General features: G+C 42.1%; 3 protein-coding genes across 4 annotated transcripts; 1 reads left to right on the top strand and 2 right to left on the bottom strand.

Moving 5' to 3' along the window:
- The first annotated feature begins 17,698 nt into the window (after positions 1 to 17,698).
- On the top strand, positions 17,699 to 30,034 carry entpd8 (ectonucleoside triphosphate diphosphohydrolase 8). Its single transcript, XM_055868961.1, has 10 exons — positions 17,699 to 18,025; positions 20,551 to 20,690; positions 21,156 to 21,273; positions 21,723 to 21,873; positions 22,318 to 22,477; positions 23,210 to 23,440; positions 24,028 to 24,294; positions 24,432 to 24,542; positions 26,121 to 26,252; positions 29,510 to 30,034. Exons 2-10 carry the CDS (start codon positions 20,568 to 20,570, stop codon positions 29,729 to 29,731), a joined length of 1,515 nt encoding a protein of 504 aa, XP_055724936.1. The 5' UTR covers positions 17,699 to 18,025; positions 20,551 to 20,567; the 3' UTR covers positions 29,732 to 30,034.
- On the bottom strand, positions 29,908 to 51,132 carry LOC129815289 (uncharacterized). 2 transcript variants are annotated; one of them, XM_055868959.1, is made up of 9 exons: positions 48,564 to 51,132; positions 32,455 to 45,438; positions 31,987 to 32,107; positions 31,625 to 31,759; positions 31,387 to 31,468; positions 31,110 to 31,224; positions 30,870 to 30,974; positions 30,592 to 30,668; positions 29,908 to 30,429 (listed from the first exon to the last, which is right to left on the bottom strand). In XM_055868959.1, the coding sequence occupies exons 2-9, from the start codon at positions 45,418 to 45,420 to the stop codon at positions 30,336 to 30,338; spliced, it is 13,695 nt and encodes a 4,564-aa protein (XP_055724934.1). In that variant the 5' UTR covers positions 45,421 to 45,438; positions 48,564 to 51,132; the 3' UTR covers positions 29,908 to 30,335. The 2 variants fall into 2 exon arrangements, with proteins under 2 accessions (XP_055724934.1, XP_055724935.1); XM_055868960.1 differs by lacking the exon at positions 48,564 to 51,132 and having other exon boundaries at positions 32,455 to 33,783; positions 33,973 to 47,551.
- A 91-nt stretch (positions 51,133 to 51,223) lies between these two features.
- Positions 51,224 to 61,885, bottom strand: LOC129815292 (serine/arginine-rich splicing factor 3-like). The gene is made up of 7 exons (XM_055868964.1): positions 61,776 to 61,885; positions 61,266 to 61,323; positions 60,865 to 61,075; positions 60,629 to 60,751; positions 59,018 to 59,056; positions 51,928 to 52,014; positions 51,224 to 51,783 (listed from the first exon to the last, which is right to left on the bottom strand). Exons 2-7 carry the CDS (start codon positions 61,270 to 61,272, stop codon positions 51,756 to 51,758), a joined length of 495 nt encoding a protein of 164 aa, XP_055724939.1. The 5' UTR covers positions 61,273 to 61,323; positions 61,776 to 61,885; the 3' UTR covers positions 51,224 to 51,755.
- Between the last annotated feature and the right edge of the window lie 7,379 nt (positions 61,886 to 69,264).

The following is a 69,264-nucleotide window of genomic DNA, read 5'->3' as shown; positions in this document are numbered from 1 at the left end:
TAAGCCCTTTCCATGCTTGTCTTGGATTGCCTGTACAGAACCGCTGCTCCACTTTATCCTTGAAGTCCTTTTTAGCTTTCCCCATTTTGACCTGAATTCATTTTTTTTCTCCTTTACAGCATCAGTATCTTCTTTCAGGAACGCATACTTCCTTTAATTGAGGCTCATTTTCAAGTCCTTAGACACCAGGGTTTGTTGTTCGGAAATACTCTGAATGTTTTTGTGTTAATGACAGTATCCTTACAGAACTGGATGTATGATGTGATGCTGTCTGTCAACTCGTGGGGATCCCTGCACGAGTCAAAGAACACCTTCCAGTCTGTGACGTCAAAGCAATCATTGAGCTCCTCTCTACTCTCTGTCCATACCTGAATGGATTTCTCTACGGGTTTTTCGCGTTTCACCTGCTTGCCTGTATCTCGGTAGGAGATGAATAACGTTGTTATGATGGTATGATTTCCCGATCGGTGCTCTGCACACTGCCTTGTATGCGTCCTCTACCTTGACATAGCGCTGGTCCAGGATGCGAGTTGAGCGAGTTGGACAGGCGACATAGTGTTGCAGAGTGGGGAGGTGCTAGCAGAGGGAGAGTGTATTAAAATCCACAAACACAAATGGCCCAAGTATTATCTACAAAGATACATAGCCTCCGGGCCCGCCTTTTGATTTACAGTATGTGATGTTATTTTGATTCGATCTGCTCTAATAACAGCGTATCCATCAATGTTCACATCAATATTGTCCTGCTTGAGCCATGTTTCTGTAAAGCAGATAAAATAAAATAAAAATCCTCTTCAAATGTAGCCCTTGCCGCTAACTCATCCAGTTTATTATTTAGTGACCACACATTTGACAGGGTTATCACCGGGAGCAGGTGAAGGCTTCCCCGCCTCCATATTCTGTTCCTAACACCATCTCTTGAGCCTCGCTTCTTAGTTTCCCTTTTTGACTTTGTAGAACTACCAATATTAAAGGCAATGCTGTTTTGAGAGTGTGAGCTTAGTCTCGGAAAGTGAGCAGAAACTCACAGGAGTAGGTGATGGTGGTTGATTTACTCACTGAATCCATACAACCCCCTGTAGTGATTGTAACGCTTTCTGCATATTATGGCGATTAGGATTAAGAAGGTCACACACCAAATGAAATCACATTTTATTGGTCACATACACATGTTTAGCAGATGTTATTGCAAGTGTAGCGAAATGCTTGTGCTTCTAGTTCAACAGTGCAGCAATATCTAACAAGTAATCTAACAATTCCACAACAACTACCTAATAAAGGAATGGAATAAGAATATATACATCTAAATATATTGATTAGTAATGACTAAGCTGCATAGGCAAAATGCAATAGATGGTATAAAATACAGTATATAGTGTACATACAGTGGCGGTTCTAGCTTGTATGGCTCCCTTGGCGAACCCCCACTTCAGCCCCGGGGGGGGCTGTAATTTTTATTCAGACGTTCGGAACAACATAAATAAATAATCATAACATTTAAAACTATATAAATATAAAAATATATACAAAAATAAGACTCATCAATGTCAAAAATAAGTAATAGAAACAAATTTGTGTTGATTTGGCACTCAAGCATCAATACATTACCCATCCCCCAACACTGTCACCCAAGAGTCAAGACTAAACCAATTCACCTTGGTGGTGTGCAGACTGGTTTTATATTATTCTTAACGATTTTACACAAACCAGAAAAAAATGCAGCAATATGTCTGTGAAAATGTATGTTCACAGTATTATGAATGAATTGTGGTTTACTTGGTAGCATTCCGTAGTGTGACTAATTTACAAATTTCATTAGTACTGTACAAAGTTAGAAGTGCGCTATTTGATAGACTCCCCCACCTCTGGCTTCCAGTGGGGAGATCCAAGGTCAACCTACCCCCGCCCCCTTCCCATCTCGTACTTCTGAGTGGGAGACCTTCCCAGGCAGTAGCCTGCCGAGCTCACAAACTAGAATCAGGGCACACACTCCGACAAGGTTAATTGATCCACAGTCCCACATGGTGACATGATATCATTGACGTGACGTGCAAATTAGCGATAGAAAATTGATTGCGCAAATGTCACCATTCCAAATGTTTTTGTGCAGGCGCCCCGTGCCGCCCCCGGGAAGATGCCGCACTGGGCGGCTGCCCATGTCGCGTATACCCAAATCCGCCACTGTAAACATATGAGATGAGTAAGGCAAGATATGTAAACATTATTAAAGTTGCATTATTAAAGCGACTAGTGATCCATTTATTAAAAAGAGTGTGTACAATCCACTTTCAAATTTGCGACACACTTGGATTGAGACAAAACAAAACAAATTTTAACGATATAACCAGGTGCTCAACTTTGGCTTTAAGAAGTGTAGCATCGCAACAGCAATATTTGTGCTTAGCATATATGCATGTCCTGAAATGCGATGTTATGGCTGAAGTCAGGTGCAGGAGAGCAGGGAGTATTGAACAAGCGCACACTTTATTATGGCAGGAGATAAAAATAACAGAAGAACGCAGCTTCTTAAAAAACCTCTAGCCCACAAGGCAAAAGTGCAAGGCGCAAATAATGTTCAATACAAGACACTGTAAATACCAAAATAAACAAACTGTGTGCAAAAGACACAGAAACATGAAACCCAGTCTGGCGCGTAACGATAATCACGTAACACGAAACAAAGACATGGAGGGGAACAGAGGACTAAATACATGCAGTGTGATTAGGGAATGAAAACCAGGTGTGTATGGAACAAGACAAAACAAATGGAAATATGAAAAATGGAGCGGCGATGGCTAGAAAGCCGGTGACGTCAATCGCCGAACGCCGCCCGAACAAGGAGAGGGGCCGACTTCGGCGGAAGTCGTGACATGCGGACTTTGTGTTTGGAATTAATTGTAAGTTCTTGTTTCTAAGCTGCAATGTTATTCACTAACCATTTTTTTGTTATATTATTAATGTTTAAAAAAATGTTTAATCCAGTCTGATTAAAACAGCTTACCCGACCGCTCAGAGTCTGCTGAATGGTCCAAAAGCACACCGTTGCCTCATTTTGTATCACATTCCAATTATAAAACTGGGGGGACAAAAATGGTATTTCAGAATGTGGGTGGTACATGTCCCCCCTGTCCCCAGTGAAAGTTGCACCCCCAGATATAACTATAAACAAAAAAACTATTCACGCAGGTGAGCTCAGGGTCTGGCTGTCACGCCCTGACCTTTTTTTAAATACATTTTTTATTTCACCTTTATTTAACCAGGTAGGCTAGTTGAGAACAAGTTCGCATTGGCAACTGCGACCTGGCCAAGATAAAGCATAGCAGTGTGAACAGACAAAAACACAGAGTTACACATGGAGTAAACAATAAACAAGTAATAACATGGTAGAAAAAAAGATAATCTATATACAATGTGTGCAAAAGGCATGAGGAGGTAGGCAACAAATCGAATAATTACAATTTAGCAGATTAACACTGGAGTGATAAATCATCAGATGATCATGTGCAAGTAGAGATACTGGTGTGCAAAAGAGCAGAAAAGTAAATAAATAAAAGCAGTATGGGGGGTGAGGTAGGTAAATTGGGTGGGCTATATACCGATGGACTATGTACAGCTGCAGCGATCGGTTAGCTGCTCGGATAGCAGATGTTTAAAGTTGTTGAGGGAGATAAAAGTCTCCAACTTCAGAGATTTTTGCAATTCGTTCCAGTCGCAGGCAGCAGAGAACTGGAAGAAAAGGCGTCCAAATGAGGTTTTGGCTTTAGGGATGATCAGTGAGATACACCAGCTGGAGCGCGTGCTACGGGTGGGTGTAGCCATCGTGACCAGTGAACTGAGATAAGGCGGCACTTTACCTAGCATAGCCTTGTAGATGACCTGGAGCCAGTGGGTCTGACGACGAACATGTAGCGAGGGCCAGCCGACTAGGGCATACAGGTCGCAGTGGTGGGTCGTATAAGGTGCTTTAGTAACAAAACGGATGGCACTGTGATAAACTGCATCCAGTTTGCTGAGTAGAGTATTGGAAGCTATTTTGTAGATGACATCGCCGAAGTCAAGGATCGGTAGGATAGTCAGTTTTACTAGGGTAAGTTTGGCGGCGTGAGTGAAGGAGGCTTTGTTGCGAAATAGAAAGCCGACTCTCGATTTGATTTTGGATTGGAGATGTTTGATATGAGTCTGGAAGGAGAGTTTGCAGTCTAGCCAGACACCTAGGTACTTGATGTCCACATATTCTAGGTCGGAACCGTCCAGGGTGGTGATGCTAGTCGGGCGTGCGGGTGCAGGCAACGAACGGTTGAAAAGCATGCATTTGGTTTTACCAGTGTTTAAGAGCAGTTGGAGGCCACGGAAGGAGTGTTGTATGGCATTGAAGCTCGTTTGGAGGTTAGATAGCACAGTGTCCAAGGAAGGGCCAGAAGTATACAGAATGGTGTCGTCTGCGTAGAGGTGGATCAGGGAATCGCCCGCAGCAATAGCAACATCATTGATATATACAGAGAAAAGAGTCGGCCCGAGAATTGAACCCTGTGGTACCCCCATAGAGACTGCCAGAGGACCGGACAACATGCCCTCCAATTTGACACACTGAACTCTGTCTGCAAAGTAGTTGGTGAACCAGGCAAGGCAGTCATTAGAAAAACCGAGGCTACTGAGTCTGCCGATAAGAATATGGTGATTGACAGAGTCGAAAGCCTTGGCCAGGTCGATGAAGACGGCTGCACAGTACTGTCTTTTATCGATGGCGGTTATGATATCGTTTAGTACCTTGAGCATGGCTGAGGTGCACCCGTGACCGGCTCGGAAACCGGATTGCACAGCGGAGAAGGTACGGTGGGATTCGAGATGGTCAGTGATCTGTTTGTTGACTTGGCTTTCGAAGACCTTAGATAGGCAGGGCAGGATGGATATAGGTCTGTAACAGTTTGGGTCCAGGGTGTCTCCCCCTTTGAAGAGGGGGATGACTGCGGCAGCTTTCCAATCCTTGGGGATCTCAGATGATGCGAAGGAGAGGTTGAACAGGCTGGTAATAGGGGGTGCGACAATGGCGGCGGACAGTTTCAGAAATAGGGGGTCCAGATTGTCAAGCCCAGCTGATTTGTATGGGTCCAGAACATCTTTCAAAACATCTGCTATCTGGATTTGGGTAAAGGAGGAGCTTGGGAGGCTTGGGCGAGTAGCAGCGGTGGGGGGGGGGGGGGGGGGGGGCTGTTGGCCAAGGTTGGAGTCGCCAGGAGGAAGGCATGGCCAGCCGTTGAGAAATGCTTGTTGAAGTTTTCGATTATCACCGATTTATCGGTGGTGACCGTGTTACCTAGCCTCAGTGCAGTGGGCAGCTGGGGGGAGGTGCTCTTGTTCTCCATGGACTTTACAGTATCCCAGAACTTTTTGGAGCTAGAGCTACAGGATGCAAATTTCTGCTTGAAAAAGCTGGCCTTTGCTTTCCTGACTGACTGTGTGTATTGGTTCCTGACTTCCCTGAACAGTTGCGTATCGCGGGGGCTCTTCGATGCTATTGCAGTTCGCCACAGGATGTTCTTGTGCTGGTCGAGGGCAGTCAGGTCTGGAGTGAACCAAGGGCTATATCTGTTCTTAGTTCTGCATTTTTTGAACGGAGCATGCTTGTCTAATATGGTGAGGAAGTAACTTTTAAAGAATGACCAGGCATCCTCAACTGACGGGATGAGGTCAATATCCTTCCAGGGTACCCGGGCCAGGTCTATTAGAAAGGCCTGCTCGCAGAAGTGTTTTAGGGAGCGTTTGACAGTGATGAGGGGTGGTCGTTTGACCACGGACCCGTAGCGGATACAGGCAATGAGGCAGTGATCGCTGAGATCTTGATTGAAGACAGCAGAGGTGTATTTGGAGGGCAAGTTGGTCAGGATAATGTCTATTAGGGTGCCCATGTTTACGGATTTAGGGTTGTACCTGGTCTAGCTTAGATTGTAGGACTGCCGGGGTGTTAAGCATATCCCAGTTTAGGTCACCTAACAGAACAAACTCTGAAGCTAGATGGGGAGCGATCAATTCACAGATGGTGTCCAGGGCACAGCTGGGAGCTGAGGGGGGTCGGTAGCAGGCGGCAACAGTGAGAGACTTATTTCTGGAGAGATTCATTTTTAAAATTAGAAGTTCGAACTGTTTGGGCATAGACCTGGAAAGTATGACAGAACTTTGCAGGCTATCTCTGCAGTAGATTGCAACTCCTCCCCCTTTGGCAGTTCTATCTTGATGGAAAGTGTTATAGTTGGGTATGGAAATCTCCAAATTCTTGGTGGCCTTCCTAAGCCAGGATTCAGACACGGCAAGGACATCAGGGTTGGCAGAGTGTGCTAAAGCGGTGAGTAAGACAAACTTAGGGAGGAGGCTTCTGATGTTGACATGCATGAGGCCAAGGCTTTTTCGATCACAGAAGTCAACAAATGAGGGTGCCTGGGGACATGCAGGGCCTGGGTTTACCTCCACATCACCCGAGGAACAGAGGAGTAGTAGGATGAGGGTGCGGCTAAAGGCTATCAAAACTGGTCGCCTAGAGCGTTGGGGACAAGGAATAAAAGGAGCAGATTGGGGACAAGGAATAAAAGGAGCAGTGGTAGAATAGATTCTGGGCATGATGTGCAGACAGGGGTATGGTGGGGCACAGATACAGCGGAGGCAAGCCCAGGCACTGGGTGATGATAAGAGAGGTTGTATCTCTGGACATGCTGGTCTCAATGGGTGAGGTCACCGCATGTGTGGGAGGTGGGACAAAGGAGGTATCAGAGGTACGGAGAGTGGAACTACGGGGTCCATTGCAAACCAAAACAATGATAACTAGCCTGAACAACAGTATACAAGGCATATTGATATTTGAGAGAGACATACAGTAAGGCATAAAGTGATTGCAGGTCTTGGTTGGGAGAGCTAGCTAAAACAACAAGTGAAATAACAGCAGCTAGTCAGCTAACACAGCAACAGCAGGTAAAAATGGCGACGACTAGGCAGAGAGGGTCGGATTAACTACACACAGAGCCTGAGTTAAAACACAGAGCCGACAGATAAAACACAAATAAACAGAATGGAGTACCGTGAATTAATGGACAGTCCGGCAGGCATCAGCTATGTAGCCAAGTGATCATAGTGTCCAGGGGGCAGCCGTAGATGGAGCAGGGAAGCCGCCACTACGTTAGCACGCAGCGTTTAAAGTTAGTAGCCCGGGGGGGTGGTCTGCTCAGACGGAGGGGGTCTGCTCAGACGGAGGCCGGTTGGATGGGGTAATCGTTTGCAGACCAGACGTGGTCGTGTCGACAGAGAATCCAAGCCGGATGGCGATGGCGAAAGAGAGGTTGTAATTGTAGAATTGTGTTTGCTAACTGGTGCTAGCTTCGTGGCAGTGGCGCTAGCTGCGCTAGCTGCAAGCTAGCTGTGAGGATCAGAAGTAGTGGCTCAGGGATTACGGCAGGAAACCGGCGTTGTTGTCGAGAGACAGTCCGATGCTGGTAAATTGGTGAGTAATATCCAGGCTAATAACAGGGCTGGTGTCTGTGCAGAAGGTAAAAGCTGCTAGCAGCGGCTAAAAATGACTAAATAGCTTGTAGCTGATTAGCTGGTTAGCTACTGGGGGTTCTTGATTGTGTTCCAAAGTTAAAAAATAATAGCGATTCCGTATCACATTGGGTGAGGTAGGTTACCGGAAGGTATAATCGAATTAAAAATCGAAAAGAGATAGATTTTTTTTTTTAAATATATACAAGAAATACGAAAAATACAAACGTACACGAGAGGACGAAACGAAACACGTCTACACTGTTACGCCATCTTGGATCCAAAAATAGTATTCTTTGTTTTCTTTATTATTTTGGTTAGGTCAGGGTGTGACGAGGGTGGTATGTGTGTTTTTGTCTCGTCTAGGGTTTTTCTATGTCTAGGTGTGTGTGTGTGTAGTCTAGACATATGTAGGCCTATGGTGGCCTGGATTGGTTCCCAATCAGAGGCAGCTGTTTATCATTGTCTCTGATTGGGGATCCTATTTAGGTTGCCATTTGACCGGTTTGGTTTGTGGGTTATTGTCTATGTGAAGTTGCATGTCTGCACTCATTGTTCATAGCATTCACGGTCGTTTTGTTTAGTGTTCATCGTGTTCAGTCGTCTTCTATTAAAAATATATATTCACTTCACACTGCGCTTTGGTCTCCTCCCTACGACGTTCGTGACACTGGTAGCAGTGCCGTGACCCCAATGTCTCTTTAATTAGAAACATTATAATAAAACACACAGAACACTCGATGCATAATTAGTACAAAAAAATATAAAGATTATACCACCTACCCTGTGTCCAGTGCTATATGTGACATTGTATCCACAAATATCAAACGGTATGCTTGTGTCAGAGTAGTCGACTCCACTAGCCTCCAGCACTAGCCTAATCATGGAGCTTCAGTGGTAATGTCCTGAGGAATTTCAGCAGCAAGTAATGTTATGTCATGTAAGGTTGCAAAAATCTGGTAACTTTCCCCAAATTCTCAGGGTTTCCAGAAATCCCAGTTATGGATTCCTAGTTTCGCAACACTAGTTCTGTGAAACTTCAGTGGTAGTGTTCTTGAGGCTTCAGGTAATGTCCTGAGATTTGGTGAATGATACAGACTTAGTGCAAATAGTTCTTAATTATTCATATGGGTATGAAGAAAGGAATCACCGATCACTCCATCTACAAAGCAATTTGTGTGTGTGTGTGTGACGTGCATGCATTACTAAGTGTATGCTTGTGCAAATTATCACGTTTTTTGTAATGCCCCACAATTGAATTGAGCATTGGTATTCTGTGAACTGATCTGTAATTATTGATTATTGATAGGTTTTATTCACACCTTGTCACGCCCTGACTTTAGTTATATTTGCTTTCTTTATTATTTGGTTAGGTCAGGGTGTGACAAGGGGTGGTTTGTTTAGTTTTTGTATTGTCTAGGGGTTTTTGTTATCTATGGGCATTTTGTATTGTCTAGGGGTTGTAGGTTTAGGGTGGCCAGAGTGGGTTCCCAATCAGGCCACCATAAATACCATTTTCCAAGTTGGTTTGGTGGGTAGTTGTCCATGTTTAGTTGCCTGTGAGCACTACGTTGGCGTCACTGTTTGTTTGTTAAATGTGCTTCGTGGAATTAAAATATGTATTCCAATCGCGCTGCACCTTGGTCCACTCCTTTAAATGGCTGTGATACACCTAAACATTATAAATCCTAAATGTTAATTTATAATTGACTCTGATGGGTTGCAGTCTTTGTGTGGGAGGCACAGGCCAGAGGTAAGTTTTTGTAAGGGACTAATCAGGGAGCAAAAAGTGAGCGTGGAGAAAAGACATGGGAGAGAGTGCTCACACAGGTGCTCGGAGTCCAGAGGGCCATTGCCATAGCAACAAATGATGTGAATTTATTTATTTGTCAAGTTACATAACATTGATATCTCCATACAACTTATATCGGAGTGTTTTCAGTGTAAAGTGAATTGCTGTCTGTGCCACTTCTGCAGTGTGCTGTCTGTGCCTCCTCTTTCATAGTGTGCTTTCTGTGCCCCCTCTTTCATTTACATTTTACATTTTTAGTCATTTAGCAGACGCTCTTATCCAGAGCGACTTACAGTAGTGTGCATACATTTTATTACATTTTACGTACTGAGACAAGGATATCCCTACCGGCCAAACCCTCCCTAACCCGGACAACGCTATGCCAATTGTGCGTCGCCCCATGCACCTCCCGGATGCGGCCGGCTGCGACAGAGCCTGGGCACGAACCCAGCCCAGCCTGGGCGCGAACCCAGAGACTCTGGTGGCGCAGTTAGCACTGCGATGCAGTGCCCTAGACCACTGCGCCACCCGGGAGACAACTTTCACAGAGTGCTGTCTGTGCCCCTGCTTTTACAGTGTGCTGTCTGTGCCCCTGCTTTTACAGTGTGCTGTCTGTGCCCCTACTTTTACAGTATGCTGTCTGTGCCCCTGCTTTTACAGTGTGCTGTCTGTGCCTCCTCTACTACAGTTTGTTGTGTGGCCCATGAAGGCTGTCAAGATCACTGTCCTTGGCTCAGAAAACAAAGGTTTCATTCATCCCACTGACTTCTGAAACAACATGCAAAGCTCTGCGAAGCACACTATCAACAAACAGTATTATGTGATGAAACATTGCAATGAAACATTGCATATATGAATATATCAAAACTTTCACATGTAACCCAACTCTTTCTTTAGAAACTACACAAACCAAACTATGGACACATGGGGAAAATGTATTAATAGTGTATTTGAAGTTGACAAGTTTTTTTTACAAAACGTTATATCCACCAAATATTCTGTTTTTTCTTTAGAAATGATTGCTTATGGGTAACTTCATGTCTGTCGAAAATATTACTGTTATCAGATTTTGTATTCATAGACTTTAGATGTGTATGAACATTTGAAAATGCTATACATCCATTGTTTAGCTGGAATGGTTGTCTCAACTAGCTACACTAGATGACCAAAAGTATGTGGACACCTGCTTGTTGAACATCTCATTCCAAAATCATGGGCATTAATATGGAGTTGGTCCACCCCTTTGCTGCTATAACAGCCTCCACTCTTCTGGGAAGGCTTTCCGCTAGATGATGGAAACTTGCTGCGGGGACTTGCTTCCAAGAGCATTAGCGAGGTCGGCCACTGATGTTGGGCGACTAGGCCTGGATCGTAGTCGGTTTTCCAATTCACCCCAAATGTGTTCAATGGGGTTGAGGGCAGGGCTCTGTGAAGGCCAGTCAAGTTCTTCCACAACGACCTCACTTTGTGTACTGAGGCATTGTCATGCTGAAACAGGAAAGGGCCTTCCCCAAACTGTTGCCACAAAGATGGAACACAGAATCGTCTAGAATGTCATTGTATGCTGTAGCGTTAAGATTTCTCTTCACTGGAACTACGGGGCCTAGCCCGAACCATGATAAACAGCCCCTGACCATTATTCCTCCTCTACCACACTTTACAGTTGGAACTATGCATTGGGGCAGATAGCGTTCTCCTGGCAGAGAGAGCGTTTCCACTGCTCCAGAGTCCAATGGCGGCGAGCAACACACCACTCCAGCCGCTGCTTGGCATTGCACATGGTGATCTTAGGCTTGTGTGCAGTTGCTCGGCCATGGAAACCCATTTTATGAAGCTCCCGACGAACAGTTCTTGTGCTGACGTTGCTTCCAGAGGCAGTTTGGAACTTGGTAGTGAGTGTTGCAACTGAGGACAGATGATTTTTATGCGCTACGCGCTTCAGCATTCGGCGGTTCCGTTCTGTGAGCTTGTGTGGCCTACTATATATACAGAAGTATGTGGACACCCCTTCAAATGAGTGGATTTGGCTATTTTAGCCACACCCGTTGCTGACAGGTGTATATATTCGAGCACACAGTCATGCACTTTCCATAGACAAACATTCATTATGATGAATGCACTTACTGTAAGTTGTTCTGGATAAGAGCTTCTGCTAAATGACAAAAATGTCAAATGTAAAAGTTTTTCACACAAATCTCATATTACTGTAATTCATTATTTAAAAATATATATACATATATATATAAATATAGTACCAGTCAAAAGTTTGGACACACCTACTCATTCCAGGGTTTTTTGTTTATTATAATAGTGATGACATCAAACTAGGAAATAACACATATGGTATCATGTAGTAACCAAAAAAGTGTTAAACAAATCAAAATACATTTGAGATTCTTTAAAGTATTCACCCCTTTGCCTTGATGACAGTGTTGCACACTCTTGGCATTCTCTCAACCAGCTTCATGAGGTAATCACCTGGAATGCATTTCAATTAACATTTGTGGAATTTCTTTCCTTCTTAATGCGTTTGAGCCAATCAGTTGTGTTGTGGCAAGGTAGGGTTGGTATTCAGAAGATAGCCCTATTTGGTAAAAGACAAAGTCCCTATTATGGCAAGAACAGCTCAAATAAGTAAAGAGAAACGACAGTCCATCCTTACTTTAAGACATGAAGGTCAGTCAATATGGAAAATGCCAAGAACTTTGAAAGTTTCTTCAAGTGCAGTCACAACAACCATCAAGCACAAAAACCATATTGATGTCACAAATATATAATTTGTACATTTCTTTATTAGTTATTTTTTACATTTGACTGTGTAAAACCTAGCAGTACTACTTATTTCTCTGAGAGTGAGGCGGATATAGTATTTTGCAAACAAACATGATTATTTGTCTGTCTGAAATGAAACCATCAATTGAAAGATTTTAAACAAATACAGTGCCATCAAAGTATTCACACCCCTTGACTTTGAAATAAATCAAGGGATATGAATACTTTCTGAAATCTCTGTATAGGGGACAGATTGTAGTGACAGCAAGTCTTACTGTAAATGGATACTTACTGTAAAGGGAAGCCCTTTATCTACTTCCCCAGAGTCAGATGAACTAGCGTTAGCACAATAGCTGTTACCATTGATGTACTAGTCTCGCTTTGTCATACCTCCAAAATCACATCGTTCTCACACCTCACTTGGAAGTCTGGGAAACTTTGTACTGCAAAAACGGGTTGAATGGTCCACTGGACCAATGTGGACCAAGATTTTGATTGGATGCTACATTTCAAGAAACCCTGCCCCTACAGGCCCATAGAAGGGGTGCTGTGTGTTATGTTTGTCACTCTTTTCCTTCCAGGTAGTTGTTGCCTATGCTCGTTTTCAAGTGCTAGTTTTCAAGTTATCAAGTGTGGCCAACAGTCTGTGATTGATATTTATTGAAATTGAAAGTGATATACGCTGGTAAAGTCAAACGTCACAACACGTTCTAAATCGCTCTGATGACAAACACTTTTTACCTTGTCTCCACTTGTCCACATGGCTGCTGGCTGCGCTTCGCAAACCCTGAAAATATTGTGAAGATTGACCACTCTTTTGTTTTTGTAAGGACACAAAAAACAGAGGCAGTGGGAAAAAATATTCAGGTAAATAAATACATTTAAAAAATGTGAAAAAACAATATATTATTAGCTAGTTAGATAGCTGTAGGCCAGTAGGTCACTTTGTTGGCTAACTAAAATTAGCTGCTAGCTAGCCAGCTAGCTAACTGTACACACTGTTTAGCTAAGTGAATTAAATTGTTATTCATTGTTTTGCTCCTTTGCACCCCAGTATCTCCACTTGCACATTCATCTTCTGCACATCTATCACTCCAGTGTTTAATTGCTAAATTGTAATTACTTTGCCACTATGGCCTATTTATTGCTTTTACCTCCCTAATCTTACCTAATTTGCACACACTGTATATAGATTTTTTCATATTGTGTATTGACTGTACATTTGTTTATTCCATGTGTAACTCTGTGTTGTTGTTTGTGTCACACTGCTTTGCTTTATCTTGGCCAGGTCGCAGTTGTAAATGATAACTTGTTCTCAACTGTCCTACCTGGTTAAATAAAGGTGAAATACAATTTTAAAAAATTAATAAAAATGTCATCAAGCTACACTCTTAGAAAAAGGGTTCCAAAAAGGTTCTTCATCTGTCCCCATAGGATAACCATTTTTGGTTCCAGGTAGAACCATTTTTGGTTTCTGGTAGAACCCTTTTGGAACCCTCTGTGGAAAGGGTTCTTCATGAAACCAAAAATGTTTTTCCAAAGGGTACTGCTATGGGGACAGCCGAATAAAAGCTACACTCTTAGAAAAAAAGTGCTAACACTTCCTATTAGCTAGCTATCTTGATGTAATTATTGTAAATTAAAAACAGTCTCCAAATGCATTTGTAGGTAACAGCCATGGAAAATTGGGTGAAATTGCAGCTCCATCTGTCACTAAAGGGAGAGTGTAGGCTACTGGATAGGGCAGGTAATTTTGTGGGAGGACATTACGCAAATATTCTCCAGTTTCAGCCCCTATGAGGACAGAGAGATAATAGCAACATAAAATAGAGTGCTCTCTAATTTGTGTATAATGAAGCCTGTTTCTTTGTGATGTTTTCTGTCCTTAGAAATGGAAAGTTGTGAAGGCACTTTTGCAGATGAAGAGAGAGGTCCCAATGAATGTCCCAAGAGACTAAGGGTATATCCTATATGCCATGGGTTATATGTGTAGGCCTACCTATGTTAGCAAATGTTGTATACAAAAATATAGTTAAACATCACACACAATGTATAAACCTATTACAATTGGAGCAGGGCAACCCTGCTGGTGGTCTGCCGGGTGTGCAGGGTTCTGTTTCAGCCCAGCAATAACACAGCTGATTTAACTTATGAAATTTAATGAGTTGATAATCAAGTGTGCTTTTGCTGGGCTGGAAAAGAAGTCGGCTCACCTAGTAGAACAGGGATCAGTGGAGCAAGGTTGGCCACCACTGGCATGGATTATTTTTGTTCACTTGAAATTATGCTTCAGTAATTATAGCTTACTTGTTACCACTTAATTATCTATTGTTGTTGAGACTAAGATGTCTAATCTTTACATACGACTTAGCTTATTTGTATGTTTTGAAGTGATGAAGTGTTGATTCTTTGAAGTAAAGTGTTTAAACTTGTTTTAATTGTTAAACTATTATTCAAAATGAACCAGTGTCTGTTGATTAATCACATATCACAATCTGCAATAAATAGGGGAGGGGGTTCTGTCTATAATGTGTCTGTGTTTATGTGTTGTATTCTCAAATGAACATTTCCTTTTTGTCTATTTGTAAGATCTCAAATCTGTTTTATTTGATTGTCACTTTCTCTCATATCAGCTATGTGAATCCATTTAGCAGCTTATCATATGGCATGCATCACCAATGCAGCCATATGCCTACAGTATGATGGCATTACTGGGCTTATGGGCATCTGTCATCTGAAGCAGAGAATAGCTAAACTCACACATTGTTTACATGTTGAGCTATACACTGAGTATACAAATATTAAGAAAACCTGCTCTTTCCATGACATAAACTGACCAGGTAAATCGAGGTGAAAGATATGATCCCTTATTGACGTCACTTGTTAAATCCACTTCAATCAGCGTAGATGAAGGGGAGGAGACTGTAACAGACTCAAGAAACTCAAGAAGGATTTTTAAGGCTTGAGACAATTGAGACATGGATTGTGTATGTGTGCCATTCAGAGCATGAATGGGAAAGAAATAATGTAAGCACCTTTGAAAGGGGTATTGAAAACTCAATATTAGGATGGTGTTCGTAATGTTTGGTATACTCAGTGTATTTTCTCAATTTAAAATGATACCAGTAGACAATGTACAGTATATGAGGCAAACCATATACTAGATTTTGTACATGCCTTATAAGTGCTGACATATAACATTGTTTAGTGTAAATCTAAGCTGTGTTATCGAGGTACAGTACGAAAATAAGGAGAATTAGGCTACAGGAGATGAGCATTACAGGTGACATTTTATGAGGTATATTTTATTTTATTTCCTTTATTTTAGCAATGTTTCTAGCAAAATTATTGCAGTTCCCATAGATAGAAAACCTCCCACTAATAGTACATGGCTGCTTCATGTATCACTGACTCTGGATAAGCTTGTGTGGCTAACACAGCTAACATTTTAGGTAAAATTAAAGGTTGGCTTCATAGTCGTGAGAGGATTTAAACTAGCTAGTAGCTAGCTAGTTAATTATGCCTAGGTAGCTTACACGGTTAGCTGACTTTTCTCTAAACAAACCTCATTGTAGCTAGATACTTGTCCCTCATGCTAGCCTTTACAGCCAAATATCATTTCAGAAACATCAACATAAAAATATTGATATGGCCAGCTTTGTAGATCATTTCTCTCCCCTTGCTGCATGTTTAGCTCATCTCGAAATAACAGAGAAATGCTCTGAAAACCCAAACGTTCTAAAATGTTTTGTCACCTGTGCTTGTTTTGTTGACATTTTAATCCTCAGTGTTGCTGCTATGGCACTAATCTGGTGAGCATCTTTGGAGCTCCTTCCAAGCAAGGCACTTGATTGGTTTGACGTGTTGCAAGGCGTCACTGATTTACACCAGGTTCCAACCCCTCTATAGCTGACTTCTGCCATGGAACTTCCCCAGGCTTCCCATTTTAGGGAAGCCAAATTCGCAACTGGTCTATATACGTCCAGTCATTGTGCTAATGTCAATTAGCATTGGCTCGCGAAACTACAAAAGGTATCGATAACTTAATCTGACTCTGGGGAAGTAGATTTTATAAAATCCAGAAGTATCAGTTTAAACCTTATATGGTTGAGCATTTTGCCATGTCGTTTTGGTCAAATTTGCCCTGTAGTCGCTGCCAGTTTGGAATCCTTTGTTAAGGCCCCTAGAAGTGCCACCAAATATTGATAAATATTCTGTAATGTGTAAGCACTTTACCTAGCAGCCAACATGCTGGCACCAATCCCTTGGAATTACAGTAAAATAATCTGAAATACAACCCCCACCCTGCAATGAATTTCATTCATTCTGATTACGGTAGCATTTACTTTTTTTACAGTATAATACAGTACATTTTTAGGATTGTACTGTGTCTCTTTACACAATACTTGCTTCAATACCATATTTATATTATAGTAAGTGTTTTGTAATATGAAATACAGAATTTTACTTTCCAAATTCACAGTAACCCCTTTATAGTGCATGTAAAAAATTATTTGAGTTAGTTATTGAGTTAGAGAGCACCACAGTATGAGTCATAATACCTATAAAACTTAGCGGTCAAACAAGGAAATGGTTCCAATAGTTTTTCCACCATTCATTTTTCAAATAAGGGATTTTAGAAACACTTAAAATAAGGGCTGTGTAGGCCTACCCTGGCGTGACATTTTGATAACAGTGTAAATCCCTCAATGACAAAGTGACTTTTATCAATATATTCGCCTGTATTTACCACCCAAAAATGAAATGCTAATTAGCTGCTAATGTGAAGAACTACAAATGCCATGATGAGTCTGATGACTTGCGGCAAAGGTGAGAATCTCTGGATTAACTAAATCATATTAGCAAAATGTTGTAATTAATAAACTAGCTACATTTCTTTAAATTCACAATTCTGTGAACTTTCTTGTGCAAGTTTTAAGTTGACACATTACCTGTTAGCAAACGTGTCAGCTAGAGATGACGTGCAAGAGCTTGCAGGGATTTGTAGTCTTGCATGATGTCTACTTTGAAGCTTGCAGGGATTTGTAGTCTTGCATAATGTCTACTTTAATGCTAATTAGCCTTTTCGAATTTGAGAGTAAATAGAGGCAAATGTATTGATAAAGGTCACCTTGTCCGAGAGAGATTTACATGGTTATCAAAACGTCACGCCAGGGTAAGCCTACACAAAACACAGCCCTTATTTTAAGTGTTTCATAAATTAGCTATGGGGGGAAATTAATGGTGGAAAAACGATTGGAACCTTTTCCCTGTTTGACCGATAGGTTTTATGGGTATTATGACACCTCCACTGTGGGGCTCTATTGAGGAATGTACTGACCCTGAGGGTAGGGCTTGGTTTTAGTGGTTTCAGTAAAGATAAGAGACAGTTTCTTGTTAGTGGTTTCAGTAAAGATAAGAGACAGATTCTTATAAACACTGTCCTGCCCTGTATGCAAGTGCAAAGTCAATAAGTGTTGAACGCTCAAACATTTGTCTTTCATGGTTATTTCAAAGGCAGCATTGTCAGCATTACGTCAAACATGAGACATCACATACTGCAAATGTCCACATATTCAATGTAATCAAATTCGTGAGTAGTTGTGAGGGCTCTAACATTACATTTCAGCCTACCACTTGAGGAAGAAAGATGACAAATTATACAGTGCATCAGATCTTGGGAGGAAGAGAGAGAGTGTGAGTTTATTTGAGATATGTGAGGTAGGGAGGGAAAGAGTGAGAGAGAGGTTGAGTGAGAGAGAGAGAGACAGAGAGAGTGCGTAAGTGATAGTCAGTGAGAGCACAAGAGAAAGGCGGAGAACGCTTGTACTCTGGTCAGTGTAAGATCTTGCGAAACATTTCTAAGGTAACGCATCTGTTTCTAATTTTACCTGGGGGTCAGGGAGAAGAGATCACAGAGAAGAAACTTCTGTGACGGTAAGTCCAGTTGTTTTGACCATGTTGGACCATGGAGGATCAAGTGGAAACTCCTGTTGTCATCTCATGTTTTAATAGAAGAGTTCAGGGGCTTTCTCTGTTAATGGTTGACTACTAGTCAGTCACTGCTCCTATTTGTCTTTCATGGTTATTTCAAAGGCAGCATTATCTGTTCAATACGTTAGGCATAATGCTCTCATGTTAACATCTTTATAATAGCACTATGCAGTAAACCAAGACAAAACTATACTGTTAAGCGATATGTACATTTTGGATGTACAGACAGCATTTTAAGATTACACAATGTACAATAGTCTTTGTCAGTTCTTTACACCTTTGGAGAAGAGGAGACAGTGGCATAGGAGACAAGTGGCATAAATACATTAAACTCACAATTGCTGTGGTAAAATCTGAATCAGAATATATATATATATACAGTGGGGCAAAAAAGTATTTAGTCAGCCACCAATTGTGCAAGTTCTCACACTTAAAAAGATGACAGAGGCCTGTAATTTTCATCATAGGTACACTTCAACTATGACAGACAAAATGAGAAAAAGAATTCCAGAAAATCACATTGTAGGATTTTTAATGAATTTATTTGCAAATGTAACTTCTTCTTTAAGAGGCTCCTCTGTCCTCCACTCGTTACCTGTATTAATGGCACCTGTTTGAACTTGTTATCAGTGTAAAAGACACCTGTCCACAACCTCAAACAGTCACACTCCAAACTCCACTATGGCCAAGACCAAAGAGCTGTCAAAGGACACCAGAAACAAAATTGTAGACCTGCACCAGGCTGGGAAGACTGAATCTGCAATAGGTAAGCAGCTTGGTTTGAAGAAATCAACTGTGGGAGCAATTATTAGGAAATGGAAGACATACAAGACCACTGATAATCTCCCTCGATTTGGGGCTCCACGCAAGATCTCACCCTGTGGGGTCAAAATGATCACAAGAACGGTGAGCAAAAATCCCAGAACCACACGGGGGGACCTAGTGAATGACCTGCAGAGAGCTGGGACCAAAGTAACAAAGCCTACCATCAGTAACACACTATGCCGCCAGGGACTCAAATCCTGCAGTGCCAGACGTGTCCCCCTGCTTAAGCCAGTACATGTCCAGGCCCGTCTGAAGTTTGCTGGAGAGCATTTGGATGATCCAGAAGAAGATCGGGAGAATGTCATATGGTCAGATGAAACCAAAATATAACTTTTTGGTAAAAACTCAACTCGTCGTGTTTGGAGGACAAAGAATGCTGAGTTGCATCCAAAGAACACCATACCTACTGTGAAGCATGGGGGTGGAAACATCATGCTTTGGGGCTGCTTTTCTGCAAAGGGACCAGGACGACTGATCCGTGTAAAGGAAAGAATGAATGGGGCCATGTATTGTGAGATTTTGAGTGAAAACCTCCTTCCATCAGCAAGGGCATTGAAGATGAAACGTGGCTGGGTCTTTCAGCATGACAATGATCCCAAACACACCGCCCGGGCAACGAAGGAGTGGCTTCGTAAGAAGCATTTCAAGGTCCTGGAGTGACCTAGCCAGTCTCCAGATCTCAACCCCATAGAAAATCTTTGGAGGGAGTTGAAAGTCCGTGTTGCCCAGTAACAGCCCCAAAACATCACTGCTCTAGAGGAGATCTGCATGGAGGAATGGGCCAAAATACCAGCAACAGTGTGTGAAAACCTTGTGAAGAGTTACTGAAAACGTTTGACCTCTGTCATTGCCAACAAAGGGTATATAACAAAGTATTGAAATAAACTTTTGTTATTGACCAAATACTTATTTTCCACCATAATTTGCAAATAAATTCATTAAAAATCCTACAATGTGATTTTCTGGATTTTTTTTCTCATTTTGTCTGTCATAGTTGAAGTGTACCTGTGATGAAAATTACAGGCCTCTCTCATCTTTTTAAGTGGGAGAACTTGCACAATTGGTGGCTGACTAAATACTTTTTTGCCCCACTGTATATATATAAAATGATGTTCTTGCCAACTCTGTAACGAGTCTGATAAGAATCTGATAAAATAAAGCAGATACATCAGATAAGATATACATTATTTTGGGATAGACTGTGTACATTGTGCCTATTTATAGAAATAAATGAACTGTCACAAGTACTGTTATAATGTTATATTTATGAATGAAGATCGACGACAATGTAATATTCACTGAATTTGTTTTATTATAATCAAAGTATTGATTTTAGAGAGACAGTTGATTAGTTCTCAACAAATTTGCCATGTGTGTGTATGTTTGTCCGGGAGAGTGGGCTTACGTGTGTTTGGAATGAAGATGTCACTGGTAAAACAGATGTTATCTTTCGCAATGGTGGCATAAAAGAAGACCAAAGTGTAATTTATTTACTGTGTGTGTGTGTGTGTGTGTGTGTGTGTTTGTGTGTGTGTGTGTGTGTGTGTGTGTGTGTGTGTGTGTGTGTGTGTGTGTGTGTGTGTGTGTGTGTGTGTGTGTGTGTGTGTGTGTGTGTGTGTGTGTCCGGGAGAGTGGGCTTACAGGTGTGTTTGGAATTAAGATGTCAATGGTGAAACAAGTTGTGCTGGCTGCAGTCGTGGTAGTGATGGGATGCGTGGGCATCATCGCTCTAATCCTCACATTAGTTCAGCACCACTTGGTGGATCTCCCCCATCGCATGCAGGTGATGAAGAAAAACTGTTACCTGGGTTGTAACTACAGTAATTGTGGAGAATTCACTCTGGGAACTCACCCATGTAAAATCACAAAATGCACCTTAAAAATCTACGTTTTTCATGTTGAAATCATTTAACTTTGGGAATGCCGTTCCAACGCGTTCCCTCTTAATTCCACCTTTGACCCGTTTGGATATCACATTTCCTTTATCATTTCCCAGACATCAATGTTACTTCACAAAGCACATACCTCACAGGATGCAACAGGGCCCCTGTCAAGCTCCCAATATGGGACAATATTCAACAATAATATGGGACAGTAGGTACTCAAAAATGTCCCAACATTAATATGGGACGTTATCAAAAATGTATATTTATTAGATTGTCCCAGTAAGGACAAAGTTACTCTTAGTTTCTCTCTCTCTCCCTCTCTCTGTTGGTATTTGACTTCACTGTCTCTGTGTGTCCTTCAGTATGGGATGGTGTTCGATGCTGGATCCACACACACTTCTCTCTACATGTACCGTTGGCCTGGCAACAAAGAAAACAACACTGGGGTGGTGTCACAGATGCTGGTCTGTGATGTTGACGGTCAGTGCTGAGTGCTGTCAGTGAACCATTATTAATACTCTATTATTTGATCTCTTAGGGGTGAATACTAACTTCTACGTAAGGCGAATCTTCACTTAGTCATGCAATGACGTTAAGGTTTCAAAATTCCAGTAACTTTCCCAAAATTCCCAGGTTTTGGAATGTGGAGGGAATAAGCTGCAGGGGCAGCCTCCAACCTGGAGTTCCTCATCTGGGATTTTGGGAAAGTTACCGGAATTTGTCAACCAAAATTGATGTCAATGGGAGAGTAGTTAGGATTTGCCCCCAAAAGGTAGAAGTTAGAATATGCCCGTAATTCATCTGACACCTATTTTCATTGCAGCTTGATCGCAAGGGCCAAGACAAATCATAATATACCACCCAGTAATGGTTGTCACATAAAAAAAATATACCAATGACTCACACCCCTGTCCCCTGCTTGTCCGTAGGAGATGGCATCTCTAGCTATGCCCAGGACCCACCTGGTGCAGGGTTCAGTCTGAGGAAGTGCCTGGAAAGTGCACTGGCAGCCGTCCCTGCAAACCAGCGGAGGGAAACTCCTGTGTACCTTGGTGCTACCGCTGGCATGCGACTCTTGCAGTAAGTCAAGACTGCACTGTGCTATCTTGATAGGTGTAATCATTTTCATTTACCTCATCCCAAAACTACGACTTTATGAATGAATGTGCAAGGAAAACCTCCCACTAATCTATGTGGTGACTACACTCTAAGAATAAAAAGGTGCTTTCTAGAACCTATAACGGTTCTTCGGCTGTCCCCATAGGAGACCCTTTTTGAAGAACCCTTTAGGTTCCAGGAAGATCCCTTTTGAGTTCCATGTAAAACCCTTTCCACAGAGGGCTCTACCTGGAACCACAAAGCTTTTGGAACCCTTTTTTCTGAGTGTATTTAACCTCCTGTACATTATGACTGGGTGATGTATACTCTTTCAGGCTGCAGAACATGGTTTTAATAATAAAGTAGCATTTATGAAATCTACTTCCATTGTCCGGTAAGAGTGGCTGAATATTTTCCTCTCCTCAGGCTACAGAATCACACCCAGTCTTATCAGGTGTTGGAGCAGGTAACCAAGGTGATCCAGGGGTATCCCTTTGACTTCCGGGGGGCACGGATCCTATCTGGGATGGAGGAAGGGGCTTACGGATGGATCACCATCAACTATCTACAAGAGAGTTTCATCAAGGTGTGTATGAGAGGTATTGACATGTTGAATGCACCAAGCTGTCTGTCTAAACTACTTGCACATAGCTTGGACACCCATACATACCCCACAAGACATGCCACAAGAGGTCTCTTCACAGTCCACAAGTCCAGAACAGACTATGGGAGGCACACAGTACCACATAGAGCCATGACTACATGGAACTCTATTCCACATCAAGTAACTGACGCAAGCAGTAAAATTAGATTTAAAAAAACACCTTATGGAACAGCAGGGACTGTGAAGCAACACAAACATTGGCACAGACAAATGCATACACACTCTCACACATACACGATAACATACGCACTATACATACACATGGATTTAGTACTGTAGATATGTGGTAGTGGTGTAGTAGGGTCCTTAGGGCACACAGTGTGTTGTGAAATCTGTGACTGTATTGTAATGTTTTTAACATTAACATTAAACTGCCTTAATTTTGTTGGACCCCAGGAAGAGTTGCTGCTGTTTTGGCTAATGGGGATCCATAATAAATATGAATACAAATATAGGGAACGCGCACACACACACACACACACACACACTCCCGAATGGTGTCAACCTTGTTTAGGCAAAATTATCAGAGGTTTGTGGATATACAGTAGTAGTACCATTTATAACCACTGTAATAGCTTGTTATAATGGTGAATTGCAGGTCTTTGCAGTTTAACATTATAGCTAACATACAGTATTTGTACTTCTCCTGAGCAGCACACCTTTGAGGGAGAATGGGTAAGCCCTAAAGGAAGGAAGATCTGGGGCGCCCTGGACATGGGAGGCTCTTCTACCCAGATAGCCTTTACCCCCGGCCAGCCTGTACAGGACCCTGCCTCCGCCCTGGGACCCAAGCTCTATGGTTACCAATATGAGGTGTACACACACAGCTACCTGTGCTATGGAAAGGAACAGGCCATGAGGCAGCTACGGGTTCATCTACTGAAGGTACTGTAAGTAGTTGTCTGGTCACCTGTTAGATATGACTCAAAGAAATTGCAGAATGGTTTTGGGTACTGTAAAAATGCCAGGTAAACTCACCCTACATGTAAATATAAAACCAGTTTTCAGGAATAGAAATGTGTAAACAGGCAGTAGTGTTTTGGCCTTACCCAGGCTTTCTTTAAAGCTAACATCTGCATAAGTTGAAACAGCGCCACTGGATGCCTCAGGTGCATTTATTATTGTTTTTAGATAAATAAAAAAAATTGTAACGGGTCAGAGGAGCATCCTGCATCGTGATAAAAATAATCATAGTACATACTCTGCTGTTTTATTGCACGTGCAATGATGTCCGAGGTGAAAAACAATGTTCGTTTTTTAAAGTAGCCACTTTGTTGTTGTAATATCGCAAACAGACGTGGCAGTTTCACCGCTATGGATTCCAGCTTTAAAGCAAATCATAAATATCTTTGGGCCAATCTAATTACCCCAAATCGGTTTGACTGAATGCTTCTCAGTTGAGTCAGAAGCATTTTATGGCTGTTTAAAGTCCTGTTTTTCTTTTGATTCAAGCAAACTTCCTCCTCTCTCAGATGAGTGGCTCTACCCGCCCAGTCAAGCACCCCTGCTACCACCTGGGCTACAACCTAACCCTGACTCTGGGTGACCTCTATGACTCCCCCTGCGTTGCCAGACCCGTGACCTTTGACCCGGCCTCAGAGGTCATCTTCACAGGGACCAGTGAGCCACTGCGGTGTCTCAACCAGATGAAGAACATCATGAACCTGACTGCCTGCTCCCTGGCTCCTGACTGTGGCTTCAATGGGGTATACCAGCCCCCAGTCAGTGGCGACTTCTTTGTGAGTATTCATCCCATATCTACGCAAAGGCCACTCAACTGGCACTCCAGGCAGGCTCAATCAAACACTCCAATTTGAAAGATGTCTGAACTATGTACAGTATATATTGTCACCATCACACTGTTCCTTCTCCCTAGGCTTTCTCAACATACTATTACACCTTTGACTTCCTTGGTCTGGCTCCTCAGTCCTCTCTGTCTCAGGCTACCACAACTATAGACACTTTCTGTAAAAGGACCTGGGACTCGGTGAGATATAGAGACCTCTGCTGACCTTTCACATTACCAGTACACTTCCTAAAACTGTATACCGGTATACAGATTCATAAATTCATACTCAATCAGATGCTAAACATAAACTATAGTATATCTCATAATAACCTTATTCATAATGGGGCCGATTCAGACTTGGAATTTTTGCCTTTCATAAGCACGCCTTTCTTTTTAGATGAGAGATTAATTCGATAATGGGGTAATGATGTCCATAGGTTGGGGGGGGGGCATCTCGTTGTTGTTGGCAATCAAGCCTCTAATGTTGTGTCGTCAGCAAACGTTCCTACGCACTTCTCAGTATTTGGTATTCAGAGTTACCTTATTTAGTCACGTAACACATTCTGCAGGTGTGCCTACCTTGCACGCTCTGAATACATTCATTCAACCGCTGAAAACACTCCCACTTGTTGTCCAACAGATTTTCTCGTGGATTTTTCAGTACATTTATCTTAAGCCATCCCTTTAAATACAGTGTGTGCCTTCTAGTTAAAATTTTGTCAACAGAAAATATACAGAACATATCGAGAGAATGTGTTCAGAATATTAGGGATCATTGAAAGAAATCCATATAAATATGTGCATATTTGTCTACGTTTCAGCCCCAATTTATAGATAAAAAAATTACTCTGATCTTGTAGATTATTTAGGTTTAGGAAAGTATTTTTGAATCATAAAAACAGGTTTGGAGATACATAGGAAAGAAAGATAACGTGGTTTGATTCATTCAGAAAATTGCCACATTCAGTTCTTCAACACATGGCAATGTTAGAAGATTAGTGTACATAGAATATGAATCGGTGGTTTGATAGAAATGGTGGTTTGATAGAAATAGGAGACAGAGAATGTTAAGGTAGCCTGTAATTAAAACATTTGAGAGTGCCCATCTCTGCAAGCAAAAAAGCCTTGTAATTTAAATACTGCATAATGGCACAGCAGTTCATAAACTTTAGTAGATCTAAAACAAGTGTAATATATATTTACAATGCATTTATCCAAACGGATTAATCATTTACCTACTGTAGCTCTTATCCAGTTGTAAATTACAGTGCATGGAGAATGGTGTTATTTCTATCTGAAAAATTAATTTGATGCTTTTTCAACTTGGGATCGGTAGGTAGACTCCACGTTATTCATGGTTTCCTCACACGTAAAGGTGATGGAATTATTAGGGAAATAAGTCAAGGTCAGAATACAGCATATCTGTCTACACACCTTCATTTATTCGATCGCCACCCCCAACAAATAGTGACCTTAAATTCAAGGTCAGAATACACAGAGAGAAAAGTGCATAAAAAGGGAATTATGTTCCATATACGCCACTGATGAAGACAGGTTGTCTGTCGAAACGTTAGTTATTAGGTTATTCAATTATTGCATCTGAGCTCCTAGAGAGTGTGGCTCTTTTTCTTTTTCATATGTTTTACTCAGCTAGCCAGCACCTCGCCTAAACAGGTGTGCGTTTCTTTCACCTCCATTTACGTCACTTACCTCGGGTCAGAATCGGCCCCAATGTTACTACAACTTTGTTTATGATAATATCAATTATTTTGGCAGCTCAAGACAGAGTATAGTGAAAAGGACAAGTACCTTCGTGATTACTGTGCCTCAGCAAACTACATAATGACAGTACTCCTAGACGGCTACAAGTTCAACCAGACCTGGGGAAATATATACTTCCAGAAACAGGTGTGTGCCTAACTATACACTTGTGTATTGACATATGTAAAACATCAACATCCAATTCGAAAGATTTTGCTTCAGGACACAGAATGAAAGACATTTTACCACAGAATTCATGAAAAAAGGAATGTTCTTGTATGGCAGTCAATGTGAATAGCTGTGCTGCCTTAATGAAGCTGTGTGTCTATCATATAAAGTCGTGGCCAAAAGTCTTGAGAATGACACAAATATTAATTTTCACAAAGTCTGCTGCCTCAGTTTGTATGATGGCAACTTGCATATTCTCCAGAATGTTATGAAGAGTGATCAGATGAATTGCAATTAATTGCAAAGTCCCTCTTTGCCATGCAAATGAACTGAATTCCCCCCCAAAAAACATTTCTACTGGATTTCAGCCCTGCCACAAAAGGCCCAGCTGACATCATGTCAGTGATTCTCTCGTCAACACAGGTGTGAGTGTTGACGAGGACAAGGCTGGAGATCACTCCGTCATGCTGATTGAGTTCGAATAACAGACTGGAAGCTTCAAAAGGAGGGTGGTGCTTGGAATCACTGTTCTTCCTCTGTCAACCATGACTACCTGCAAGGAAACACGTGCCGTCATCATTGCTTTGCAAAAAAAGGGCTTCACAGGCAAGGATATTGCTGCCAGTAAGATTGCACCTAAATCAACCATTTATCGGATCATCAAGAACTTCAAGGAGAGCGGTTCAATTGTTGTGAAGAAGGCTTCAGGGCGCCCAAGAAAGTCCAGCAAGCGCCAGGACCGTCTCCTAAAGTTGATTCAGCTGCGGGATCGGGGCACCACCAGTACAGAGCTTGCTCAGGAATGGCAGCAGGCAGGTGTGAGTGCATCTGCACGCACAGTGAGGCGAATACTTTTGGAGGATGGCCTGGTGTCAAGAAGGGCAGCAAAGAAGCCACTTCTCTCCAGGAAAAACATCAGGGACAGACTGATATTCTGCAAAAGATATAGGGATTGGACTGCTGAGGACTGGGGTAAAGTCATTTTCTCTGATGAATCCCCTTTCCGATTGTTTGGGGCATCCGGAAAAAAGCTTGTCCGGAGAAGACAAGGTGAGCGCTACTATCAGTCCTGTGTCATGCCAACAGTAAAGCATCCTGAGACCATTCATGTCTGGGGTTGCTTCTCAGCCAAGGGAGTGGGCTCACTCACAATTTTGCCTAAGAACACAGCCATGAATAAAGAATGGTACCAACACATCCTCCGAGAGCAATTTTTCCCAACCATCCAGGAACAGTTTGGTGACGAACAATGCCTTTTCCAGCATGATGGAGCACCTTGCCATAAGGCAAAGTGCTTTCTAGGTGGCTCGGGGCACAAAACATCAATATTTTGGGTCCATGGCCAGGAAACTCCCCAGACCTTAATCCCATTGAGAACTTGTGGTCAATCCTCAAGAGGCAGGTGGACAAACAAAACCCCACAAATTCTGACAAACTCCAAGCATTGATTATGCAAGAATGGGCTGCCATCAGTCGGATGTGGCCCAGAAGTTAATTGACTGCATGCCAGGGTGTATTGCAGAGGTCTTGAAAAAGAAGGGTCAACACTGCAAATATTGACTCTTTGCATCAACTTCATTTAATTGTCAAGAAAAGCCTTTGACACTTGAAATGCTTGTAATTATACAATTATTGTAATTATACTTCAGTATTCCATAGTAACATCTGACAAAAATATCTAAAGACACTGAAGCAGCAAACTTTGTGGAAATGAATATTTGTGTCATTCTCAAAACTTTTAGCCACGACTGTACATAAATATAAACTCATCAAAAAATAAACGTCCTCTCACTGTCAACTGCGTTTATTTTCAGCAAACGTAACATGTGTAAATATTTGTATGAACATAACAAGATTCAACAACTGAGACATAAACTGAACAAGTTCCACAGACATGTGACTGACAGAAATGGAATAATGTCTCCCTGAACAAAGGGAGGGGGTCAAAATCAAAAGTAACAGTCAGTATCTGGTGTGGCCACCAGCTGCATTAAGTACTGCAGTGCATCTCCTCCTCATGGACTGCACCATATTTGCCAGTTCTTGCTGTGAGATGTTACCCCACTCTTCCACCAAGGCCCCTCAAGTTCCCGGACATTTCTGGGAGGAATGGCCCAAGCCCTCACCCTCCGATCCAATAGGTCCAAGACGTGCTCAATGAGATTGAGATCCGGTCTCTTCGCTGACCATGGCAGAACACTGACATTCCTGTCTTGCAGGAAATCACGCACAGAACGAGCAGTATGGCTGGTGACATTGTCATGCTGGAGGATCATGTCAGGATGAGCCTGCAGGAAGGGTTCCACATGAGGGAGGAGGATGTCTTCCCTGTAACGCACAGCGTTGAGATTGCCTGCAATGACAACAAGCTCAGTCCGATGATGCTGTGACACACCGCCCCAGATCATGACGGATCCTCCACCTCTAAATCGATCCCACTCCAGAGTACGGCCTCGGTGTTATGCTCATTCCTTCGACGATAAACGCGAATCCGACCATCACCCCTGGTGAGACAAAACCATGACTCATCAGAGAAGAGCACTTTTTGCCAGTCCTGTCTGGTCCAGCAACGGTGGGTTTGTGCCCATAAGCGACGTTGTTGCCGGTGATGTCTGGTGAGGACCTGCCTTACAACAGGCCTACAAGTTCTCAGTCCAGCCTCTCTCAGACTATTGCGGACAGTCTGAGCACTGATGGAGGGATTGTGCGTTCCTGGTGTAACTCGGGCAGTTGTTGTTGCCATCCTGTACCTGTCCTGCAGTATAATGTTCGGGTGTACCGTTTCTGTGCAGGTGTTGTAACACGTGGTCTGCCACTGCGAGGACGATAAGCTGTCCGTCCTGTCACCCTGTTGCGCTGTCTTAGGCGTCTCACAGTACGGACATTGCAATTTATTGCCCTGGCCACATCTGCATTCCTCATGCCTCCTTGCAGCATGCCTAAGGCACGTTCACACGGTGTTTATCAGAGTCAGTAGAAAGGCCTGTTTAGTGTCCTAAGTTTTCATAACTGTGACCTTAATTGCCTACCGTCTGTTAGTGTCTTAATGACCGTTCCACAGGTGCATGTTCATTAATTGTTTATGGTTCATTGAACAAGCAGTGTTTAAACCCTTTACAATGAAGATCTGTGAAGTTATTTGGATTTTTACAAATTATCTTTGAAAGACAGGGTCCTGAAAAAGGGACGTTTCTTTTTTTGCTGAGTTTATGTTTATATACATCACTGTCTATCAGGTGGCAGACACAGACATCAACTGGACGCTGGGCTACATGTTGAACCTGACCAACCTGATCCCTTCAGAGCGCCCCCTGGTGGTGACAGGTGTGCAGCATGACCAGTGGGCAGCAGAAGTCTTCTTCATAGCGTTTGCTGTGTTCCTCAGCCTGTTGGTGCTAGCCATACTGTTGCTCTGGAACCCACGAGGCAACACAACAATCGATGCAATCACACTCTGAACGTCTCTGACTTCTAGTCTCTTCTAGTCCATACAGATTAGGTACAATGTGATAATAGCAGTGAGTCAATAAGATCGACGGATCGGACGAGCGTGGCAGCTCCTGGAACTCACAGTAATAGTTAAAGAAATAATTTTTTATATTTTCTGTCAATATGACTGGAATTATGGAGGCAATTGAATGTCTTATGTATTTATTAGGCTTGTATAAACTGCATAGGTGGATGTTTTACAAGCAAAAAGAAACACAACAATAAATTGTAATATGACACTATCTACTGTAAATAAATAGTGTTGGTATGAATATATATCTCTTCATAATTGAATAAATATATTTTTCCCCCCACAAACAGTGTTTGAAAGAAGTAGAAAAGGGAGAATCATCTCAAGCGTCACATTACTACCACTACAGTATATGCTTTGGCATGCATTGACAAATGTTTTTTTAATTTAAATCTGATATATTACATATAGAACATTTAGAAGTAAAAATACAATCATAAGAGCATATAGGGCACAAATGCATGTGTGTGTGTACGTGGGTGCGTATGTGCGTGCGTGTATGTGCTGCAGATTATGACATGTACCAATCTTCTCCACCTTGATCAGCAGCAGCCCGATTTCTTCTTTGGGGGTTCTTTCTGCAACACCAAGCTTCCCTCTTCTTGTCTTGTCTGCTCACCCAGCTGCTTTAGCATCCTTGAAGCAACAACACACCAAATCAATGTTTGAATATTCACAGAACAGAGTCCTCTTCCACATGCAGATAATGACAATATGCAGCCAAATCCAGACTACACACAACAACACAAACAAACAATAGCTTTTACTGTACTTGGAAGACCTGTCGGCATGTCTTACCTTGCCAGAGTTTCCATAGACAGAGTCACATTGTCACCTGTTGCAGCACTACACTCCATAAAGAGCATGTCGTACCCCTTTAAGAGTGAGGGCAAGTATCATCAATAAAAGTATTATTTGTATTTATTATGAATGATCTCAATCCTGCTTTGCTACCACTGTCAATTTCAGCACCAGCTACAGAACTGTAAAATAATAATTTATATCACATCACCTGTAAATCCTACAGTCCAGTCGCCCACATTCTGGCTGTTAAAGTTACAGTAACGTCAACATACCTTTGCAAGGTTCTCCCCTTCATGAGTCTGAACCTCTCGTTCTAGATCAGCACAATCAGTCTTGTTCCCAAGGAGTATAACGATGACATCATCTGGAGCCCCCTCCTACAAAATACAAAAGGTTATGACAGTACAATAGATACCAGTGGAACAACTGTGAATCCTGCAAACAATTGTTTGTGTTGTTACATAGTTGTTATTTGATTATAATATTAAAGGCATGATTTAAATGCCCCCTACCTGAATGCAATTGACCCAGTAGCAGATGTCACAGAAGCTCTGAGAGGAAGTGATGTCATACATCAGCATTAGACCCTGGGCTTTGTGGAACACTTGTCTGGTGATGCTGTGGAATCTGGGGAGTAGAGTGTAACAATAGTATAACATGTATGTAATTATATACTAACAAATAAAACACACACATGAAGGAGGGTTCAAATTAGGACAGAGGAACAGATTCTGTATCGATGCATTACATATAATGAACAATTGTGATGAACTTAGTTTAGAGACCCACCTTTCCTGACCTGCAGTATCCCATAACTGTAGAGTCACTGGGCTTGCATCCACTGTCACAGACTGTATACAGGTATCAATACCTGCTCAGATGATAAGCACACAAACAAACAAACAAACATGAAACCAGACATGAATGAGCAGCACAGTAATGTACAGTAATACCAAGGTGTGTTCATTTCTTTGCATGACATGAAAGGGCATGATGCCAAACATACAACAAGGATGATGATACTCACCAATGGTTGCATCGTGGTGCAGACAGAACTCTCCACTTTGGAAACGCCTCATGAAGGAGGTTTTGCCCACACTGCTGTTTCCAACCATCACCACGTTGTAGGGGTTTGAACTAGAGCCAGAGCTTCCGAAGGTACCTGGAGGGGGATCAAAGAGACTGGTCTATTACAGTTGATATCACTTCTCTGATCTCACTCAAACATAACTTGACTTATTCCTTTTCGCTACAAGTGGAGAGCAAAGGGCCTCAACAGTGCATATCCAGCAGTTAATTCCAGGTGATTCCTGCCTGGTGGGCTTACTTACTCAAGACTAACCTTTCCATCCCACTTGTACCTCCTCACTGTTGCCATTCGATACTTACCCGGGGGCTTCTCCACACGCTCTGCCTTTTCTTGACCTCTTTTATTCCCAGGGCCTGGCTGTGGAGCTGGAGCCACTGGTTCAGACCCTTTTCCACTCAAAACAGTGCTTGAGGCAACCACCTTAGACAAATAGAAAACATTATCTCCCACAAAGGACAGGATTTGATCATCTCTTTAAAATGAAATGTTGTTGTGTGTTCAATATTCTATATACTGTCTGGTATACACACCATGTAAAACGATTTAAAAGTAACAAATCAGATGTTTAACATATATTGAAAGGTTAGGGCCGAATTCAGACTTACAGTATATGAACAATTTCAGTTGTGACATCACTGCAGCTCTTTATCATAAAATGTTGAATACTCAAATATCCTCAAGTACTCAGCCGGGGATGTTTGTTTACGTCAAGAATGCTATGATTTCAATAAAATAAGTGAAGCCATTTGTAAGGAAAGCCAAAGTACCTCTATGAGTATTGTCTCCTTCTCTGTGCTCTGTATCTCCTGTTGGTCCTCCAGACTGACAGCTTCAGCCCTGCGCTCCTCTTGAAATCTTTCCAAAACAGCATTGACTTCTGGATTTCCGATGGTTTCCGCTCTGACCACTGCCTCTGTTATATTTTCTCCTGTCTCCTGCTTCTCTTCCTCTGCGTGGAGTCCTCCCTGTGTCCGATGAGTAAAGCCCATCTTTCTTCTATTCCCTGTAGCTTTGGATTCACCAACAACCTCGCGAGATTGGGAACTCAGAGACAGAGATGATTTCGAAGGAAGACTGGGGCTATTACTTTGTGTTAACAGACATTGTTCCATGTCTGCTGTTTGGGTAAGTTGAATAGCAGAGATATGAGGGTCTATACAAACCATGTCACCTGACTCTTGGGCCTCTACTGTAAGAGCTGCTGCGTCAGAGGGAGTTTGGATGCTCTGGCTCTCCATTACTATTTTCACTTCTACTTCTATCTCCTCCACCTCTCTAACTTTATCTGTTGAAATCAGTGTGTCATCAGTCAGATGGGACTCAAGAGTAGGAACATCAGGGTTGTGAAGAGTTTCCCTAATCTCAGCGAAATCTGATTCACGTAGAAGCAAGAGTTTTGTGTCCATTGAGTGCTTTATAATTGATTGGCTCTCACTTTCTATATTGTCAGCCTCTATGTTTCTTCCCTCTTGATTTGAAGTACTGAATGACCAGCTGAGGTCAGTCAGGACAGTCTCCTCATTTCTCTCTTCTCCTTCATTCTTCTCATTACCAGCTCCATCCTTAGATTCCATCAACATTTCAAACTCCATGCAAGAACCTTCCACTGCATCCATGTTTTCTCTCTTGTCTTCTATCTCCTCTGTGCTTTCTATTTCCCCTTCTTGTTTCTCCTCTGTGCCTTCCTCTTCTCTTTGTACACCTCTAGGATGCCTACGAGTCGACCCCATCTTTCTCCTCCTGCTTGGAGAAGGACTCTGATTGGAGTCGGTGTTTGCTGCATTATCACCTTGGTCCTGAACACTCTGCAGTAAGAGTGAATTGGGAAAAGAGTTATGGCTTTCATCCGAGTATGGAGTTTGGTTGAGTTGACTAGCAGAGATATTGGGATCAGTGCTCAAAGCCTCATCTGTTTGGCAGGGCTCTGTTGTGAGAGTTCTATCATCACACGTCATTTGGCTACTGACACTCACTTCATTTACAAGCGGCACATGATCACTCATTTCCTCTTCACTGAGTAAAATGACCTCTGATGTGTCCAGTCCCCCTGTGGTATTGGGGTCAGTGTTTGCATCCTCCTCATTCCCCTGAATACTCTGCGGTAATAATGGGTTGAGAAAGGGGTTAGTGATTTCCATACAGGGAGTTTGGATGAGTTGACTAGGAGAGATTTTGGGATCAGTGCTGAAAGTGTCATCTGACTCTAGTGTAAGAGCACAGTCATATGCTATTTGGCTGCTCTTGCTCACTTCAGAATTATTCACAAGCAGTGTGAAATCACTAACCTCTTCCTCCCTGAGTAAAGTGTCTCCTGATTGGTCCAGTCCAACACTGAATGGCGCTCTTGGGTCAACTATGTGGGCCATGCTTGCTTCATTGTTGCTCTCAGTTTCTGTATTGACAGAGTCTACAGTGAATCTGTTGCCTTTCTCTTGGTTATATAATTGTTCTGCAATACCAAATGAATCGATGTATTGATCAAAAGGGGTGGGTTCAATCAGACTTTCTTCTTCCATTCCTTTCTTCTCCTCATCTGCTCCATGCTCCCGTTCCAATAACATCAGAGACTCTTCCGATGTTTCAACACCAGATCCTTCCACTGTTCCCATGTCCCACTCTAACCTCCTTCCTGTCTCTTCTATGTTTTCTGTGTCTTCCTCTGTTTGGAAATTCTCCTTTTCCATCTGCTCTCCTTCTTTCTCGTCTACACTTGCGCTATCTTTAGGCTCCATAGATATTTCAAACTCAGTCTCTTCGATGCCAAATATTTCTTCTTTTCCCAATATGACCTCTTCTCCCTCATCATAAAGGTAACGATATCTACGCATCTTACTCTCTCCATGTTCTTCCTCCTCATGTCTACCTCTAGGATTCCTGCGAGTTGAACCCATCTTTCTTCTCCTGGATTCTGATTGAGCACTTTTGTCATGACCCAAAGAGCTGTCTGAGGGGGTTGATTGTAAAAAGCAGGTAATATCCTCACTCTGTTCAGGTTCATAGCTTTCTACATGGTCTGGTTGTCTAAAATGAGTTATATTTGCCAGTACAATATTTTCCTCAACTATCAGATTAACAAAGTTCTCATCTTCATCTCTTTGGTGCAATGTTTCCTGATTGCCTGGACCAGTAGAGTTAATATCATCTTGCAATTCTGACTCATTTACAACAGGTTCAAGTTTCTCTTGACCTTCTCCACTTTGGAGGATTATTGTGTTATTGAATGACTCAAACTCTTCTGTGTTGGTTAAAGTGTCTGACTCAAGGGATTGATCTAATGAATGCCTAGAGCTGAGAAATGTGGAGGACTCCACCTCGGCATGCTCACTTTCCTGCCTCCTCTCTTCCTCTTTCTTCAACTCCTCTGTTATGGGTTCAGCAGCGAATCCATGAACAACTTGCAACGCAAGGTCTAGGTGCAGATGCAAGAGTGATTTGGTTCCAAGAGTATCTTGAAGCAATTCACTGCTATAACTAGCCACAGCTTCACTACCAGGTTCAATATCCTCACCAACTTCCTCTTTACATCTGACATCCGGTTGGTCGAGTGTGTTAGAAGCAAACAAAAAACTCTCAGTGTCCGTTTCACTTTCTTTTGGACCCAGGAGCTCTTCTGTGTTGCTGTAGGACCAGGATTCCACAACTGCAATGGACGTCTGAAGTTGTAGGGATTTTTCTGCGTCTCCAGTTTTGGCGTCTTGTTTCTCCCCAAAGTCTGTCTCTGCTTGTTTACCTTTATTCCGACGAGTAGAACCCCTTTTCCTTCTCTTCTTTGCAGTGTCAGGTGATTCCAGCAGATATGGGTTTTCAGTTTGAGACAGATTAAATTCTGTGAGGTCATTTAATGAGGGATTATTGTCTTCCATGTATTGTGATGTTATATATGGCTCTATACAAACCATGTCACCTGACTCTTGGGCCTCTACTGTAAGAGCTGCTGTGTCAGAGGGAGTTTGGTTGCTCTCGCTCTCTGCGACTATTTTCACTTCTACTTCTATCTCCTCCGCCTCTCCAACTTTTTCTGTATGTTCTACAAGCTCAGACTTTTCGATGCCAGATTCTCCTTCTACTACTATGTTGACCTCTCCCTCCACTACTATGATCACTGGGTCTCCCATCGCCTGCTCCTCTGTCACTTTTTCTAGAAGTTCCTCAAGCTCTACAAGCTCAGTCTTTTCTATGCTAGAATCCATTTCTGCTGTTATAATGACATCTCCCACCTCTCCTATAACATCTGTGTCTTCTCCTTTCTCCTCCTCCTCCTGTCCCTCCTCTCTTCTCTCCTCTCCTTTTCTACCTCGATGAGTCTTGCTGCGAGTGGAACCGATCTTCCTTTTCCTCCCTGGAGTGTAGGATTCTACCTCTGCTGTTTCCTCTGGACCAAGAGAACTCTGCAGTGAGGGTGGATCTGGAGGGGAGTCAGTGTTTCCTCTTGATTCATCAAGTGTTTCCTCCAATGATGTTCCTTTGTGTTGCAAACCAGTGATGGCAGGATTTGAGTTCAGTGTGTCATCGGTCAGGTAGGAGTCATATGACTCTCTAGTAGGAACATCAGGGTAAGGGTTGTGAAGAGTTTGACTAATCTGAGTCAACTCTGCTTCACGTAGAAGCAAGAGTTTTGTGTCCATTGATTCCTTTATAATTGATTGGCTCTCACTTTCTATATTGTCAGCCTCTATGTTTCTTCCCTCTTGATTTGAAGTACTGAATGACCAGCTGAGGTCAGTCAGGACAGTCTCCTCATTTCTCTCTTCTCCTTCATTCTTCTCATTACCAGCTCCATCCTTAGATTCCATCAACATTTCAAACTCCATGCAAGAACCTTCCACTGCATCCATATTTTCTCTCTTGTCATCTATCTCCTCTGTGCTTTCTATTTCCCCTTCTTGTTTCTCCTCTGTGCCTTCCTCTTCTCTTTGTACACCTCTAGGATGCCTACGAGTCGACCCCATCTTTCTCCTCCTGCTTGGAGAAGGACTCTGATTGGAGTCGGTGTTTGCTGCATTATCACCTTGGTCCTGAACACTCTGCAGTAAGAGTGAATTGGGAAAAGAGTTATGGCTTTCATCCGAGTATGGAGTTTGGTTGAGTTGACTAGCAGAGATATTGGGATCAGTGCTCAAAGCCTCATCTGTTTGGCAGGGCTCTGTTGTGAGAGTTCTATCATCACACGTCATTTGGCTACTGACACTCACTTCATTTACAAGCGGCACATGATCACTCATTTCCTCTTCACTGAGTAAAATGACCTCTGATGTGTCCAGTCCCCCTGTGGTATTGGGGTCAGTGTTTGCATCCTCCTCATTCCCCTGAATACTCTGCGGTAATAATGGGTTGAGAAAGGGGTTAGTGATTTCCATACAGGGAGTTTGGATGAGTTGACTAGGAGAGATTTTGGGATCAGTGCTGAAAGTGTCATCTGACTCTAGTGTAAGAGCACAGTCATATGCTATTTGGCTGCTCTTGCTCACTTCAGAATTATTCACAAGCAGTGTGAAATCACTAACCTCTTCCTCCCTGAGTAAAGTGTCTCCTGATTGGTCCAGTCCAACACTGAATGGCGCTCTTGGGTCAACTATGTGGGCCATGCTTGCTTCATTGTTGCTCTCAGTTTCTGTATTGACAGAGTCTACAGTGAATCTGTTGCCTTTCTCTTGGTTATATAATTGTTCTGCAATACCAAATGAATCGATGTATTGATCAAAAGGGGTGGGTTCAATCAGACTTTCTTCTTCCATTCCTTTCTTCTCCTCATCTGCTCCATGCTCCCGTTCCAATAACATCAGAGACTTTTCCGATGTTTCAACACCAGATCCTTCCACTGTTCCCATGTCCCACTCTAACCTCCTTCCTGTCTCTTCTATGTTTTCTGTGTCTTCCTCTGTTTGGAAATTCTCCTTTTCCATCTGCTCTCCTTCTTTCTCGTCTACACTGGCGCTATCTTTAGGCTCCATAGATATTTCAAACTCAGTCTCTTCGATGCCAAACATTTCTTCTTTTCCCAATATGACCTCTTCTCCCTCATCATAAAGGTGACGATATCTACGCATCTTACTCTCTCCATGTTCTTCCTCCTCATGTCTACCTCTAGGATTCCTGCGAGTTGAACCCATCTTTCTTCTCCTGGATTCTGATTGAGCACTTTTGTCATGACCCAAAGAGCTGTCTGAGGGGGTTGATTGTAAAAAGCAGGTAATATCCTCACTTTGTTCAGGTTCATAGCTTTCTACATGGTATGGTTGTCTAAAATGAGTTATATTTGCCAGTACAATATTTTCCTCAACTATCAGATTAACAAAGTTCTCATCTTCATCTCTTTGGTGCAATGTTTCCTGATTGCCTGGACCAGTAGAGTTAATATCATCTTGCAATTCTGACTCATTTACAACAGGTTCAAGTTTCTCTTGACCTTCTCCACTTTGGAGGATTATTGTGTTATTGAATGACTCAAACTCTTCTGTGTTGGTTAAAGTGTCTGACTCAAGGGATTGATCTAATGAATGCCTAGAGCTGAGAAATGTGGAGGACTCCACCTCGGCATGCTCACTTTCCTGCCTCCTCTCTTCCTCTTTCTTCAACTCCTCTGTTATGGGTTCAGCAGCGAATCCATGAACAACTTGCAACGCAAGGTCTAGGGGCAGATGCAAGAGTGATTTGGTTCCAAGAGTATCTTGAAGCAATTCACTGCTATAACTAGCCACAGCTTCACTACCAGGTTCAATATCCTCACCAACTTCCTCTTTACATCTGACATCCGGTTGGTCGAGTGTGTTAGAAGCAAACAAAAAACTCTCAGTGTCCGTTTCACTTTCTTTTGGACCCAGGAGCTCTTCTGTGTTGCTGTAGGACCAGGATTCCACAACTGCAATGGACGTCTGAAGTTGTAGGGATTTTTCTGCGTCTCCAGTTTTGGCGTCTTGTTTCTCCCCAAAGTCTGTCTCTGCTTGTTTACCTTTATTCCGACGAGTAGAACCCCTTTTCCTTCTCTTCTTTGCAGTGTCAGGTGATTCCAGCAGATATGGGTTTTCAGTTTGAGACAGATTAAATTCTGTGAGGTCATTTAATGAGGGATTATTGTCTTCCATGTATTGTGATGTTATATATGGCTCTATACAAACCATGTCACCTGACTCTTGGGCCTCTACTGTAAGAGCTGCTGTGTCAGAGGGAGTTTGGTTGCTCTCGCTCTCTGCGACTATTTTCACTTCTACTTCTATCTCCTCCGCCTCTCCAACTTTTTCTGTATGTTCTACAAGCTCAGACTTTTCGATGCCAGATTCTCCTTCTACTACTATGTTGACCTCTCCCTCCACTACTATGATCACTGGGTCTCCCATCGCCTGCTCCTCTGTCACTTTTTCTAGAAGTTCCTCAAGCTCTACAAGCTCAGTCTTTTCTATGCTAGAATCCATTTCTGCTGTTATAATGACATCTCCCACCTCTCCTATAACATCTGTGTCTTCTCCTTTCTCCTCCTCCTCCTGTCCCTCCTCTCTTCTCTCCTCTCCTTTTCTACCTCGATGAGTCTTGCTGCGAGTGGAACCGATCTTCCTTTTCCTCCCTGGAGTGTAGGATTCTACCTCTGCTGTTTCCTCTGGACCAAGAGAACTCTGCAGTGAGGGTGGATCTGGAGGGGAGTCAGTGTTTCCTCTTGATTCATCAAGTGTTTCCTCCAATGATGTTCCTTTGTGTTGCAAACCAGTGATGGCAGGATTTGAGTTCAGTGTGTCATCGGTCAGGTAGGAGTCATATGACTCTCTAGTAGGAACATCAGGGTAAGGGTTGTGAAGAGTTTGACTAATCTGAGTCAACTCTGCTTCACGTAGAAGCAAGAGTTTTGTGTCCATTGATTCCTTTATAATTGATTGGCTCTCACTTTCTATATTGTCAGCCTCTATGTTTCTTCCCTCTTGATTTGAAGTACTGAATGACCAGCTGAGGTCAGTCAGGACAGTCTCCTCATTTCTCTCTTCTCCTTCATTCTTCTCATTACCAGCTCCATCCTTAGATTCCATCAACATTTCAAACTCCATGCAAGAACCTTCCACTGCATCCATATTTTCTCTCTTGTCATCTATCTCCTCTGTGCTTTCTATTTCCCCTTCTTGTTTCTCCTCTGTGCCTTCCTCTTCTCTTTGTACACCTCTAGGATGCCTACGAGTCGACCCCATCTTTCTCCTCCTGCTTGGAGAAGGACTCTGATTGGAGTCGGTGTTTGCTGCATTATCACCTTGGTCCTGAACACTCTGCAGTAAGAGTGAATTGGGAAAAGAGTTATGGCTTTCATCCGAGTATGGAGTTTGGTTGAGTTGACTAGCAGAGATATTGGGATCAGTGCTCAAAGCCTCATCTGTTTGGCAGGGCTCTGTTGTGAGAGTTCTATCATCACACGTCATTTGGCTACTGACACTCACTTCATTTACAAGCGGCACATGATCACTCATTTCCTCTTCACTGAGTAAAATGACCTCTGATGTGTCCAGTCCCCCTGTGGTATTGGGGTCAGTGTTTGCATCCTCCTCATTCCCCTGAATACTCTGCGGTAATAATGGGTTGAGAAAGGGGTTAGTGATTTCCATACAGGGAGTTTGGATGAGTTGACTAGGAGAGATTTTGGGATCAGTGCTGAAAGTGTCATCTGACTCTAGTGTAAGAGCACAGTCATATGCTATTTGGCTGCTCTTGCTCACTTCAGAATTATTCACAAGCAGTGTGAAATCACTAACCTCTTCCTCCCTGAGTAAAGTGTCTCCTGATTGGTCCAGTCCAACACTGAATGGCGCTCTTGGGTCAACTATGTGGGCCATGCTTGCTTCATTGTTGCTCTCAGTTTCTGTATTGACAGAGTCTACAGTGAATCTGTTGCCTTTCTCTTGGTTATATAATTGTTCTGCAATACCAAATGAATCGATGTATTGATCAAAAGGGGTGGGTTCAATCAGACTTTCTTCTTCCATTCCTTTCTTCTCCTCATCTGCTCCATGCTCCCGTTCCAATAACATCAGAGACTTTTCCGATGTTTCAACACCAGATCCTTCCACTGTTCCCATGTCCCACTCTAACCTCCTTCCTGTCTCTTCTATGTTTTCTGTGTCTTCCTCTGTTTGGAAATTCTCCTTTTCCATCTGCTCTCCTTCTTTCTCGTCTACACTGGCGCTATCTTTAGGCTCCATAGATATTTCAAACTCAGTCTCTTCGATGCCAAACATTTCTTCTTTTCCCAATATGACCTCTTCTCCCTCATCATAAAGGTGACGATATCTACGCATCTTACTCTCTCCATGTTCTTCCTCCTCATGTCTACCTCTAGGATTCCTGCGAGTTGAACCCATCTTTCTTCTCCTGGATTCTGATTGAGCACTTTTGTCATGACCCAAAGAGCTGTCTGAGGGGGTTGATTGTAAAAAGCAGGTAATATCCTCACTTTGTTCAGGTTCATAGCTTTCTACATGGTATGGTTGTCTAAAATGAGTTATATTTGCCAGTACAATATTTTCCTCAACTATCAGATTAACAAAGTTCTCATCTTCATCTCTTTGGTGCAATGTTTCCTGATTGCCTGGACCAGTAGAGTTAATATCATCTTGCAATTCTGACTCATTTACAACAGGTTCAAGTTTCTCTTGACCTTCTCCACTTTGGAGGATTATTGTGTTATTGAATGACTCAAACTCTTCTGTGTTGGTTAAAGTGTCTGACTCAAGGGATTGATCTAATGAATGCCTAGAGCTGAGAAATGTGGAGGACTCCACCTCGGCATGCTCACTTTCCTGCCTCCTCTCTTCCTCTTTCTTCAACTCCTCTGTTATGGGTTCAGCAGCGAATCCATGAACAACTTGCAACGCAAGGTCTAGGGGCAGATGCAAGAGTGATTTGGTTCCAAGAGTATCTTGAAGCAATTCACTGCTATAACTAGCCACAGCTTCACTACCAGGTTCAATATCCTCACCAACTTCCTCTTTACATCTGACATCCGGTTGGTCGAGTGTGTTAGAAGCAAACAAAAAACTCTCAGTGTCCGTTTCACTTTCTTTTGGACCCAGGAGCTCTTCTGTGTTGCTGTAGGACCAGGATTCCACAACTGCAATGGACGTCTGAAGTTGTAGGGATTTTTCTGCGTCTCCAGTTTTGGCGTCTTGTTTCTCCCCAAAGTCTGTCTCTGCTTGTTTACCTTTATTCCGACGAGTAGAACCCCTTTTCCTTCTCTTCTTTGCAGTGTCAGGTGATTCCAGCAGATATGGGTTTTCAGTTTGAGACAGATTAAATTCTGTGAGGTCATTTAATGAGGGATTATTGTCTTCCATGTATTGTGATGTTATATATGGCTCTATACAAACCATGTCACCTGACTCTTGGGCCTCTACTGTAAGAGCTGCTGTGTCAGAGGGAGTTTGGTTGCTCTCGCTCTCTGCGACTATTTTCACTTCTACTTCTATCTCCTCCGCCTCTCCAACTTTTTCTGTATGTTCTACAAGCTCAGACTTTTCGATGCCAGATTCTCCTTCTACTACTATGTTGACCTCTCCCTCCACTACTATGATCACTGGGTCTCCCATCGCCTGCTCCTCTGTCACTTTTTCTAGAAGTTCCTCAAGCTCTACAAGCTCAGTCTTTTCTATGCTAGAATCCATTTCTGCTGTTATAATGACATCTCCCACCTCTCCTATAACATCTGTGTCTTCTCCTTTCTCCTCCTCCTCCTGTCCCTCCTCTCTTCTCTCCTCTCCTTTTCTACCTCGATGAGTCTTGCTGCGAGTGGAACCGATCTTCCTTTTCCTCCCTGGAGTGTAGGATTCTACCTCTGCTGTTTCCTCTGGACCAAGAGAACTCTGCAGTGAGGGTGGATCTGGAGGGGAGTCAGTGTTTCCTCTTGATTCATCAAGTGTTTCCTCCAATGATGTTCCTTTGTGTTGCAAACCAGTGATGGCAGGATTTGAGTTCAGTGTGTCATCGGTCAGGTAGGAGTCATATGACTCTCTAGTAGGAACATCAGGGTAAGGGTTGTGAAGAGTTTGACTAATCTGAGTCAACTCTGCTTCACGTAGAAGCAAGAGTTTTGTGTCCATTGATTCCTTTATAATTGATTGGCTCTCACTTTCTATATTGTCAGCCTCTATGTTTCTTCCCTCTTGATTTGAAGTACTGAATGACCAGCTGAGGTCAGTCAGGACAGTCTCCTCATTTCTCTCTTCTCCTTCATTCTTCTCATTACCAGCTCCATCCTTAGATTCCATCAACATTTCAAACTCCATGCAAGAACCTTCCACTGCATCCATGTTTTCTCTCTTGTCTTCTATCTCCTCTGTGCTTTCTATTTCCCCTTCTTGTTTCTCCTCTGTGCCTTCCTCTTCTCTTTGTACACCTCTAGGATGCCTACGAGTCGACCCCATCTTTCTCCTCCTGCTTGGAGAAGGACTCTGATTGGAGTCGGTGTTTGCTGCATTATCACCTTGGTCCTGAACACTCTGCAGTAAGAGTGAATTGGGAAAAGAGTTATGGCTTTCATCCGAGTATGGAGTTTGGTTGAGTTGACTAGCAGAGATATTGGGATCAGTGCTCAAAGCCTCATCTGTTTGGCAGGGCTCTGTTGTGAGAGTTCTATCATCACACGTCATTTGGCTACTGACACTCACTTCATTTACAAGCGGCACATGATCACTCATTTCCTCTTCACTGAGTAAAATGACCTCTGATGTGTCCAGTCCCCCTGTGGTATTGGGGTCAGTGTTTGCATCCTCCTCATTCCCCTGAATACTCTGCGGTAATAATGGGTTGAGAAAGGGGTTAGTGATTTCCATACAGGGAGTTTGGATGAGTTGACTAGGAGAGATTTTGGGATCAGTGCTGAAAGTGTCATCTGACTCTAGTGTAAGAGCACAGTCATATGCTATTTGGCTGCTCTTGCTCACTTCAGAATTATTCACAAGCAGTGTGAAATCACTAACCTCTTCCTCCCTGAGTAAAGTGTCTCCTGATTGGTCCAGTCCAACACTGAATGGCGCTCTTGGGTCAACTATGTGGGCCATGCTTGCTTCATTGTTGCTCTCAGTTTCTGTATTGACAGAGTCTACAGTGAATCTGTTGCCTTTCTCTTGTTTATATAATTGATCTGCAATACCAAATGAATCGATGTATTGATCAAAAGGGGTGGGTTCAATCAGACTTTCTTCTTCCATTCCTTTCTTCTCCTCATCTGCTCCATGCTCCCGTTCCAATAACATCAGAGACTCTTCCGATGTTTCAACACCAGATCCTCCCACTGTTCCCATGTCCCACTCTAACCTCCTTCCTGTCTCTTCTATGTTTTCTGTGTCTTCCTCTGTTTGGAAATTCTCCTTTTCCATCTGCTCTCCTTCTTTCTCGTCTACACTGGCGCTATCTTTAGGCTCCATAGATATTTCAAACTCAGTCTCTTCGATGCCAAACATTTCTTCTTTTCCCAATATGACCTCTTCTCCCTCATCATAAAGGTGACGATATCTACGCATCTTACTCTCTCCATGTTCTTCCTCCTCATGTCTACCTCTAGGATTCCTGCGAGTTGAACCCATCTTTCTTCTCCTGGATTCTGATTGAGCACTTTTGTCATGACCCAAAGAGCTGTCTGAGGGGGTTGATTGTAAAAAGCAGGTAATATCCTCACTCTGTTCAGGTTCATAGCTTTCTACATGGTCTGGTTGTCTAAAATGAGTTATATTTGCCAGTACAATATTTTCCTCAACTATCAGATTAACAAAGTTCTCATCTTCATCTCTTTGGTGCAATGTTTCCTGATTGCCTGGACCAGTAGAGTTAATATCATCTTGCAATTCTGACTCATTTACAACAGGTTCAAGTTTCTCTTGACCTTCTCCACTTTGGAGGATTATTGTGTTATTGAATGACTCAAACTCTTCTGTGTTGGTTAAAGTGTCTGACTCAAGGGATTGATCTAATGAATGCCTAGAGCTGAGAAATGTGGAGGACTCCACCTCGGCATGCTCACTTTCCTGCCTCCTCTCTTCCTCTTTCTTCAACTCCTCTGTTATGGGTTCAGCAGCGAATCCATGAACAACTTGCAACGCAAGGTCTAGGGGCAGATGCAAGAGTGATTTGGTTCCAAGAGTATCTTGAAGCAATTCACTGCTATAACTAGCCACAGCTTCATTACCAGGTTCAATATCCTCACCAACTTCCTCTTTACATCTGACATCCGGTTGGTCGAGTGTGTTAGAAGCAAACAAAAGCCTCTCAGTGTCCTTTTCACTTTCTTTTGGATCCAGGAGCTCTTCTGTGTTGCTGTAGGACCAGGATTCCATAACTGCAATGGACGTCTGAAGTTGTAGGGATTTTTCTGCGTCTCCAGTTTTGGCGTCTTGTTTCTCCCCAAAGTCTGTCTCCTCTGGTTTTCTTTTATTCTGACGAGTAGACCCCATTTTCCTTCTCTTCCCTGCAGTGTCAAGTGATTTTAGAAGATATGGGTTTACAGGTTGAGACAGATGTGACTCTGTGACGTCATTTAATGGTGGATTATTTATTTCTGTGTGCTGTTGTGTTATTGTTGATAAGTTATCTGATGAGACAAGGTCCGTTTGGAGTATCACTGAAACTGAATCAGCCCCAACTTCAATGACTTTCCTTTCCTTTGACAACATTTGGGACCCATCATCATCTTTGTTAGTCTCATGTTCCTCTTGATTCTGACGGGGTTGACGTGATGATCCCATTCTCACTTTTCTTGACTTCTTGCCAGACATGGTTCTTCAAAGTCCCTCCTATATCACGACACAGACAGCAGATTGTTAATCACTAAACCCTGCTGGAATTAAAAGGCTTCCGAGTATTATATGCTCCTTGCATTTTTTACACAATAAAATGACTCACTGTGAAGGCACCACTAAAAGAATGTTGGCAAGACTAGACCTTTTATAAGACGCAGTCCAGCTATTTTTGAACTTTTTCTGTTGAAAAACAATATCCCACATATAAATACAGTAATTACACACTTTAGGGTAAAAAAATGGTTTTGAGCAAAATAGTGTTTTATAGACACAAGTTCAAACTTCATGCAGTAGGCCAGGTTTCCCCAATAGGTGGCCCGTGGGTCGAATTGATTTTATTTGCACGCCAAGTTGTCTGAGCAACAAAACAAAAAAAGGAAATGAGCTCAAAGTGATTTTAATTTAGGAAATATGTTCCCAAGTATTCCCATGCCTAAATAGAAATCACATGTGATTGTATCCAAATGTAATCAATGTTTGAAATTATTCTGTTTTTGTCAAATAGTATATCTGTTTGGGATTCTTGTGGTCAATTTGCAGTGCACAAATGATTTATAACTGTTACTAGGTTTCCATCCAACATTTTTATGCAAGTAAAGTACGTCAGATAAAAAATGTCATTACAGGCCTGATGGAAACATAAAAATGTTTTCGGTAAACTTTACCTGCTGGGGCGGCAGGTAGCCTAGTGGTTAGAGTGTTGGGCCCGTAACTGAAAGGTTGCTAGATCGAGTCCCCTAGCTGACAAGGTAAAAATCTGTAGTTCTGCCTCTGAACAAGGCATTTAACCCACTGTTCCTAGGCCGTCATTGTAAATAAGAATTTGTTCTTAACTGACTTGCCTAGTTAAATAAATGTTGACGAAACAAACATTTTTTTTGTTATATAGTTCTGCTAATACAGGACTATTAAAGGCCCAGTGCAGTGCTTTTGTGAGAGAGAAAAAAGAAAGAACCCAACTTCCCTCGGCTATGTCACAGGGTGGTGAAAGTGCAAGGTGATGAGCTTGATGCTCCTTTCCAATAAATATCCAGGGTCTTATTCTGAGGGTTTTATTCTGGTGACATGATAATCGATGCTTGGCAGCCGTTTGACAATAAAAAATAATCTCGCTCTATTGTCCATAATGATAATCTCATCATGTTGACTATACTGTATCTGGGCTCTACCCAATCATCAGTAGAGTTGAAAATGGGATGGAAACCCATTTAACTTTTTTCATTTGGTACATGGAAATTGTGCACTACGTCATTGGGCACAGCCTTGTATCTGCAACTAGTCAATTTGATGGAAACACATCTCTTATGGGAAAATATGAATATTGTTTTTATGCAGATTTTTGAATATTCACATGAAAATCTGTCGCCACTTGGATGGAAACCTAGCCTGTAACCAGGTTTCCAGTTGTACTTGTTTGGTCCCGCTTGCTCTTGTGGTTTCTTCACACACTCTCATTCTAAAGTGGTTCTCGTGCTGGCCTGCCTGGAAGTCACTGAGTCAGTTGAATGAGAAAGCCAACTGAAAACTGAAGAGACCCACCATATAAACAAACTATTTTAAACCTTATCATCACGGTGAGCAAGTTATAAAGCATAGGATATGAAACACTAAGTTAAGCGGAAGGTAATGATTGTGTAACGACCCTGGGTTTAAAAGCGCGGATATCGACTGCCGTTCGAGCATTCTTTTGGTGCACAAGTCAATAGCGTGCTGGACTTCGGGCTAGAAGGTCGAGGGTTCGAGGCCTGCTCCCTGCCTGTTTCATTACAATATGTTATTTTTATGATGTTTTGATAGTTTAATTCATTTTTAATGTCCGTTAGCGTAGAAGCTAACGTCGGCTAAAATTAACTCCAGTCAAGCTAGCCTGCCATAGATAAGGCGAAAGGACCATCGAACTTTCTTAAACAAAGTGAAACATCGTTGCATGCTGTTTTTAGTGATATGTTGAGAATTACATGATGAAAATGTATCTTTGAGATATTATGGTAATTCATACCTTTTTACAAATCGTTTTTTTTAGTATGTCGTCTATTTAGAATTGTATAAGAGTAGCCAAATTAGTTGAATGAGAGAGCCAACTGAAAACTAAAAAAGAGAGAAGCACCACATATTATTAAGGCCAAATGTAGTCTTTACCTCAAAATAGACACATTCAAGGTAAATATGAAAGTAGTTTTTTCAGGTTGACCTTACTATGGAACTGCACTTCAAGGTTTCAGATTTCCTTCATTCTTCTCACCTTACCCTATCCAGCTCCCATGTATGTTGTGGTTTTTCACTATGAGCTAAAGAGGTTTAAGAAGGTATTAGGCCTACGCTTTGCAATTGCAGAGCTAGTAGTCAATGTTGTCCATAAATTAGATTTTTGGTCACTTTACCTGAAAAAAAAGTGGGGCACAGACCACCATAATACATTGTAAACAACTACCATGCTTTCATGTTTCACTACATGCTGCTAGTACAAAACAATGGTATTTTTTTTCTCCATTGTACTACCATGGTACATTTTTGTAAGGGAGGAAAGCCTCCCCACTTGTGCCATTTCATGAGGATACCTGGATTACATGATGTCCACAAAAGCTATGGAGAATATACAACATTTACATTAAATGCACCAATTAATAGTCAGAGGAGTTATCAATGTAAGTGATGCAAACAAAGGTTTGCAACAACACCATTTTAAACACCTCTGTCTGATTCATTTCCTGTTTCCATATGAAAACCCACCGAGTATCACACACAGAACATGACACTTATCAGAATGTATTTTTTTAAATGTTCAAGAAACTAATTTCTGAAGTTACTCGGTACCTTCCCCAATTCTCAATCAAATCTCGCTTTTTAAAGGTGAGAGTTTTTTATTTAACCAATAAAAGTATGTGCTAGTTTGTTGCTGAAACCATGTCATTACAAATTATATGTATTATGAATTGTAATGCATCAGTCTTGTAGTAAATATGCATGTGTAGATATATTTATAAAACCCCAATAAAAATATATTTAAAGAAGAAACAATTTCATTTCTGTAATATCTAATATTGTGCAGATTCCAATGCAATACACAAACCCTTGACATATGCCTTGCTCTAACCATAATACAAAATGTATGTACTCACCTCCAGAGTCCACTTTAAACAAACTTTCATATAAAATGTTCAGGAAACCGTTTACCTCCTCCCAATACACTGTATGATGTCAAGTGCTGGCTAGAATTATAGCATGTCATGTTTCATTCTTCTAAAACATTTTCCTATTTCTGCAACCGTGACCAAAGACTTCCTGTGTGACCAAAGACTTCCTGTGCAATTAACACCAACCCTTATGTTGAAACAAACTGCGCAAAAATTATCCTTCCCGGAAAATGATTAACTTACAGCTTTGAGACATCTCTGGTCATGAGAACGTCACTGTAAATATGATATACGGAAGGTAAAACTCACCAATAAAAAATCTTTACCAACAACATAACTGTTGCTACCTGGGTTTGTGCAACCAATATTGTGATGTACAGTGCCTTCACACCCCTTTACTTTTTCCATGTATTGTGTTACAGCTTGAATTTGAAATGTAGATGTGTCACTAGCCTACACACAAAACGTGCATCTTGTTTGCAATAACACACTAAAGTAAAAATGCCAAAAATGTGCCAAAGAACTTAACATAATGCTTTGTATTCAGGACATAAAGTTTGGGACAAATCCAACAACACATCAGAGTACCACTCCAAATTTTAAGCATGGTGGTGGCTGCATCATGTTATGGGTATGCCCGTCATCGGCAAGGACTGAATTTTTTTTAGGATAAAAATAAGTGGAATAGAGCTAAGCACAGGCAAAATCCTAGAGGGAAACCTGGTTCAGTCTGCTTTCCAAAAGACAAATTCAACTTTCAGCAGGACAATAACCTAAAACACAAAGGCCAAATATACACTGTAGTTTCTTACCAAGACAACACAATGTTCCTGAGTGGCCTAGTCACAGTTTACTTAAATCTGCTTTAGAATCTACGGCAAAACTTGAAAATGGCTATCTAGCAACGATCAACAACCAACTTGACAGAGTTTGAATAATTTGAGAGAGAAATGTGCAAATATTGTGCAATCCAGGTGTCCAAAGCTTAGACTTACCCAGAAAAACTCACAGCTGTAATCACTGCCAAAGGCGATTCTAACACATACTGACTCAGGGGTGTGAATATTTATTTAAATGGAATATTGCTGCATTTCCTTTAATACAGTTGTAAAAACATGTCATTGAGGTATTGTGTGTAGATGGGTGAGAACAAAAATATTTAATCCATTTTGAATACTTTCTGAAGGCAAAATGCACCTTCAACATACATTTGGGCCCATTACCCTTCATGTTAACTGGCATCATGTTTATAGTCAATCCTGGATGGGTGAAATATGTTCCTAACTACAAGGAAATACCAAATATTACATATATATATATATATATATATATATTACACATACATACACACAAATAAATATGATTGACTTAATTAGCAGTGGGCATTGTTTCTCAGCCTTACTTAACTATGACTTAGTAATAAAGGGATTGCAAGTTAAAACTTACGCAACTTAAATATTAAGGTATATACATTGCATTGGGAAAGTATTCAGACCCCTTCCCTTTAGACATTGGTTACGTTACAGCCTTATTCTAAAATGGATTAAATACATTTTTGCTCCTCATCAAGCTACACACAATACTCCATAATGACAAAGCAAAAACATGTTAAGAAATGTCTGAAAATGTAAAAAATAAAAAGTATTTCAGACCCTTTGCTATGAGACTAAATTGAGCTCAGGTGCATCCTGTTTCCATTGAATATCCTTGAGATGTTTCTAAAACTTGGGAGTCCACCGGTGGTAAATTCAATTATTATTATTTACCGTTATTTACCGTAATTGATTGGACATGATTTGGAAAAGGCACACACCTATCTATATAAAAAGGTCCCACAGCTGACAGTGCATGTCAGAGCAAAACCAAGCCATGAGGTTGAAGGAATTGTCCGTAAAGCTCCGAGACTAGATTGTGTCAAGGCACAGATCTGAGGAAGGGTACTAAAAAAAATAAAAAAAGCCTGCAGCATTGAAGTTCCCCCAAGAACACAGTGATCTCCATCATTCTTAAAATGAAAAGAGGTTTGGAACCAGCAAGACTCTTCCTAGAGCTGGCTGCCCGGCCAAATCGGGAGAAGGGCCTTGGTCAGGGCCGTGACCATGAACCTGATGGCCACACTGACAGAGCTCCAGAGTTCTTCTGGGGATAGAACCTTCCAGAAGAACAACCAACTCTGCAGCACTCCACCAATCAGGCCTTTATGGCAGTGGCCAGACAGAAGCCACTCCTCAGTAAAAGGCACATGACAGCCTGCTTGGAGTTTGTCAAAAGGCACCTAAAGGACTGACCATGAGAAACAAGATTATCTGGTCTTACGAATCCAAGATTGAACACGACGGCCTGAATGCTAAGCATCAGGTCTAGCGGAAACCTGGCACCATCCCTTTGGTGAAGCATAGGTGGCAGCATCATACTGTGTGGATGTTTTTCAGTGGCAGGGAGACTAAGTCAAGTGTGTGTCAATTGACAAAATGTACTCAGTTTCAGAATAAGGCTGTAAAGTAACAAAATGGAGAAAGTAAATGGGTCTAAATAAATTGTCAAATGCACTGTACTTGCAATGTGGGTAGAGCTCAACAAATCAGTCAGAATCAATTAAATATGCAGAAGTTAAAATGGGATGTACTCAAGCAGAGATAGACAAATTTCCACTTGAAGAACAATTTAATGACAAAGCTTTTGAGTTAGAACAGTTCGTTTATCTCCCATCCAAGATCAACAGTCACAATCAAAATTCTACATCATTCAATAATACAAAAATGTATGCCCAGTGAAACATGTTACCAAATGTTTAATTCAATCACTCAAACAGTTTAACAGAAACAAATAAAGTAGTTATGCATTTCCCACATTGACAGATACTCCCTATATTTAGGCTGGACTGAATGTTCAAAACCAACCCCTGCCCCTATTGGACAATGTGTTAGGTGTAGTTGGACAGTAAGTCAGTCATCTGTATGCTTAAACAAGTGAAAATGAGACATTTGGTAGAATAAAGACAGTAATTTGAAATATACAGCTTTCAAAAACAGTTGTTTCACAGATGGACAGACATGGCTGTCTCACCTAAACACAAATCTAAAAAGGTTAATCATTTAAAAATGAAATGCACTCATCCAGAACCTGATTCTATACAAGACATCCTCAGGTTTGGACTGAGTTCAGACTGTCAGACACTCACTTTCTCTCAGCGGTCCTGGAGCGGCTGGGGAAAAAAATACAGAAGTTGTCAGAAACAAGAATAACTTGCACAATGCATTACTACAATCCATAGGCCTAAAAAATACAAGTCTATATAGGAAGACGCCTGTCAATACACAGACGCCAGTGAACACACACACACATTTACCTCCGAGACCTTGAGAAGGATCTTGAAGGTTTTTGGTTCCTGTTTCTGGAGATAGACCTTTCTCTTCTTCGGTCTCTTGACAGAGACCTAGAGAAGAACAAGTTAGTGTTTCCAAAGTACTGACATGTATTCAGATATATCAGGATTATTACATTTGAACAACAGTCACTTGAAACTAGACAGCCCCAATTAGTACCAACAATGTGAGAACCATGTGTACTAGGGGTGTAACGGTACACGTAGTGAGGAAGCTCTGTTCAGTCAACCCTGTGAACCTGAATACAGAAAATAAACACTGTATTGTAGGCCTATGCACCTCGAGTAAATACCTATGGCTTACGTTAACTAGACCCCATGGGGCTTCCCAAGCTGCGCAGCGGTATAAGGCACTGCATCGCAGTGCTTGAAGCGTCACTACAGACCTGGGTTTGATCCCAGGATGTCACAACCGTGAGTCCCATAGGGCAGCGCACAATTGGCCCAGCGCCGTCCAGGTTAGGGGAGGGTTTGGTATTACTTGGCTCATCGCACTCTAGCGACTCGTTGTGGCGGGCCGTGTGCCTGTAAGCTGACTTCGGTCAGCAGCTGAACTGTGTTTTCTGCGACACATTGGTGCGGCTGGCTTCCGGGTTACGCAAGCATGTGTTAAGCGTGGTTTGGCGGGTTATGTTTCGGAGAACGCATGGCTCGACCGCCGCCTCTCCCGAGCCCGTTGGGGAATTGCAGCAATGAGACAAAATCGTAATTGGATAAGGCCAGACGGATTACCAGGACGTGTACTGCGAGCATGCGCTGACCGACTGGCAAGTGTCTTCACTGATATTTTCAACCTCTCCCTGTCCGAGTCTGTAATACCAACATGTTTTAAGCAGACAACCAGTCCCTGGGCCCAAGAACACTAAGGTAACCTGCCTAAATGACTACCGACCTGTAGCACTACCGACCCGTAGCACTCACGTCTGTAGCCATGAAGTGCTTTGAAAGGCTGGTCATGGCTCACATCAACACCATTATCCCAGAAACTCTAAACCCACTCCAATTTGCATACCACCCCAACAGATCCACAGATGAGTGCAATAGAGATTGTATCCACACTGCCCTTCCCCACCTGGACAAAAGGAACACCTATGTTAGAATGCTATTCATTGCCTACAGCTCAGCGTTCAACACCACAGTACCCTCACAGCGCATCAATAAGCTAAGGACCTTGGGAATAAACACCTCCCTCTGCAACTGGATCCTGGACTTCCTGACGGGCCACCCCCAGGTGGTAAGGGTAGGCAACAACACATCCGCCACACTGATCCTCACCACAGGAGCCAGTCAGGGTGCGTGCTCAGTCCCCTCCTATACTCCCTGTTCACCCACAACTGCACAGCGGATTACCGACAACAATGAGACACCCTATAGGGAGGTGGTCAGAGACCTGGCCGTGTGGTGCCAGGACAACAACCTCTCCCTCAACGTGATGAAGACAAAAGGAGATGATTGTGGACTACAGGAAATGGAGGACCGAGCACACACCCACTCATCAACACAGCTGTAGTGGAGCAGGTTGAGAGCGTCAAGTTCCTTGGTATCAACAAACTAACATGGTCCAAGCACACCAATACAGTCGTGAAGAACCTATTCCCCTTCAGGAGACTGAAAAGACTTGGCATAGGTCCTCAGATACTCTAAAGGTTCTATAGCTGCACCATCGAGAGCATCCTGACTGGTTGCATCACTGCCTGGTATGGCAACTGTTCGGCCTCCGAACGCAAGGCACTACAGAGGGTAGTGCGTACGTCCCAGTACCTCACTGGAGCCAAGCTTCCTGCCATCCAGGACCTCTATACCAGATGGTAAGAGGAAGGCCCTAAAAATGGTCAAAGACTCCAGCCACCCTAGTCAGACTCTCGGCTACTGCACAGCAAGCGGTACCGGAGAGCCATGGCTAGGTCCAAGAGGCGTCTAAACAGCTTCTACCCCCAAGCCATAAGACTCCTGAACATCTAATCAAATAGCTACCAAGAATATTTGCATTCCCCCCCCTTTTACACCACTGCTACTCTTATCTATGCACAGTCACTTTAACTCTACATGTACACTACCGTTCAAAAATTTGGGGTCACTTAGAAATGCCCATGTAAAAATAAAAAATAAAGACATTTTTGTCCATTAAAATAAATTGTTACACAATGTTCTATACTGTATTTCTAATGTTGTAAATTACTATTGTAGCTGGAAATGGCAGATTTCTTTAGGCGTAGAGGCCCATTATCAGCAACCATCACTCCTGTGTTCCAATGACAAGTTGTGTCATTTTAAAAGGCTAATTGATCATTAGAAAACCTTTTTTGCAATTATGTTAGCATAGTTAAACTGTTGTATTGATTAAAGAAGCAATAAAACTGGCCTTTAGACTAGTTGAGTATCTGGAGCATCAGCATTTCTGGGTTCGATTACAGGCTCAAAATGGCCAGAAACAAATAACTTTCTTCTAAAACTGTAAATGAGAACTTGTTTAACTGGCCTACCTGGTGAAATAAAATAAAAGCGTGTCAGTCTATTCTGAGAAATTAAGGATACTTCATGTGAGAAATTGCCAAGAAACTGAAGATCTCGTACAACGCTGTGTACTATTCCCTTCAAAGAACACAGCAAACTGGCTCTAACCAGAATAGTGGGAGGCCCCGGTGCACAAATGAGCAAGAGGACAAGTACATTATTGTTTAGTTTGAGAAAGACGCCGCTCACATCCTCAACTGGCAGCTTCTTAAATAGTACACGCAAAACATTAGTCTCGATGTCAGTGAAAAGGCGACTCCGGGATACTGGCCTTCTAGGCAGAGTTCCTCTGTCCAGTGTCTGTTCTTTTGCCCATCTTAATCTTTTATTTTTATTGGACAGTCTGAGATATGTTTTTTTCTTTGCAACTCTGCCTACAATGCCAGCATCCCGGAGTCGCCTCTTCACTATTGACATTGAGACTGGTGTTTTGCGGGTACTATTTAAATTAAGCTGCCAGTTGAGGACTTGTGAGGCATCTGTTTCTCAAACTAGGTAGGCCAGTTGAGAACAAGTTCTCATTTAGTTTCAGAAAAAAAAAGAAGAAATCTGGACATTTTGAGCCTGTAATCAAACCCAAAAATTCTGATACTCCAGATACTCTACTCGTCTAAAAGGCCCATTTTATTGTTTCTTTAAAATCAGAACAACATTTCTCAGTTCTCTGTGCTAACATAATTGCAAAAGGTTTTTCTAATGATCAATTAGCCTTTTTAAAACGATAAAATGCATTTGTGATCAATTTGTCATTTTATTGAACAAAAATATGCTTTTCTTTCAAAAACAAGGACATTACTAAGTGACCCCAAACTTTTGAACTGTAGTGTACTCAACTACATTGACTAACATGTGCCCCCGCACATTGACTCTGCACTGGTAACCCCTTTATATAGTCTCGCTATTGTTATTTTTCTGTTGCTCTTTAACTACTTATTTGTACTTTAAAACGGCAGTTAGTTAGGGGCCTGTAAGTACAGTTGGAGTCGGAAGTTTACATACACTTAGGTTGGAGACATTTAAAACTCGTTTATCAACCACTCCACAAATTTATTGTTAACAAACTATAGTTTTGGCGAGTCGGTTAGTACATCTACTTTGTGCATGACAGAAGTAATTTTCCCAACAATTGGTTACAGACAGATTGTGTCACAATTCCAGTGGGTCAGAAGTTTACATACACTAAGGTGACTGTGCCTTTAAACAGTTTGGAGAATTCCAGAAAATTATGTCATGGCTTTAGAAGCTTCTGATAAATGATGTCAATTAGCCTGAGTCAATTGGAGGTGTACCTGTGGATGTATTTCAAGCCCTACCTTCAAACTCATTGCATCTTTGCTTGACATCACGGGAAAATCAAAAGAAATCAGCCAAGACCTCAGAAAAAAAAATGGTAGACCTCCACAAGTCTGGTTCATCCGTGGGAGCAATTTCCAAACGCCTGAAGGTTCCACGTTCATCTGTACAAACAATAGCACGCAAGTATAAACACCATGGGACCACGCAGCCGTCATACCACTCAGGAAGGAGATGTGTTCTGTTTCCTAGAGATGAACGTACTTTGGTGCGAAAAGTGCAAACCAATCCCAGAACAGCAAAGGACCATGTGAAGATGCTGGAGGAAACGGGTACAAAAGTATCTATATCCACAGTAAAACGAGTCCTATATCGACATAACCTGAAAGGCTGCTCAGCAAGTTAGAAGCCAGTGCTCCAAAATCGCCATAAAGCCAGACTACGGTTTGCAACTGCACGTGGGGACAAAGATCGTACTTTTTGGAAAAATGTCCTCTGGTCTGATTAAACAAAAATACAACTGTCTGACCATAATGACCGCTGTTATGTTTGGAGGAAGAAGGGCGAGGCTTGCAAGCCGAAGAACACCATCCCAACCGTGAAGCACTGGGTGGCAGCATCATGTTGTGGGAGTGCTTTGCTGCAGGAGGGACTGGACACTTCACAAAATAGATGGAATCATGAGACAGGAAAATTGTGGATATATTGGAGAAACATCTGAAGATATCAGTCAGGAAGTTACAGGTTAGTCGCAATCGGGTCTTCCAAATGGACAATGACTTCCAAAGTTGTGGCAAAATGGCTTAAGAACAACAAAGTCAAGGTATTGGAATGGCCATCACAAAGCCCTGACCTCAATCATATAGAACATTTGTGGGCAGAACTGAAAAAGATTGTGCGAGCAAGGATGCCTTCAAACCTGACTCAGTTACACCAACTCTGTCTGGAGGAATGGGCCAAAATTCACCCAACTTATTGTGGGAAGCTTGTGGAAGGCTACCCGAAAAATTTGACCCAAATTAAACACTGAGTGTATGTAAACTTCTGACCAACTGGGAATGTGAAGAAAGAAAAAAGCTGAAATAAATAACTACTATTATTCTGACATTTCACATTCTTAAAATGAAGTGGTGATCCTAACTGACCTAAAACAGGTAATTTTTTACTAGGGTTAAATGTCAGGAATAGTGAAAAACTGAGTTTAAATGTATTTGGCTAGGGTGTATGTAAACTTCCAACTTCAACTGTAAGAATTTCATTGTAAGGTCTACCCCTGTTGTATTCGGCGCATGTGACTCATAAAATTTGATTTATTTTAGTTTTGAATAATGGGTTGGTATTCCTGATTGTGCTTTCATCAAGCATTACAGGACTCATGATCATACATGTAAATAAGGAATAGCACCACTTTGTAGTTTATTAAATAAACATTTACTACAGAAACTGTTGGCATTTAATTTTCCCGCTGTACCGAAACAGAACCGTAACCCCGTGGGTTTGGTGTACTGTTACACCCCTAATCTGTACTAGACCGATCTACTATTGGGTACAGATACAGTGGGGCAAAAAAGTATTTAGTCAGCCACCAATTGTGCAAGTTCTCCCACTTAAAGATGAGGCCTGTAATTTCCATCATAGGTAGTACACTTCAACTATGACAGACAAAATTTGATTTTTTTTCTCTCCAGAAAATCACATTGTAGGATTTTTAATGAATTTACTTGCAAATTATGGTGGAAAATAAGTATTTGCTCACCCACAAACAAGCAAGATTTCCGGCTCTCACAGACCTGTAACTTCTTATTTAACAAGAGGCTCCTCTGTCCTCCACTCGTTACCTGTATTAAATGGCAGCTGTTTGAACTTGTTATCAGTATAAAAGACACCTGTCCACAACCTCAAACAGTCACACTCCAAACTCCACTATGGCAAAGACCAAAGAGCTGTCCAAGGACACCAGAAACAAAATTGTAGACCTGCAATAGGCTGGGAAGACTGAATCTGCAATAGGTAAGCAGCTTGGTTTGAAGAAATCAACTGTGGGAGCAATTATTAGGACATGGGAGACATACAAGACCACTGATAATCTCCCTCGATCTGGGGCTCCACGCAAGATCTCACCCCGTGGGGTCAAAATGATCACAAGAACGGTGAGCAAAAATCCCAGAACCACGCGGGGGGACCTAGTGAATGACCTGCAGAGAGCTGGGACCAAAGTAACAAAGCCTACCATCAGTAACACACTACGCCGCCAGGGACTCAAATCCTGCAGTGCCAGACGTGTCCCCCTGCTTAAGCCAGTACATGTCCAGGCCCGTCTGAAGTTTGCTAGAGAGCATTTGGATGATCCAGAAGAAGATTGGGAGAATGTCATATGGTCAGATGAAACCAAAATATAACTTTTTGGTAAAAACTCAACTCGTCGTGTTTGGAGGACAAAGAATGCCGAGTTGCATCCAAAGAACACCATACCTACTGTGAAGCATGGGGGTGGAAACATCATGCTTTGGGGCTGTTTTTCTGCAAAGGGACCAGGACGACTGATCCGTGTAAAGGAAAGAATGAATGGGGCCATGTATCGTGAGATTTTGAGTGAAAACCTCCTTCCATCAGCAAGGGCATTGAAGATGAAACATGTCTGGGTCTTTCAGCATGACAATGATCCCAAACACACCGCCCAGGCAATGAAGGAGTGGCTTCGTAAGAAGCATTTCAAGGTCCTGGAGTGGCCTAGCCAGTCTCCAGATCTCAACCCCATAAATCTTTGGAGGGAGTTGAAAGTCCGTGTTTCCCAGCAACAGCCCCAAAACGTCACTGCTCTAGAGGAGATATGCATGGAGGAATGGGTCAAAATACCAGCAACAGTGTGTGAAAACCTTGTGAGGACTTTCAGAAAACGTTTGACCTCTGTCATTGCCAACAAAGGGTATATAACAAAGTATTGAGATAAAGTTTTGTTATTGACCAAATACTTATTTTCCACCATAATTTGCAAATAAATTCATTAAAAATCCTACAATGTGATTTTCTGGATTTTTTTTTCTCATTTTGTCTGTCATAGTTGAAGTGTACCTATGATGAAAATTACAGGCCTCTCATCTTTTTAAGTGGGAGAACTTGCACAATTGGTGGCTGACTAAATACTTTTTTCCCCCCAATGTATATTCATATTTGTTTGGAAGACTATAGTTAGCTACCACAACACTGATTACGTTGGAGGCTGGGGTAAAGAGGCACTTAGGCTCACCTGCTGCGACTGCGGCTGAAACTCCTCCTCCTAGGAGAGCTGGAGGTGGATGGAGCAGGAAAAACAGTTAATACAGTGCATAAAGGCATCAACTCCAATCAAATATGGCATTCCTTATCCCTGAAGAAACACCATTCCAATCATTTAACAATACCACACAGCCTTCCTCTTTCTGCAGACAGATCAGAATAGGACATCCTCTCTGCACCCCTGCTAGAGGACAGAATGCTTGGACAACCAACTGAGGTCAAAATGAGACCTCTTATAAAACCAAGTGAGACAATGAATTAGAGAGAACATTTAAGTACAGGTATGCAGACTTAAGCTACATACTGTACTGTTTGTTGCATAGATGTACATAGGGCACACTACCAATATTGGACCTCATACAGTTCATGCTAACCAGGGCAGCTCCAAGACCACAGAACTTTTGAGTTTAAGGATAAAAGCTTTATTTGTGATCTATGGGAGGGGGATTCAAGATTCTTATTATTGTACTCACAAGTTGATGTTTGAAACTAAATTCAAATGACAATTTCCATGACCGCCAATTCCATATCATCAAGCAGCTGTAAAACCAAACCTGTGGTAAGCATGACACTACAAAAAGCAGGAGAAAAGGAACTTACTATTTTTTCAGGTTTGGACACAAGATAGAAATGACGCAAGGAAGCCAGACTGATGGCGAGGGAGGTAGAATTTGCAGAGAGGATTTGCCACAAGTTGCAAGTGTTGGAGATATGAAGTTGGTTGGCTGGAGGGGGTACAGTAGTTGTAGATTTTCCCTGTCTTTTTGGGGTTAGCCGAGGGCTGCTGTGCTGCTTGTAGGTAGTTGTGTTGATAATTGGGGAAAAGAGTTAAAAATCGCTGATTGGTCGGAATTGTGAGGTGGGCTGCGACGATGCCGATCGGGTTAAGGTTGGAGGAGGCTGAGAGCTGCATGCTCAGGAACCAATAGGCTGGAACATGACAGGCCATGCCTGGGTCATGTGACACGGCACCAGCCAAGCTGATTGGGTGGGGCACGGTGCTGGCGCTGGTCAGTGGTCACATGATGCTGTAAGAGGACTAGTTGACTGTCTGAGAGGGTGGTGAGAAGAGGGATGGTGATGACTCTGCAACGGGGTTTATTTTTATTAATATAGATAGAAAAAAATCAAACTGAGAAAAGTGAAACAAAACTAACATCCATATAGTAATCAAACAAGTGTCCCCTTTATCGGAATTTGTTCCAATGATCTAAAATGTAATTTCAAAAATGTATTGCCTAGATCTAAACAAATGATGCCTGAATTAAGCTTTTCAAAATCACCTAAATTGTCGCTGTTAAAAGGGGACCCAATCCCGGCGATGAGTAAATTAACATTTCCCAGCTCTGATTGTGTCCATAGTAAAAAAAAGTTATATCGTATCACGGCACTAACCAACCTACAGTGCGGGATCCTGTGTCAGGTCCAAGCGTTTAAATTGAAATTATAGTACATATGGAACAGTTGGAAGTGAGGGAGATGTGATGGAGGGGTTGATTGGCAAGGTAGGTGATCAACACTTGTAGAACTACATGTTAAAAGTGGGTGAGAATAAGTGTAGGTGAGAGGTGATGTATTATACCGGCGTCTGACAGGCGGGCTCCCACGGCGCCTGCTGCTGTAGTCTTCACGTCCAGGGCGACGGCTCCTCGAGCGTTTATCCCCATTGGACAATTCAACTCTCACTCTGCAGCCACACAGCGTCCTGGTCACATGGAGCAATAACAGAATCACAAGTTAAACTGGAATATTCTTTCAATGTTTGTATGTCATGAGGTATGACCCAAATAATCAAGTGAATTTCCCCTTGAGGCCTACCGTCCATCCAGTTCTCTGACAGCATCGGTTGCATCTCTGGGATCCTCAAACTCGACAAAGGCAAAGCCTGGGGGGTTCCTAGCCACCCACACACTCCGCAGAGGGCCATAGTACACAAACGCCCTCTCCAACTCAGTCTTGTTACCACTGTTGCCCAAGTTCCCTACATACACCTTGCAATCCAGAGGACAATCTCTGAGATGAGCAGGTTCTGAGAGTGAAAGGTTAGAGAGGAAAATTAAATAATCTAGATGAGATCCAGTCATGCACAATTACATTCATGAATATATTATGAAATCCATATATCGTGATTTGTGACAACGCTGTAAGTGCCAAGCAGTTAGTTATTTTCATTTTCAGATCAGGAGACCGGAAAAGACGATAGATGCATAGCTAATTACCTCCCATCTCTCGACGGATCCTGGTTTCCTTTGAAGGGCTTACGAAATAATAAATAAACTGGAACAAAAGAGGGAGTCTTGATTAGTTAGCTAGGTACCGGACAAGTTATAGTGCTTAGCCAACGTTAGCCAATATTAACGTTAGGTTTCGACCTTGCTACTTTGCTAGCTATAGCTAAGTAGTTAACGAAACAATGAGATTGATTAAATACAACTTAACACGATTGATAGTTACACCTTTAAGCAAAAAGTGAATGGTTAGATGCATTTAAAAATTACAGTTAGTAAAAAAAAAAAAAGACATTAAATTGTATCACTCTAGTTAGCCAATGATGTTCATTGTTAGTTTCCATTAGCTAGCAGCCACATTAGCCGTGGAGGCGCATCAGGGTAAGCTAGCTAGCTGGCTTTTGTTGACGGTTCAATTTAACTGAAGATAAACTATTTTACAGTGCATGCTATTAAATCTTAAATTGTTTTCATCCCAAGTTCCATGAATAGAAATGTTACCAGTTATGTATTGGTCAAAGTCTCCAATTACAGCTCCGAAGAATCTTTGCTAGCAGCAGAAAAAGTCCACAAGGCGTTCGAAAATGGCGTTGACCGGAAATAAATCATCTTGCTAGCCAGTTTGTGGAAAAAATATTAGAGAAAGGCCTCATCCAGCAGACTGTCGACCAATCGCGTTGACGTTGTCATGCTGCGTCACACGGTTTCTAAACTTATCGTCACGCAATCCCTTCTCAATGTAAGGGAATGAGTCGAGAAACCTGCCCGTTTTCCTCAAAAGTACGTACTGTCACGATTCCAAAGCTATATGATAGTAGAGAGAAAAAGTGAATTATCTCACATGTCGGAAAATATGTGTAATGTTGTACTTCTTGTTGATAAAATTCATACTAATGTTGGGTTTTCGAGCTAGCGCCCAATTGACTCCCATTCACTACTTGAAGGAGAACTTTCTTTGCCTCATAGTCGCCCACAATGTACTATCAATTCAAGGGCTTTATTGGCATGGGAACATTGCCGAAGCAAGTGATGTAGGTAATAAACAAAAGTGAAATAAACAATAAAAATGAACAGTAAACATTACACTCACAGAAGTTCCAAAGTAATAAAGGCATTTCAAATGTCATATTATGTATATATACACATAATATAGCCCATTAACGATGCATGGGCAACGTACACAATTGGCGTTATTAATACGACTCCAATGGAGTTTTCCCATTTCCTCAAAAGTCTATCTGCTGGGGTTAGTAAAGAAAGTGCTCTACCCTAGCCTATCGCCGTCTACTTGAGTGGAGTAGTATGACTATACCGTCTCTGGTATGACTACATGAACAAGTATTTTTTTCTTCAAATAAAAAGCGCTATGTAGAGAGACCAATGATGTATACTGAGCAAAAAGTGTAACGCAACATGTAAAGTGTTGGTCCCATGTTTCATGAGCTGAAATGAAATATCCCAGAAATGTTCCATATGCACAAAAAGCTTATTTCTCTAAAATGTTGTGCACAAATTTGTTTACATCCCTGTTGGTGAGCATTTATCCTTTACCAAGGTAATCCATCTACCTGACAGGTGTGGCATATCAAGAAGCTGATTAAACAACATGATCATTACACAGGTGCACCTTGTGCTGGGGACCAAAAAACAACATTTTGTCACACAACACAATGCCACAGATGTCTCAAGTTTTGAGGGACCGTGCAATTGGCATGCTGACTGCAGGAATGTCCACCAGAGCGGTTTCCAGAGAACTGAATGTTCATTTCTCTAAAATAAGCCACCTCCAACGTCATTTTAGGGAATTTGGCCATATGTCCAACTGGCCTCACAACCACATGTAACCACGCCAGCCCGATTTACTGATTTCCTTCTATTGCATGGTATGTAATGTAGAATACATTAGTATTGTTTATCCAGCATTTATGACAGAGTTTCCCAAACTCGGTCCTGCAATTTATGCTTTGGCCACAAATACGAGTATGGGATGAGTCAACAGCATTATTTGGGTATGAGTTAACAGAATGTGGATTTTTAAAAGTGCGATTTTCACTGAACAGTTATTTTAACACAGTCATATGAGATTATATTTGATATCGCAAATTATAAACCGGGTAGTTTGGGTCCTGGATGTTGATTGGCTGAAACAGCATTTCAGCAGTGTGTATATCAGACAATATACATCTGGTATGACCCAACAATACTTGTTAACTTTTCTATTTATGTTGGTAACCATTTTATAATAGCAATAAGGCACCTTGGGAGATTGTGGTATATGGCCAATATACCACCAAGTGCGTGCACACATAGCGGGTCCCATACTGGCAATAAATTGTTTCTACTTTCACACTTGAATGTAATTCAATGTTTACAGAGGAAACACTGCAATGTTTTCTCAGAGGGACTAAGCCTCACACCAAAAGGCATTTCTCAGCTTCCAATGTAATGGCTATAAAATAGAACAAGGCAACCATAAACATGTCATCCCCCACGAATGATGGAGCACCCCCCCTTGGGCCAATTAGTGACAATTATTGTAATTATTGTCGGGTGATTTAATGAGAGAGAGAAAGAAACAGTCAAGTGTTGCTGTTACTATAACTCCACCCACCCATGGTCCAATTAGTGTAATTTTATAAATGCCGGATGTTGACGGCAAGAAGCATCATTCATCCACGATTCGTCAATATGGGAAAACAGGGCAGGATATATGCTTGTTCAAAGTTTGGTGGGGGACAAAAGGTCAACTTTGCAGAAAATATAATGTTCGGAGCTTATAGGTCCTTATGGGAAAGTTGTTCCTCATGAGGGACTCCATTTGCTGTATGTACAATATGTAATGACTGTAGCTCAAACGGGACAGGAGATATGCTTGTTCAAATTTTGGAATTTCAGTTGATTACTATAGAGGCCCCTTGGGCCAATCAGTGTAATTTTGTAAATGCAGAATCTCGATGGCTGTCATGACTTCCGCCGAAGTTGGCTCCCCTGCCTGTTCGGGCGGTGCTCGGCGGTCGTCGTCACCGTCCTACTAGCCGCCACCGATCCCTTTTTCGTTTGTCTGTTTGTTTTGTCTTATTAGTTTCACCTGTGTTTCTGTTGTTTTCGTAAATGAGCTTCCATATATTTAGTAGGTAGACCCGCCCTTGTTTTGTGTGGGATTGTCTTTATGTTATGTGTGTGTGTTTTGGGTTATCGTGTTGTTCTCTGTGCCCTGGATGTTTGGGCTTATCATTTTTTGTGCATTAGTAAAAGGAATATTTTTTCCAAGTGGATCTCTCTCTGCGTCTGATTCCTTCACCCACCTAGTCCCGCGTGACAATGGCAAGACAAAAACTTAAAAAATGTAAGTGTTACTTGCAGCTTACAAAAGTTTTTGAATTTTTGAATTTTATTTCAATACTAAATGGAAATTTGTTCCCGGCTTTAGTGTTTAGTTGAATTTTATTTCAATACTAAATGGAAATTAGTTCCCGGCTTTAGTGTTTAGTTCAACCAAGTTTTGTCAAAATCGGGTCAAAATCGGGTCAGTGTCAGGTCAAAATCGGGTCAAAATCGTGTCAGTGTCTGAGATATAGCTTGTGACGGACGTATTAACATATGGACGGAGACAGATCCATAGTATCCCTCCCGATTTCATCGTGTGGGACTATTAGGAGTCATGGAATCCCAACAAGCGTCACCACTTGTAGCCTATAGGCATTGGTTAAGTTCAGACTGTTTGACCTAGTTTCTAATTACAAACATTCCTCTGTCATTCCTCCTTCCAATAAAACATACTCCCTTTCTTCTTTTCACTCATCCCCCTCTCCTACAGCCAGGTCCCTCCGTCTACCTTATTTAAACCACAAACACTGTGTTTAGCTTTGCCTTATTCATTGAAAAAACAGGGCTTAGTAGTTGACTCTGACCCCCAGCTCAGAGCTCTAAGCTTTGAGATAATATCTAACGGAATGTATGAATTAGAGCACAGCGCGGTTCAGCCAGACGACTTCCATGTTCCTCAACTATCACTCCCTCTGACACCCGGAGGCCAAAAGTCCACAGCTAAAAAGGATTAGGACAGGAGATTAAATTTATGGGGTTGCATAACACACATGCCTCGCTAACAAACAAAGAGCATTATGTTGCTCAGCTTTTATTTTATTGCGGTGTTCATGTTTGAGTGAGAGTGCACGAGGCAACTTTTCTCACACTATGGGCTAACAAAATCCAACAAACTGTCTTGTGTCTGTGGTTCAAATGTTTTGTTGTTTTTGTTGTTGTTGCTCTTCTTCGACTGTGACACAGAATTGTCTTTTAGCATAAATAAAACATCTTCTTTTTTTCTTCCGACCACTCAGGGCAGTGTTTTTCAATCGGATTAGTGCCGCACATTCTGTTCTGTTTCACTTCCTGATGACTCTGTATCCTTGCATGAACCCGCCCTCGTGCTTGCAGTTACCGCATACACACACACGCACGCACACACAAACACAGACTCTCTCTCTTTCTGATAATAGTGGCATTGAATTCTAGAGTCTGTTTGGAGGAGAACATATATTATTTTCAGAACAAGTATTGTTGCGGAAGATAAGCAAAATGATAGTTCAGCAATAATACAATAATTCATTAAAATCTAAAAAATAAGTATAATTACACTTTTGTATAAATACATACACTACCGTTCAAAGGTTTGGGGTCACTTAGACATTTCCTTGTTTTTGAAAGAAAAGCTATTTTTTTGTCCATTAAAATAACATCAAATTGATCAGAAATACAGTGTAGACATTGTTAATGTTGTAAATGACTATTTTAGGTGGAAACGGCTGATTTTTAATGGAATATCTACATAGGCGTACAGAGGCCTAATATACCACGAACGTGGTGGCATATTGGCCATATACCACAAACCCGCAAGGTGCCTTATTGCTATTATAAACTGGTTACCAACATAAATAGAAACGTTAACAAGTATTGTTCAACTTTTGAATGGTAGTGTATATATTCACAATTGCACATACTAAAAAATGCATTTCTGCTGTGTTGGGAAAAAACAACCGAACACCCCAAAACTACCAAACACCACAGAACTATGTGGGCATCAAAGTCATTTTTTGGAATGAGTTCTGGTGAGCAATGCGCAATGTCACCATTTGTGTATAGGTGTAGTGTTAGTAACCTTTATTTAACTAGGCAAGTCAGTTAAGAACAAATTCATATTTACAATGACGGCCTACACCGGCCAAACCCAGACAACGATGGGCCAATTGTGAGCCGCCCTATGGGACTCACCGGTTGTGATACAGCCTGGATACCTAGGAAACTAAACCAGCAGTAGGCATTGCAGAACAAAAACAAAAACAAAAACAGGACAGGGGAAATAAAGCACTTACTTTATTGGACTGACTGACTAATGCACTGACTCCTTTTACCTGAGGGATATTAAACAGATCAAGTATAGCCCTTAGAATTAGGCTTTCCTGATGTTACCTAGTCCAGTAAATTGTTGAATGTGTCCTAGTAGAGCAACAGAATATGATCATGCTCGATTAACTTACTTTCATACATATGAAGTGACAGTGACTATGATGGATGGGAAAAACTTGCAGAAATAGTGCCAGAGGATTATGATTAATACTCATAATAAATTATATCAAACTTTTTTATTTATTTTTTAAAATCAGAAACCTAAATGTGCTCATTATAGGATAGCATGTAGCCTAGTGATTCCTCATGAAACTAGAACAATAAAAAAATATTTTCACTAAATGTAATCCTTTGTTGGAAGGATTGTCAACATATATTTGATATTATACACTGCTCAAAAAAATAAAGGGAACACTAAAACAACACAATGTAACTCCAAGTCAATCACACTTCTGTGAAATCAAACTGTCCACTTAGGAAGCAACACTGATTGACAATAAATTTCACATGCTGTTGTGCAAATGGAATAGACAAAAGGTGGAAATTATAGGCAATTAGTAAGACACCCCCAAAAAAGGAATGTTTCTGCAGGTGGTGACCACAGACCACTTCTCAGTTCCTTGCTTCCTGGCTGATGTTTTGGTCACTTTTGAATGCTGGCAGTGCTTTCACTCTAGTGGTAGCATGAGACGGAGTCTACAACCCACACAAGTGGCTCAGGGAGTGCAGTTCATCCAGGATGGCACATCAATGCCAGCAGCATACCACCCTGCATACCACTGCTGGCTTGCTTCTGAAGCTAAGCAGGGTTGGTCCTGGTCAGTCCCTGGATGGGAGACCAGATTCTGCTGGAAGTGGTGTTGGAGGGCCAGTAGGAGGCACTCTTTCCTCTGGTCTAAAAAATATCCCAATGCCCCAGGGCAGTGATTGGGGACACTGCCCTGTGTAGGGTGCCGTCTTTCGGATGGGACGTTAAACGGGTGTCCTGACTCTCTGAGGTCATTAAAGATCCCATGGCACTTATCGTAAGAGTAGGGGTGTTAACCCCGGTGTCCTGGCTAAATTCCCAATCTCGCCCTCAAACCATCATGGTCACCTAATAATCCCCAGTTTACAATTGGCTCATTCATCCCCCTCCTCTCCCCTGTAACTATTCCCCAGGTCGTTGCTGCAAATGAGAATGTGTTCTCAGTCAACTTACCTGGTAAAATAACGGTAAAATAAAAATAAAAATAATAAAAAATGCGAGCTGTGGCAAAAGGGTTTGTTGTGTCTGTCAGCGTAGTGTCCAGAGCATGGAGGCGCTACCAGGAGACAGGCCAGTACATCAGGAGACGTGGAGGAGGCCGTACGAGGGCAACAACCCAGCAGCAGGACCGCTACCTCCGCCTTTGTGCAAGGAGGTGCACTGCCAGAGCCCTGCAAAATGACCTCCAGCAGGCCACAAAAGGTACCACCTTCATCTGTACAAACAATAGTACGCAAGTATAAACACCATGAGACCACGCAGCAGTCATACAGCTCAGGAAGGTGGCGCGTTCTGTCTCCTAGAGATGAACTACTTTCCGACTCTCTTCTCTGTATACATCAATAATGTCGCTCTTGCTGCTGGTGATTCTCTGATCCACCTCTACGCAGACGACACCATTCTGTATACCTCAGGCCCTTCTTTGGACACTGTGTTAACTAACCTCTAGACGAGCTTCAATGCCATACAACTCTCCTTCCGTGGTCTCCAACTGCTCTTAAATGCAAGTAAAACTAAATGCATTTCAACCGATCGCTGCCCGCACCTGCCCGCCCGTCCAGCATCACTACTCTGGATAGTTCTGACAACTACAAATACCTAGGTGTCTGGTTAGACTGTAAACTTTCCTTCCAGACTCACATTAAGCATCTCCAATCCAAAATTAAATCTAGAATCGGCTTCCTATTTTGCAACAATTTATCCTTCACTCATGCTGCCAAACATACCCTCGTAAAACTGACCATCCTACCGATCCTTGACTTTGGCGACGTCATTTACAAAATAGCCTCCAACACTCTACTCAACAAATTGGATGCAGTCTATCACAGTGCCATCCGTTTTGTCACCAAAGCCCCATATACTACCCACCACTGCGACCTGTATGCTCTCGTTGGCTGGCCCTCGCTTCATACTCGCCGCCAAACCCACTGGCTCCAGGTCATCTACAAGTCTCTACTAGGTAAAGCCCCGCCTTATCTCAGCTCACTGATCACCATAGCAGCACCCACCCGTAGCACCCGCTCCAGCAGGTATATCTCACTGGTCACCCCCAAAGCCAATTCTTCGTTTGGCTGCCTTCCAGTTCTCTGCTGCGAATGACTGGAACGATCTGCAAAGATCACTGAAGCTGGAGACTCGTATCTCCCTCACAAGCTTTAAGCACCAGCTGTCAGAGCAGCTCACACATCACTGCACCTGTACATAGCCCATTCAACTACCTCATCCCCATATTGTTATTTATTTATCTTGCTCCTTTGCACCCCAGTGTCTCTACTTGCACATTCATCTTCTGCACATCTACCATTCCAGTGTTTAATTGCTTTGTTGTAATTA

The sequence above is a fragment of the Salvelinus fontinalis genome, chromosome 18 (assembly GCF_029448725.1).
Source record: "Salvelinus fontinalis isolate EN_2023a chromosome 18, ASM2944872v1, whole genome shotgun sequence".
Classification (NCBI taxonomy): Eukaryota; Metazoa; Chordata; class Actinopteri; order Salmoniformes; family Salmonidae; genus Salvelinus; species Salvelinus fontinalis.
This window is presented reverse-complemented; position numbering and strand designations above follow the sequence as displayed.

Bases quoted from the DNA above. Each gene is read 5' to 3' on its own strand.
- LOC129815292 (XM_055868964.1), bottom strand. The intron at 60,752-60,864 runs GTAGGCCTCAAG...CCATGTGACCAG, and splicing joins GTCAGAGAACTGGATGGACG to GACGCTGTGTGGCTGCAGAG. The intron at 59,057-60,628 runs GTATAATACATC...ATCCACCTCCAG, and splicing joins AGCCCGCCTGTCAGACGCCG to CTCTCCTAGGAGGAGGAGTT.
- LOC129815289 (XM_055868959.1), bottom strand. From the start codon at position 45,420: ATGTCTGGCAAGAAGTCAAGAAAAGTGAGAATGGGATCATCACGTCAA. The intron at 30,975-31,109 runs GTAGGGGGCATT...TGTATTTTGTAG, and splicing joins ACTGGGTCAATTGCATTCAG to GAGGGGGCTCCAGATGATGT. The intron at 30,430-30,591 runs GTAAGACATGCC...TGTTGCTTCAAG, and splicing joins TCTATGGAAACTCTGGCAAG to GATGCTAAAGCAGCTGGGTG.
- entpd8 (XM_055868961.1), top strand. From the start codon at position 20,568: ATGTCAATGGTGAAACAAGTTGTGCTGGCTGCAGTCGTGGTAGTGATG. The intron at 24,295-24,431 runs GTGAGTATTCAT...CCTTCTCCCTAG, and splicing joins CAGTCAGTGGCGACTTCTTT to GCTTTCTCAACATACTATTA. The intron at 26,253-29,509 runs GTGTGTGCCTAA...ACTGTCTATCAG, and splicing joins ATATATACTTCCAGAAACAG to GTGGCAGACACAGACATCAA.